Source organism: Eleginops maclovinus, chromosome 16, assembly GCF_036324505.1.
Source record: "Eleginops maclovinus isolate JMC-PN-2008 ecotype Puerto Natales chromosome 16, JC_Emac_rtc_rv5, whole genome shotgun sequence".
Taxonomy (NCBI): Eukaryota; Metazoa; Chordata; class Actinopteri; order Perciformes; family Eleginopidae; genus Eleginops; species Eleginops maclovinus.
The window spans coordinates 19275771-19336718 of record NC_086364.1 but is presented as its reverse complement, the minus strand read 5'-3'; the positions used below and the strand labels follow the sequence as shown (position 1 = coordinate 19336718).

The window sequence follows — 60948 nt, the reverse complement described above, 5'->3', positions numbered from 1 at the left end:
ATAGACACTGTACGTTTATATTCTCATATAGATATATATATATAGATATATATATTATATAGTTTCAACAGTCTCCCAAAGCAATGTGCATAATAGGTTTTACAGGTGATCCAACTACACACTGTGGATTGATAGAATCTCTATAAAAAACATTGTAGTTGTGTAAAATTTGCAGTTTTTCCACCGGCCTCCGTCCCCTCGGCTTATCGAGGAGACAAGCTGTGAAAATAAAGAAATGGACTTTTGCAAATCTTAAACCTGTCCTCCTCTCCTGCTACAACTGGCCCGACGGTTTGCTAGGTAATAAAGGTTTTTCAGTTTTATTATTATTATTAGTAGTAGTACGATTCAACAATGGCACGACATGTTTGAGGAGTATTATTGGGAATCCCTTCTGAACTGTGTTTTTAAAAAAGTTTTGGGATGTTTTTTTTTGTACGTTTTATTTTATTTTTAAAGAAAGCAAAAAACCCAAGGTGGACATGGAAGCCTGGGTTCAACACTCCACTGCATAGTCTCTCTGAGCCCCCCCCCCACCCACCCCTGTATGGTAACCCTCCCCCCCGCGATAAGTCCCCAACCCGACCCTCCCGCCCCACATCTTTGTGCTGGTTAGACTAAAGCTTTTCAGGGTTTTTGTTTGTGTCTAAATGTAAAATGACAAACAGCAGATTCTCACAGTTTGTGTTTTTTTTTTTCGTTTTTTTTTGTTGTTTTCAGTTTTTTTTTTTGCGTCAACAAAAATAGCCTTTTGATCGACAGTAGGAGCCGTTGGGTGTTATGATATATAATATAGCATTTGCTCACAGGATAGTTAAGTCAAGAGAAAAACAGTCACATTATTTTTTCTTAAACATTAAAAAGTAGTAGAGTATCACCAGCCAGCTTCCCTCCTTTCCTACACCCTCCCTCCCTCTTCCTTTCCTTCTTCCCTCCCCTCGTCTGGCCCTGTCGGGAAGCTGCTTGGCAGCCCTGGGGATTGTACATTGCTCGTGGTGGTTTTCCTCACATCATCCTTTTGCAAATGATTTCTTCAAGCATTTTACATTGTCCAGCTTTTTCTTTTTTTTAAATACACAAACACACACTTATACAACACGCAAAAAAAAAAGAGAGAAAAGAAATCAAATCAATCCCTTTCCTTCCCTCTTAACCTCTCTCCTCGATTTGGCATGATAATGTGTTCGAACATACACACAGTTTCTGTACTTGACTGGGTTTTTGCATCTCCCCACACACACACACACACACACACTAACAGTAGATTCGACGAGACAGAAACACAGCGAGATTAAGCCGGAGAACAAAACAGTAACATGAACATGAGGCGTTTACAGACGTTGCTTGTCCCTTCACTAACAGCAGAGCGACGCGGCCTCCTGCCCCTGATCCGAGTCCCGTTATTGGTTAAGGTAAGGATACTGACGAGGGACAGAACTACTCCCGGGATCGGCGCTAGGAGAAGCATTGCCAAAAATCAGAATGAACGAAGTGTATAATAATTGCAATAAGGAAATAAATAGACTGCTTGAGGGTCACTTGCCCCCGGACTTCCTGTCAGTTTCTGTTTTGCATTCCCTCTCCTTAGTTAAGCTTAGGGGTCGGAGAGGAAGAGCTGATCCTGGGTCAGCCAGCGGATAGGCAAGTGTAGCCCCGTGTCCCTGATACCAACAAAAAGCCAGGAGGAACCAGCCAATCAGAAGTCTCAGTCCTGTTCCCTAGTTGCTACGGGCCAATAAGAACCCTTGATTCAGTCAAGCTGAGACAGGAGCGTCTCCGCGGCAACGGTTGCCGTAACAACATGGGCCGTGGACAGTTGCCAAATACTGATTGAGATACAAAGAAAAAGCGGAAGTTAATTTACTTGATATTTTTCCATGTTTGAGGCTGATCACGTACCGGAGAAGGCAGATCGAGTCTCGGCAAAGTAAAATGTTATTCTTTCAAAAACATTTTCAGCTACATTCAGGCTCGGTTCAGGCGGCGTGGCGAGATTGCCGCTGTGGCGAGCCAGCCCGGTGAACAGTGAGAGGTAAACCTGGAGAGGACGACCCTCTCTTTGCTCCCTCACTGGGGGCCAACAAAGCACCATCTTCTCTAGTCACACAGTCACACAGTCACACACACACACACTACCCTGTCACAATGCTCTCAGACGCATCTTCGCCCTCAGACAGACCTGATAATCCAAAACGACACGTTCCATCTCGGCTTTGCTCTCCGCTCACTCGGCCTTTTCCTCTAATCCACCCAAGTGCAAAATCCAAGGCTCCTCAGTTCAATTTGTCAAATTAAGTTAACTCAAAAAACAAATATGGTTCAGATGTTCCACTTGACAGACAAAAACAAATAAGATATATATGTATAGTTTAAGCAAAGAGATTCTGGAATAAGTAAACTAATCTTTTGTATGATTGAATTATTTGGTAGAGAGCAGTTCAATACTGGCACGCACCACGGTCACATCTGGCTAATACTCGAGGTTCTGTCTCACTACGCAAGCTTTGAAGTTGGTAAATATTCACGACTTAACTTCAAAAAACACAAATTAAGCCAACGTCTTCTAGTACTTCTGAAATAAAAACCTATAGGGGGGGGACACGCGCACACAGGCTTCAACAGAGCAATTACACGATGAAGAAAAAGAAATTAAGGTCCATGGCTTCGCTAATGCTGACTTCTTTCACGCACCCTCTGAAGCTTTTTGATTTCCCCCGGTAATTGTGCATCAGTTACTAAACAATCACTGGTAGATAGGTCAATCTGTTATTCACACGTGTATTTAGTCGACAAACACCACTGGTGGATTTACATTCACGCCGCTCTTGCAACAGGAGCCTCCGACCAGACTTACACCTGCCGGTTCAGAGCCACCCACACACACACACACACACACACAATTCAGGAACTTCAGATGAGCATCCCCCCTCCCTCCCCAACCCCAAGGAAAGAAAAAAAACAGTACAACAATACAATCATATTCTATTTGTAAACAGGTAGAAGCCACTTGACTTGTTGTTGCATCTTCGGACACAATTAGGATCAAGGCAATGAAATGTGGACGACTTTTGCACTGTTAAAATATTATCTTCAACCAAAAAAAACAAATGATTATTTAAGCTTTTTCTTTCCTTTTTTCAAAAACACCATTTGTGGCAATGAGAGCGATTAAAATAACAAAAACGCAAGTTATAGTTCGCATTTTTGTTGTACTTAATGAAACAATTAAAACATTTTGTGAGAAGAAAAACAAAAAACGCCTCTCAGTAGGCCGTGTGAGAGGCTACAGTATGCATAGATACAGAGTCGCCTTTCTCTTGGTTTATAAGTCTGACAAGACCGAGCATTTCCACTGACAGTCACACACACACAATAAACACTCCCCACTTTTGATTCTTAACATCAGTGGAGGTGGAGGAGTGGAGGAGAGAGGGAGCGTTGGGATTTCTATTGCCCGTCCTCCACACCCCCCCACCACATCAGGACCCCCCCGTCCCTCAAAAGACAGCATATTGAAAGCAGTGTGTTGAGCTTCTCCAGCTTAAAGCAGTTATTTGGCAGAGAAAATAAAACTTACAGACCTATACATAGTTTTCAGTGCTAGAAGTTGGATTTTCCTTTCCTACAAGGAGTAGTAGTTTCTTTTTTAATTCACCTACAAGGGGGGGAAAACTGGCTTGATTTCCTGAGAACCATTGCTGGTTATTTAGCAGACAAAGAGGAATAGTTCAAATAACCAACGCCATGGCCAAAAACACTGATCCGAATTCCCAGAGTTACAAAGCATCGTCTTCATCCTCAATAAGAGTTTGGATTTTTTTTGTACGTTTTTTTTATTTTGTACTTTTTTTTTTTTTACTGTTTTTATTTTTATTTATTTTTTTAAAGATTTTCTGTATTTTTTTCCATCTTCTCTTTAAAATGAAGAATGAACACACGTTCCGCCTCCTAAGTCTTGTAAACAAGAGGTTGCAGTGTGGCACCTCCAAAACATCGAAAGCCTATTCTGAAAGTGCTGTTTCCCCCCTGCCCACTAGGGGGCTAGTGGGAGGGCTTGCTAGATAGACCCCGCCCCCCTTACACTGGGTGGGCGGGGCTTGCTAGTCCCAGCTGCGGCTACAGTCCTTTGCACTGCAGAGCTCAACGTTCTTTAGTTTTAAAACAAAATTGGTGCAATACTTTAATGTCACTTTCTATCACCAGATAATCCTCCTAATTCAGCTTTTATTCTTCTTTAACTATCTGTTGATCTTGAACTCCACGACAACGCAGTAAGGTAGGCGTGCCAAGGCAGAGAGGAGCGCACACATACTCAGTCGCACTCACACACACAAAGTACATCCGCGCACATATGTGCACGTGCACACGCATACACACATACGGTAAGGACCTCAATGAGTAAACAGCTACACTGGAAAAACGGGCTGCTCCCTCTATATTGCAGATTATATATACTGAGAAAAAACCACATTCAGTGCAAAGTTAAAAAAGCTCATACTCCAACATTGTCAGCAAACAAATGCAAAAAAAAAACAAAAAGAAAACGTTAAAATGAAAATAATTGGAATTCAAATAAACATGACGAATGAAACAAAAAATATATATATATAATAATGAGCTCGATTGAAGCTTTTTTCGGTCTGAAAGAGCACTACCTGGAAGCAAATATCCATCCGTTCACATTATAGAATTGGCCTGCATGATTCAAGTATTCCGACTGATATGTTTTTGGGCTAAAACAAAGTGGACATATGTGCAGAAAGAGAAACGTAACTTGTTTTCCACAGGGGAGACCCCGCTTTGTTGGATTTCTTGTAAGTGAGAAAGAGTCAGACTAGTGCCATTGCTTTTTTTTTTTACTACTTTTTTTTCATTTTCTTCTGCTGATTATTGATTTTTCTCTACTGACCCTTCCCACAGCCTGTTTTGATTGGCAGGCGGTTCACATGGAGTCCCCTCCACCTGACAGGTGATCCACCGGGAGGAAGGCGCTGATTGGAGAAGGGCTGCTGATCCTTCCCCCCTCGGTGCCGCTTGGACTCCCCCACAGGCTACTGGAATAGTTGGGCCCGCCCCAGAGGGAGGAGCTGTGGAGATCGCTGCTGTTCCACTGGGTGGGTTCAGGAGCGCGGCTGGGAAACGGGTGAGACTGATCCATTCTGCTCTGAGAGGAGCCGATGGCCTGCCAGCCGGAGGAGGGAGTGGCCAGTGACTGCCCTTGTGCAAAGAAACGGTTGATTTCCTCCTCGCTGGCAAACTCGGCCAGAATGGTAGTGTTCCCCAAAACACACCTGCCGAGGGAAAGAGAGAGAGTCAGGGAGGGTGATCCAAAACATCCTGTACAATGGACACTCAGAGAAATATAGGGTTGTATTATCTCCTGAACTGGTTAAGTTGAATTAGTTCGTTCTGGCTTGTAGAACTACCTGTTAATACGCAGCTGTCGAACGAGTCTAAAGCAAGAAGTCTACTTAAGCAGAGAAAGGGATAAGTAGAGTGTGAGTGTGTGTGTGTGTTTCCTTACATGTGCAGGCTCTTCTGGGCCTTAGCGGCCTCATCCTTGGAGCTGTAGCAGACCACAGCGTTACCGTGTGGCAGGTTGAGGTGGAATGTGATCAGAGGGCCGTGCTGCATGCACAAAGTCCTCAGGGTAGAGCCGTCAATCTGAAGGACACACACACAAAGTTAAGAAACTGCTGACGAATGTAATGCACAAACATTTCCTCTAGAATGTAATTAGAAAGTAATACAGATGAACTGATATACATTTATGTACATGTGTGTACCTGAGGTGTGAGATTTTTCAGAACGAGCCATTGGGATCTCCCTGAGCTGCTGCTGCTGCTGCTGTCGCCCCAACTGGAACCTGCAAGGGAAAGGGACGGGTTAGAGGTTTAGACTTAAAACATGGAGGAGAGGACCATGTGGCATACTTAAAGAGGAGTACACCCTGCAGGAGCTACCAGATGGAAAGTGTTCTTGGTTAGAGAGGTACTGAACCGTTTAGCTTATCCACAAAAGTTGATTCTAATTATTCGCAATGTAAGGATGTTGAAGCCACTGATGGTTTCTACACGGGTAAACGTGCTCTTACCAGGTGTGTATCTGGACTCGGTGGAGCCCCACCCCCCCAGTCTCAGGGAAGAGCTGTCCCAGCCGGAGGAGGCGGAGCTGGGCTTCTGGCTGGTGAGGCCGGGTGGAGGTCTGGAAGGAGCCGCCACAGACAGCGCCTTGGGAGGCAGGGGGACCTTCCACAGCTCGTGGGCCAGGGAGGAGTTGGACACAGAACCGCCGCCGGGAGACCACTTCGACTCACTGGGTCTGGCTGCAAGGGGAGGGGGGGGGATGCACAAGGTCAGCGAAACACGCTTATAAAAAATGAAATACAGTGGAAAACATCTCCAATATTCAAAATGACCCCGCATGAACGGGGGGGGCGGGCGGGGATAAAGAGGACCCAATGGAAAATGCTGTATTACAAGACGAGGAACCTGAAGTACCTGAAGTGCTTTGTGCTGTACTGGTGAGGGAACCGCTGTGGCTGGAGGCACGAATGGATGACCAGGCACTGTTAGAAGGCATCGTGGTGTTCAGTGATGAGGATGGCCCTGCGAGACAGAGAGAGATAAGTTAGGTAAATTGGTGTTCTCTTTCGAAATTCAACCCTACTTTGTGTTCGTGTCCTTCTTTGTGCTGTGTGTGAGACCTACCGTTGTTCCTGTCCCTGAGGTGGTCTGTGTCGCGGACGGTGTTGATGGAGAGGTTGTTGATGACACTGCCGGGGGTCACATAGGGGTCAGTCTCAGGGTCAATGTTGGGGTAACCTTTCCAGGGCTCCCCGGGTCGGAACTCTGCAGAAAGAACGGACGGGGATTAGAACTTTTCAACGGGGACATTTTGTTTTACTCGCTTGGCCCTAGAAAGGAGTGCGTGTTGTACCTGGGGGCCAGGTGACAGTGTTTCCAGGGGGCAGGGGGGAGTTGGCACGGGGTGGCCAGCCATCGCCCACCGAGCCCATTGATTGGCCGGGAGGACTCAGGGGAGACGGGCCAGGAGACAGGAAGTTGTAGAAGGGAGAGTCCTCCAAACGCAGCCCAGACGACATAGCACCTGAGGGAGGAAACAAACACACACACACATCAGGATACACACACTAAAACTCATTGGCTTGGTTATTCATGTCAGAATTCTCTATTTAATATGTTTTCTCTGTACCAGGTTTGCCGTCCTGCTCCATTGGGTCAGTAGCCCAAAGTTTCTTCATTCTGGACTGGGGCGGCTCTTTGTAGCTCACAGCTCCGCCGCCACTACCACCACCAACACTCATGTCCAGGGGTACATTCAGGTTAGAGTTCAAGCCTGAAACCAGAGAGGAGACAAGACATTCAGTCAGTCCATATTTAAAAACAGAAAGATATTCAAATCTGCCCTCCTCAATCAGGGGATTTACAATCTAGAAAAACGATGCTCATCATCAGCTAACGTACTTAAAGGGAAGTTGCTGAAGGATCCAAGAGAAGCAGCATCCTTCTGCATGTCAGGGGCATTGTGGGACATGTAGTTATCCATGTAGGGTTTGTGTGGTGGTGGCTGTTTCATCAGGGAGGGGTCCAGGTGGCGAGGCGGCTGCATCATTGATGGAGACGAACCAATAGGACGAGTCTAAGGACAGTAAGAAGGGAAGTCAGACAAAACCGATATAAAAGAAAAACATCGAGACACTTTTGTTTCATGAAAATAAAACCATTCAGTGTTGGTTTTAATGAAGCAGCATTTTTAAACACACACACACCTGTTCACTGGGTCGTCCCACAGGCATGGGTCTATGGCTCTGAGCTTTCTGCTGCTGCTGCTGCTGCTGCTGCTGCTGCTGCTGCTGCTGGAGGAGAAGACGCTGCAGAAAACAGAGGAACGTGTTAATAAAGCAGTTTGTTGATGTGTTTGTGTCTCTGGTTGTGTAAGTGTGTTTTCTTCAGCAAGATAACCTCCACATATTAACACCCATTTTAAGGGTTGAAGTTTAAATCATTTCTGTGCTTTTTGACACTCTGTACGGCAACATTCCACAAGGCTCTCTGCTGTGTGTGTGTGTGTGTGTGTGTGTGTGTGTGTGTGTGTGTGTGTGTGTGTGTGTGTGTGTGTGTGTGTGTGTGTGTAGTCATGTTCGTGCCGCTCTACCTGTAACTGGTTGATCTGGCTGAGCTGTGACAGCTGGTTGAGCTGGGAGAGTTGGTTGAGCACAGCCACCTGCTGAGGGCCGAACAGAGGGTTCAGACCTCCGTTACCTCCCGGGTACTTCAACAGGGATGGAGGCACCTGAGCACAAACAACATCATTAGTTTATAATGCACTCACATTTTATGGTAAACGCAAATCAAACCATGGACAACATTATCACTAATGTGCAGGAGATGCAGCTTCCTGAGATAAAACAAACAGGGAATGTTTGTGGTTTCTACCTGAGAGGGCAGGATGGGTGGAGGCACTTGATTGCGGAGGTTGGGTTGGGGGGGGATCTGCGACTGGGGGCCGCCTCGGCCCTGTGCTACGCTGCTGCCACCCATCATAGGGTTTACATTCTGAGAAGGGAGAGAAACACACACAAAAGCAGAAGGTCAAACAACTTGCAAAAACTGAAAACTATCAGAATGTTTTTGAACAAAGGTTTCCAAGAAATATAATATGTCATATTATCGGTGGACATATTGGTGCCGACCCGCTACAAAACCACTGTGGAGTCTGAGGCTCAACACCTTGAAAATAACTTGCTGTTCCTCCTGCCAAACTCACCTGCCGAGCGCCCCCAGGACTCAAGTGGGCGGGAGATTGCCCAGAGTCGTGGCAGCTGATAGGCTGAGCAGAATTGGAAGAGGAAAAGCTCATGCTTTGATTGGAGGAGAGCTCGCCAGGAGCCGCGTTATTGTAAGCAGAGGGGGAAACGGACAGCTGCAGAAGCAAGGCCAGGCGCACAGCAGACGGACGGCAAGCACAGAGGGACAGGAAGCAGGTCAGCAGCCAGAGAAGCGCAGAGAGGGAAGGAGAAAAGGAGGAAGAGAGTTAATTTTGCAGAAGAAGAGGGAGAAGGAAGGAGAAAGGGATGACAGTGGGAAAGTAGAGAGTGGGAAAGAAGTATGAGAAGGTAGCTCCAGAAAGACAGATAAGAGACAAGCCGCTTTAAGAGGGGGAAGAGAAGCAAGCCAAACAGACCTGGGGCAGCTATTTAAGGGGGGGATTCACTGTTGTATAATTACACATCACATCGCTTCCAGCACACAAGTGTGCAGATTTCATTTGCTTTTGTGTTTCAGGATGGATACATTTTTAATAAGAATTCATAATGACGACATGCAAACATCCCTTCCTGCAATGTGTGCCAACAGCCACTGAGGGGCACCACAGGGCTGAGAGACGGCCGCACACTTGAGCCGGAAGATACACTCAGCTACCTTAAAATCACCACAGCGGCAGAGAGCCTTATTTAGCCTTAAACTGGTGATGTTTTTTTAAGTAGTAGAGTCAAAAATGGCTTCAATTTTTTCCAAACTGCAGTTAAAAGAAGAAAAAGAAATGAGGGTCCATGTCTGTTTTTTTATATTCAAAACTAGGGTTTGTGTCCTTGTTTACATTCTTAAATAAACACAAATGAGTTGGTATCTTCATGGTTGAATGCTCTTCTCGTACGTTGCTTTGAATAAAATTGTAAGCTCATTGGAGAGCGTGTTTACAAATCAGTGTCGCTACAGAAACCTTTTGTATTTGAGATCTTTACCTCCACCCCCAACAGCTACCACGGTAACGTCGATGTTTCTGCATACCTTGTCATAGTAGGAGCTGCGATCCATGGGAGAGTCCTTGTGGAGCTGGTGCCGAGACCCGGGGTTCTTCCCCATCACTCCGTTGTAGTCTCCCATGCCGCCCATGTCCATGCGCTTGTCCTGCACCATCCCTGCTCCCGTCTTCATGGAGTCGTCAGGAGAGTCTCTCTGCAAGGGGAAAGACGGGAACATGGATTAGACAGAGCAAAGATGGTGGAAAGGTGGTTGCAGCTGCTGCTTTATAAGGATTTCATTGCTGCCAAAGAGCCATTTTAATAATATATGGTGAATTTAAAAGAGGCAACAGAAGAGTTATTAGGAACCGGACTTACAGAGAAGTTCATGCTGTTGAACTGGTTGACGAACGGTCTCATCCAGGGCTCATCCTGTTTGTTGACTGGTTTGTTCATCTGAAGAATGACAAGAAAAAAGGCAAACGGTCAAACAGGCAACCCTGCTAACGCTTCCAGTGTTTCAGAAGGGAAAGGAATCAAATAAGACAGCTACAATTACTTTCCAAATGATGTGTTGTGCTTGAATATCAGGTGTTTTGTGAAAATTTAGGTTTGCATGCTATGTGCAGATTCGCTGTGAACACACCTTGCTGGAGACTTTAGACTTGTAGTTCCAGGTGTTTTGGTCGTGGGATCTGTTGTCCTGTTGGCTGTTGCTCCACATGCCGATCTCCACCTCCTCTTCCTGGTCCCAGCTGTTGCCCTCCTCCCCTCCCCATGTCTCCATGGGCTTGGGACCTGAAGCTACAATGAAGGAAAGGACAGGAAGAAGAACGTGAACACCAACGAGTGATTGTAAACATGGCTGTTACATATTTAAAGGAGCACTAATATGCACATTTTCTGTGCTTCCACTGTGACAAAAACTAAATACTTATTTCAGACAGCCTTCCTTTGTTTGAATGAGCTTTTGTGTTCACTGCTTTCTTTCCCCAAAAACTGAAAACACACCCTGTTCCTTGTTTAGTTTTTTGTTTCTGCTGTTTGTACTGGAAAAATCTCAAAGGTGGATCACTGGCGACTGTAATACGACTCCAAATAAATGATGAAAAGACAGAAACTGAATGTTCTTGTGTGCTCGTACCAGGCTTGTGCTGTCCGCCCCATCCAGGCGCAGCGGAGTCTCTCTTATCCCGGCCGGGCTCCTCCCAGGTGGAGTTGGTGTCCATGGGTTTCCCCCAGGCAGACGTCCCGTCGTCCACTTTCACAGGTGGACGAGCGGGAGGCTCCCACGTTGAGGACTCCTTCTTCTTGGCGTACGGCTCACCCCAACCTGGAGGAGAAGAGGGGAGTATCCGTTAGAATGACGATACACTCTGTGGTTTTCACTTCATTCGTAATCATTTTTTAAGGCTTAAGCCAAAAGGGCAGCAAAGCTAAAAATGGACACCAAAATAAAAAGCAACATTTTTTTTAATAATGGTATTATTTCATAAAAAATGTTCATTATTGAAAACAATAGATATAAATATTAACGATTATGGTGCTATTTCTTTAGAATATCTGTGAAACATTTGTTTAGTTCAACCTAAAGGCTGGGATACCTTTGCAGCTCCACAACACTTTATTCAAAATTGTGTTTTTAATCATGTTTGGCCAAATATTATTTAAAGATTGCATCAGTCCATATTGCGATTTAGATAACATTTAGATTTATCTTGCAGTCCTACTCCCCAAATTTCATATTTACAATGCTGCTGCAGATAGCATTGTTGTTCTCTCTGCTGGAATCAGAGAGCCCGGCTCCTGTTTCTGGGGAACACGGCGTTCACTTGTTTATAGAAGTGTTGTTTACCAACTGTTGAGACGTGTGCAGGGGCCCCTCTGCACCTGAAAAATGTGCGCGTTAGGAAAGTCTCCAGTTTCAGCTGAGCACTCAGACGTGCTACAGGAGGCATAGGGGGAGATGCCAGGGATACCTCCCCGTAAAAATAGGACATATCACGGGGCGGCCTCAGGCTTCAGTGTCCCTCATGTGACCGGGCATGCTCGAACACAAGTACTAACAACACAAGGAAACTTGCTCACTGAGCTAAAGACATGTGCAGGAGCATATTTGCTAGATAAATTAAACAGGAGTGTGTGTGTGTGTGTGTGTTTGTACAGACACAAACACACATCAATAGATAAACAGTAACCTTAATCTGAAAGAAACACAACGTGTGATCATGGTTTTAAATTATTCGTTTGGATTGTTTTAAGTTCTTTATTCTTTACTGTAATATATATACAATTGTATTACCTCCTTTCACCTTCATATTTTTCTATTCAAAGCTTTGCGTTTTCATTATCAATTCTACATTTCAGTGCTAAAAAAGTAACGAAAAAAATCTACAACCTGATTATTTGCCTCGTTACAGTCGCTGGCTGGTCTGCCCCACCCTTCACAGTTAGCTGCTCCAGTTGGCGTACTACACAGAAACCCCAAATAACCCCAAATAACCCCCACCCTCCTCCTTTCCCACTCTTCTCAGCCCATTTCTACAGAATCACTGTCTTACTCATTTTACTTTGCCCCGTCTTACACTGGATCTACTCCCATTACCAGGCCGGTAGACCTCCTCCTCTGCCGCTCACTGCTCCCTTTCTCTCACACCGAACAAAAGCCTGTGTTTCTACAGCGAGAGAGAATCGGCGGGCGAGAGAGAAAAGGAGGTGGGGAAAAAAAAGGCAGAATGAGAGAGGGGAAAATCGATGCTCTTAGCATTCCAAAGGGATGACTCAACGGGCTTTACAAAGAGCCTTCAACATAGACAACACCGTAGGGAGACGGGGGAGTGTGTCTGTACGCGATTGTTTTCTCCCCATGTACCGTGCAGATTGAATATGCTGTTGAATACACATCTGTCTGCATCAACACTTTTGATTGTGCGTCCTGTCCAAATCCAAGCTGTCTGTAAAAGAGAGCGGGTGGAAATTGTGCCTTTGTATTCTATTCACGGCTGCACCGTTTACAGGCTCTTATCATTTCAGCTACTGGCTAACGTCCTAGCATCTTTATATGAAGCTCAATCCCGCTAATCTACCCGCAGTCAGTGCACGTTATCTGCAGTGTGGGTTTGAGAGTGAGCAAAACTAAGGAAGCAATTCAAACGCTGTGCTTCAAGTGTGCAGCGAGGAAAGCATCCCTGCAGGCTAACTGGAACATGTAAAGACAAAACACCTGGTTACCTGGCTGCAACATCTACTCGGGGAAAACATGTGTTCGTCTGGGGCTCAGCCATTTTAGAACACTGCAGTGTTTGAGGAGAGTTAAAAATGTACCACCGCACCATAGAGATTTCCTAGTTGTGTTAACGATTGCTTAACTATTGAAGCAAGTGAGTTTTAGTTATTCATTACTTATTTATTCTACGTAACGCATGGATTAATAATGCTTTAGGATACAAATGAATTCAATTGTCTTCATTTGGCATACATATTACAACTTACTGTTACAGCTTTTGTCCTGGGCCATCTGCTGCACGGGCGGAGGAGGGTGCATGGAGCTGCGAGGCAGATGGGACTGGTGCTGAGGGTGCTGAGGATGCTGAGGGTGCTGAGGGGGCTGACTCGAAGCCTCCTGCTCTGATTGGCTGGTCTTGTTCCACATGTTATGGGGTCCACCGCCACCGCTGTGTTTAGCTGGAATGAGAGTTATATTATGTGTTGAGTCCTCAGCTCAATAAGACGTTTGAATTTGAAAGGACTTGAAAGCAGATTTTGAAGGGATTCCTGGTGGGTGGAGTGTTTACCTGGTTCTCCCCAAGCTGCTGTCCCATCATCGATCTCCATCCTTCTGCGAACAGACTCGGGAGACGGCTCCTCCCACCCAGTTGAAGATTCCTCCTTCTGAACTGCTGTGGGTATGGGGCCTCCCAGCCAGCCTGATAGGAAAAAAAGTGAGCCATCAATTGCACGTCCTCCCACTGCATTTCTCAAATGTATATTTGAGTCTTCTTTAAATGTTGTTGTCCATTTAGTCTTACATTATAAAACTTATCTTTAAGACCAAGTTGAAAGGTCCGTTAACCACACAAACTAAACACAGAATTGCTAATAAACAAAAAGAAAGGATTCCTGGTTTAAATAGAGATTCTGATTGGACTTCAGATAGGTACCTGTGGGCTTGGTGGGGGGTGGATTGCCTCGGGACATGTTGGCTTCAGGAGCTTTCCCCCACTCGTTGGAGGGCTTTGGACTGGGCTCACCCCAGTTCTGGTTGTTCTTCCCCTGCTCGCCCCAGCCCTGGCTGTTACCCTGTGGGTTGGGTTTGTGGAGCGAGTCGCCCCAGTTGGAGCTGGGGTTGGGGGTGCTCTGTTCCGGAGTATTTGATCCTCCGCTGCCCGCCCAGGTGTTGCCGCTGCTGGTGTTGGTTCGGCTCTGCTCGCTCCAACATCCGGAGCCAGAGCGGTCGCTGTCACTGTCCCTGTCCCAGCCCGCGGAGCTGCCACCTTTTTGGTGCTCCCCCCAGTGGTTGTTGCCCCCTCCTCTGGGTCCATCTCCACCGTGACCCCAGTTCTCCCTTCCATTCCCACTGTGGGAACCCCAGCCTTGCTGTGGTTTGGGCGCATTAGTCCAGGTATTGGATCTAAACAAAAACAAAATCGGATCAGTTCTGCGTCACACTAAACTTTATTATTCACATATTAAAACTATATTTCTGTGTTGGGGGAATCAGTATCTCTGAAACGTCCTGTCATCAGTTACCTGTCGTCTTTGTTGGTGTTATTGCTCCAGGTGTTACTGTTGTTGTTGCCTCCCTTGTAGCTGGATCCATCGTTCCATCGTTCCTGCCCACCACCTCCGTTGGATGGGGCTTTGTTGTCCCACCCAGAGTGTGGCCGCTCACCCCAGCCAGAGCCTCCTGGACCTGGACCTGAGCTGCTCGGCCCGCCACCCCAACCTGCAAGGCAACCAAAGGGAAATCAATCTTATGCCAACATTCATATCTATAAAATACATCCACAAAGGAGTTTAATCCTCAGGGTTTCCTACCTCCAGAGGTCTGGGAGGGGGCTGCCGGTGTTGCTGTGCCCCATCCGGAGCCCCCGCTGCTTGGCTTTCTTTCGTCGCCCCTGGGAACTTGTCTATTCACGGGAGAGTTGACATCCCAGGAGGTGTTCTGCCGTACGGGGGTCTGTCCCCATCCAGTGTTGGAAAGGACCCTCGGGTCCACGTCGACCGGGGGCACAGCCGGTACTACTGACCCAGGATGGATAACCTTCCTGCGATTGCCCCCTTTGGACTGGTCTCGGTCGGAGCTGGATCGGCCTCCGGAGCTCTCTCCGCTTCCCTCACTTCCTCCAGAGCGGCCCCAGCCTCCAGTGACGCTCCCTAAGGCATGACTTCCTCCCCCTACACCTCCCCCCCCTACTCCTCCCCCTCCACCTCCTCCCATACCCATGGCGTCATCCTCCAGGCTCTTCCAGCCATTGTTGGCAGAGCTTCCTTTATGACTTCCAGCATCTGATTGGTTGATACCAGGAGCTGGCGTTCCCCATTCTCCATTCGGCATCTTGTTGTTGGATGTGGTGGAGGACGAAGAGGAAGAGGAAGAAGACGACGCGCTGCTCCCCCAGGGCCGGGGTATCCCTGCTGGAGGGCCCATTGTAGTTTGGTTCCCATTCCCTGGCGTTTGGCCAGCAGAGCCTTGGATTTGATTACCCCAGGACGAGTTGCTCTGAGGCTGGTTTGGGTTATTGGCAGGCCCCTGGTCCCAGTGCGGGGCCCCAGTGTTATTGTGGTTATTATTACTCTTGTAAGCAGCAGTAGAGGATATTTGGGGGTTCCCGGCCTGCATTAAGGCAGGGTTTTGTGGGTTCACAGTGTCTGCATTTAGGGGGCCCTTTTCACCAGGGTAGGTAGTTGCGCCCCAAGGCGTACCAAAGTTCCCAGGACCCCCCAGCTCTCCTTGGGGGTGCTGGGGGGCTGATAAGGGGTTTCCATTCGCCAGCGGACCCACGTTCCCTCCTCCAATAGAGCCCCAGGAACAATCCCCGCTGAGCTGGGCTGAGGCTGTAGAGTTTGGTGGACTAGAGGTCAGTGTGGCGTTAGTAGTAGTAGTCGTAGTATTCATCATCATAGTGTTATTTGGTCCGTTGGATTCAGTGTTAAGGTTGGTCGGCTGTAGGCCTCCATTTCCACTGCTGCTGCTGCTGCTGCTTCCTAACACCTTGCTACCTGCTGTACCATTATTCACCACGGCATCTTCCATCATACTGCTGTTGGTGGGAGCTGCCATGCCGCCCCAGCCCAGCATGGAGCCCTGCTGGGGAGCTAGACCCAGTTTCATCCCCTGAGCCTGAGGAGGCCTTTGGCCCTGGGACAATGGGCTTGGATTCTGTGGCCAGGCACCGTGGTTGGCATTTGGGTTTAAAGTGTTTGGGTTCAACCCTCCATTGATGCAGGGGGTGCTCCCTCCAGAGATTATGCTGCTGCCCCAGACACCACTGTTATTGACGGGCTTGTTGTGGTTGCCCATGTTATTGCTGCCAATACTGCTGGACCCAGCCGTGGAGTAGTGGGAGGACCCGGTGAGGTTATTATTTCCGTTATTTGCACCGCCGTTGACTCCCATACCGCCGCCGATAATCTGACGACTGTTGCCGTTGCTGTCTCCGTTCACCGAAACGCCAACCATCATGTCGGAAGTCACCATAGAGGAGGGGGAGGAAGCCGTAGAAGACACAGAGGAAGGAGCATTCGCTGACATCATCATCACTGTCGTCACAGCGGCGAGGTTTTTCTCCGAGCCGATCGAGGAGCTAGAATCTGCGTCCATGCATTCTGACGCCAACTCTGGGTCTGATCCTGACCCGCAGCCAGAAGAGGAAGAAGACGAGGAGCAAGAGAACGAGGAAGAAGACGGAGGCCAGACGGAAGAGTTGGTTGAAGAAGGGTTGTTGGGTTTGTCCGTGCTTCCCTCCACTAGGACTTTGCCCCAGTTGGAGTTGCCGTCACTGCTGCAGGGAGAGCCAGAGGACCAGGGGGAAGGCTCATACTGCGAGTCCAAGCCCGGGTGATCCAGACCTGAAGACAGGAGGCGTGGACATGGCAGGGGACAGGGTTAGAAAACATTAAATCCAAACTCAAGCAACTACCAAAGGTTTCACCACGGTCAACATGATGAAGGGTCAGTAAAATGTACTTTCTTAAATGAAACAGATGTGGTTCTAAATTCGCCTCGTTCTCAGTGGCTTTGTGATTTTTTATATTTCCTCCAACCTTCAGCTACCCAACTGTTCTGGATTTGATCGGTGCCAGGGCTGAGCCTGGACACAGCTGCCACCATTTTGTCACCACAGCGGGACCCAGAAGCATGCCAAAGCTATAAACTAGGACTCAGGGAGGGCAGCCGACGACCATCAGCGGGAGGGGAGAGATGGGGGGGGCGGAGGGGGGATGGCAATTGTGAGTGAAATAGCGGGGAGGGAGGGGAGAGTGACAGCAGCTGAAAAAATTCAGACTCGGTGTAAATCTTGATATTTTTCCTGATACAAACACCACCGTCTGAGAGCATCTGCATTCAGACTTGGCACGTCTCTAAAATTAGCCTCCAGAGAACACTTCATCTGCCACTTGTGATTCTGCTTTCAGGGCCGTTATGAACACACTCCGTTCTGACTCAAGTGCCTGCATTTTCAGTGCTTCAGCGGTGCCTTAATTATTTGCTGCATACTTGTCACTCAAACAGCCTTTTTGCAGTGGTTATTAATGAATGCACATTTTAAACTTTCCCACAAGGATACTGTTTTATTGTGGAGGAATTAGATGTACATGTGCAGGGTTAGCTCATGTTAAACAAAAGCGGAATTTTAAAAAACGGACAATTTTCTCTTCGACAGTTTGCCTTGAAAGTTGTTATTCGACAAAAAGGCGTAAAACAAATAACACGAGCTTTGCAATCAGCTTCGTTTGTGTGCCAGCCTTATCATACTTTTCCTATGGAGATTAAAAACAGGAAAGCAGGGCCAGAGTCTTGGCTCTGACGAGGCTCAAAGCAGCTCAGCTCCATTTTATTCGAATACAAACTTCACACATAATCACGATATTCTTTTCATCACAAAATCTTCTGCTCTTGCCATCTGAGTTCTTCTCTCCCTTCCAAAGTCTTTCTGTTATATAAAATGTTATGTTTCTGTCCAGATCTGTGTGGCGCTTATCTTGTTTGCCTGCCAAGTCTTTCCACACCCACTTTCTCTCATCTCTCTATCAGTTTCTCTGATAGGCCGTGAATAAAAATGCACCTGGGTTTACCAAGGCTGCCGATCACAGAGCACATAGAGCCAGAGTAAGACATTGGGAGGAAGAAGAATAAAGAAGCGCAAAAAAGAACGGGGAAGGAAGAGGGCTATGTGTAGTCACCTGTTTGATTAGGGGAGTGGCTGACGGAATCCCGAATGGGAGCCATGCCTGGAAACAGAGAGAGGAAAGACTGTCAAACAGACTTGGAGCGAGTTATAGAGAGAAAGCCATAAGAAAACACAGGGGAGACGTTAGAGAGTTAGTACAGAGCAGAACATTCAATGGAAATCAAGCGAACAGTAAGGAAAACAAGTTTAAAGTCAGAGGGGTTTCAAATTAGAAAGGCTTGCCGAGTAGAGGAACATTAGTAAACGGAGCCAGCTGAAGCTAGGTTAGTATTTACAATTTGTTATCTGCATTACAATATAAACAAATATTACAATTTAAGCAACTTAGCAAGTTAGTCATTTGTTGTTGTGTGTGTACTTCTGATATTTCTTTGGTATGGGTAAAGCCAAACCAAACCTCAGGAAACGAATAGCTGCCTTACCTTTAAGTAAATAATGCTAATCTAAAGTATGTTTTGATGTAAAGATGTTATGTTGTAGTCCAACACAAATAGAAATCTGTTACTTTTTCTGAATAGATCGTTCTGTTTAACAACTATTTGGATTGTAAGTAAGTAGAGACCCATCAGAAGCCATGAGCCCAAACACACCCACCTTAATTTCCATGTAATTGAACAACAGTTTTCCTGTTTATCCAAGAATGTGCTATTGGCAGACAGATTGTTTTTGTACTCTCTGTTTATGTTTGAGAATGACGTCAGATCTAATGAGTGTGAAAGAAGCTTGTGCTTGTGTTTCTTTCCGAGTAGTTTACCTGTGAGTGCGGCTCGTGGCCCCGAGTCGAGTGGTGAACGAGTGACCTCCGGTTCCAAGGTCGACAAATGGGAGGTCAAAAGGTGAACGCTCACGGGGCTCAGCCCTCAAGGGCCCGAGGTGAAGAGGCAGGGCTTGTCAGAGCGGGCAGCAGGCTGATCAGGCCCCCTTGGCATTGCTGAGGACTGTATGTGTGTGATTGTGTGTGTTTATGTGTATTTGTGGGGAGGGGGAAGGGGGGAAGTTTTTAGGATTTAGGACTCTGTCTTGACTTGGTATGCTCTGGCACTGCGGAGACAGGAAGATAAAAGAGGAGAGGGAGGGTTAGGTTAACATTTTGAACTTATGCATTATTAATAACATCAACCGTTTTAAAAATCAGGACATTCATCACCAGCAGCGAGTGTTTCCACAGAGTTTCAGACACCGGGATGACTCATGGCTCATACTTTTATTCTAATTCACAGCATGAATGGCCCTTGTGCATAATCAAACCATCATGCAGTCACTCAATGGGAAAGGTTCACTTGTCTAGCTACAGAGAATAAGCCTTCAGTGGACAGAGTGAGGATGGCAGTTGGCTTGCTTGATGTTGTCCTAACTTTTCCGTTTGGGAAATTTAACTGGTATCAATGTTCATGCTTTAGTTTATTGTTATCAAACTTTTTGTGACTTGTTTTTTTCTTATTTTACTATCGTTATATTGTTCTGCTTGTTGTGTTAAGGCTGCATCCTTGCATGAAAGGTGATATACAAACACCTCTGACAGCCCCCCCCTCACACAAACGCACAAAGCTGATCACTTTATTTTAGTTCCCACGTGACATCCGCTCAGCCTTGATGCACAGCTTCATTAAGACAGAGATGCAGGCTCCACTGTGACGGCATTGTGTGGCTGTAATGATGTTTTGGGGATACATTAGGAAATAAATTTGACCCAGGGAGCACAGCTTTATCATTTCATTAGGTTTTTTTTGTTCATTGAGAGTCATTAAATTCATCTCTCTGGTGCCATGAGGTTAAGAACAGTACTCGGCAAAGCAGCATGAAGAAAGAGGTGACGCCCTGCACACCTTCTCCTCTTAAAGAAGATGAAAGTGTATTGTTTAAACTAGATTAGAGTTATACAACGGGCTTAAAACCGGCAAGCAAACCTCTTATCCCAATGCAGAGAAAGAAAAGTAGTAAAGAGGCAAGTAGAGAGGTTAAAACAATAAAAGGAGGAAGAGGAAAAAGACACACCTCAACATCCTTCACGAAAAGTGGACCAGTGTGTTTGACAGCAAGAAGTGTGTGTGTACGTGTCTCCTGACCATTTCCTAGAGCAGGTTATCAAGTGTGTTGGCTCTCTGCCTGCTGCAGCAGTACACAGGTCTATTTATAAACCTCCGGTTCAAATAGCAACCACTCGGGTCACTAGCCAATGTGATAAGAGAACAAACAAACCCATGTGTGGCCAGTAGGCGAGTTTGCAGTGGCAATGAAGCGTGCATCTGTTACAGGTTTGAGCGCGTGTGTCACTGTTGATTCTAACACTCTGCGTGGTTTGTTTATTGTAGTAACCGTATCGCCTCAACGCAAAATCAGCAAAATATTGCAATTCATGCAAGGGGGGAAAGGTTACTTTGAGACACCTACCAGCAGCTACAGCTATAAAAGCCTACAGAGGCACTAAAATGAGGCCAAACTCCACCTTTGTTAACTCTCAGCTCCCGAGCTAAACCCGGGCATAGTGCCAGCATCTCAACAAGAGGCCTGCCAGAAGCTGCCGAGCTACCCTCTGGACCCAATCAAGAAACAGACGGGACAATGATATCAACATCATTGAAAAACTCACTTTCCAGAGAAACCGTTTCGAAAGTACTTCACAGAACAAGCGGCATCCAAAACACAAACAAAAACCAGCCTCAGGAAGGAGATCTGACCTGTTCCCTCTGGCAGAGCTGGAAAGGGCAGGCCCATTCCAGTCGGGCTGTTTACATACACAGATCTTGACTCAACCTTCTACATGGAAAGACTTCTGTCAACTCCAAAGCATTAAATTCAAAGAGGCTACATGGGGAAGTACGGCCTGTCCTTATAAGGCAGTGCAAAGCAAAATAAAGTAGACACTTCACTAGAGCATTACTCATCATGCACTTAATGTCGGTAAAAATAGTGACTTTTCAGACAGCAATCTGAAGTGTCCATGAATTAAACTGCAGCTTGTATTGGTTGGTATTGTTTATAAGAGCTAGCGTGCATTTACAGTGTTTCTGTGGTGCATAATGACCAACGAACCTCGATTACAACACCGTTATAAACGTATGCAAATGCAGCTTAACCCGACTGAGTATAGGCATGTTCTCTGCTCGGCACACAGAGTACAGCTTGTTCCTCTTTCCCCGTGTTCCCATCTGAGAACAGCTTTCGTGAGGGCCCCTGGAGTTGGCAGTGGCCCGACTGCTGCTATCATCTTACAGACAGAGCGGGGTGGTGAGAGAGGAGAGGAGGGAGGGGGGAGAGAGGGAATACGGGGACATGACACAAACACAGAGAGTGGGTCCAAAGGGGGGAGAGAGAACGAGAAAATATGAATAAGCGAAGAGCAAAAACATCAAATGTGAGGACAGAAGAGAGGAATGTGAGAGAGGGAAGACGAGGACAGAGAGCCTGTCACTGAGGGAGATGTGAGGAATGCAGCTGCAGCTTCTAACATGTATAAAAAGGAAAGAGGTCGACCTCCTGCAGTCAGCGGCAGCACATGAACCCAGCAGAATGCGTGCTCTGATTAACAGGCAGAAACTGAAGCTGCAAAGTGGCCGATGGGCTGGAAAGTGGAGAGGATCAACAGAATGAACCGATATAAAAAATAAAATGTGGCCTCGTTTTCCCCCCTCACCTGTCACACAAACTAACCTGGAGAGAAGGAGGAGGGTCTAAACAATCTGAATTTACATGTAAGGCTCATGAAAACCAAATCAGGAATGTATGTTTGCTTTTAGAGGAATTTGAGAGACTAGGGGAACTTTCTATACCTCTGAAAAGCAGGTTTACTAAAACAATTCAAAATATACAAACTGTTTTGTTTAGGATTCAAATGGGTCAGGGGTAGCTTGTTTTAACAGATCTGTTTAGAAAGTGACGCCAAACACTCACCTACATACACACGACAGAGGGTGAGCAAATGGACAAACAATGCACGCCAAAAAAAGCTGTTTGACCTGACATCCCAAAGAACCCTCCCGTCTGCTGAACATCGCTTTTAGCTGACGGCATTTTCCACGTGTCCTGCTGTTGCCATGCAACTGCAAAGTCTATTTGAAGCATGGTGCTTTGTTGCCAAAAGATGACAGATTTTTTAACACCATTTGCATGCCAGTAAAAACATCAGGCCCTCACCAACAAAACGATGAGGGGGCCGTATACGAGTATTTAAAGCTCACAGGGTCAGGATATAGATTGGCTACAGCCAGGGTCGGCATGAAAGGGATTTTCTTCATCACGTCAGGTACAGCACAACATGTTGCTGCACCCGCTGAACTTCAATTTTATGTTAAATCTCAAGCTAACCAATCAGAGCAGACTGGGCTCTGGTTTCAGACAGAGGGTGAAAGGAGGTGCTGCAGCACAGGCAGTATGAGAAAAATAAAGAGCTTTTTGAACATTAGAGTATGGAAACATGACACAGTAGAGACACTCAATACAAATATGAACCTGCAAATGAGCAGAATATGTCCCCTTTAAGCAAATGCACACAGATTAATCATTTCTCATGCATGGACATGGTTTCCTCCTCCTCCACATTAGTGTTTAAATATCTGCTCTTGCTCAGCTATAGGCACATGTCAAACATCCCTCCTACATGTTTAAGTTTGATGGTTAGCATTGCAGCCTTTGTCCTGGAAACACTGAATAATGTAAATAAACAGTGCATTATTAAAGATAAACGGCCTGTTGGGGAAACCCATCCCGAATATATAGTGTGGGCCCGCACAGAACCAGTCAAAGAGCTTTCTTTAGGGATACCCTGTTGTTATGACAACATTCCTAAACACTCCCAATTCCTCTGGGCCTGTCCGAGCAGGATGACATCAGCCACAGAAGCACATGCCAAGTGTCTCTCTGAAATATGCAAAAGCCTTTTTTGAATCAATAGCTAACCGTGAAGGTAAGGATTGAAACATGAGGACGTTTTGAGAAAATGGTTGTTTACTGTAGTGCAGCTGTTGAACATGACTGCATCTCTTCCAACGTTCAGTCAATAAGATTACATGTACAGCGTGTGAGAAATGTTTATCAAATTCAAATGTGTGTGCGGCTGCAGATAAGCGCACTTGTCACGCAGTCCACCGTCACCCCGGCTTCTTTGGAGGGGTTCTTTAGAGGGGCACCCACTCACACACACACACAAACCAAAAGCCATGTACGCAAAAGGAACAAGCTTTGGGTGTTCCGTGTGACTCATTCCCTGGTTTGTCTATTATTCAGTCATCCATTTCACTTTGCAGTCACATGTCCACCCACACCCAGGCCACCACCAGGCAGGCATGGTCTAAAATAAATCATCAATAGGAGTGTATGTTGGTGCCTTGCTAGTTGTTGGCGCAGCAACGACAGGAAGTTTTCTAGGAGTGGAGCATGCTTTGTTTAATAATAGTGCTGCACAATTGTTTTTTGAAGATTGATTGTGCATTGTCTCCAACATCACAACTCATCACAGTCTCAAATTCTTTTTTTTTTAAAGTGTGAAAACCTCACGTTTTAAAAAGCCACAGCCAAAAGACTTCAAACGTATGCATGCTAAAGAGCTGCTGACAACATAGCGTATAGACTGCAGCTATAGTAAGACACTGTTGAGGACAGACACTGAGTCTTTCAGAGGTACAATGATAACAATCTTGTTGTTGTGTAACCAACATATGAGAAGGGCGGGGGGGGGGGGGGAGCTTTAAGGACGATAAATGTCCGTGCCAGTTCACAGTTTGGTACTACTGCGACTTAAACTCTGAACAACTTCTCTGTTTGTAATCCATCAGTACAGGAAGAGGGGGAGACAACAGTCACAGCAGGGCGGAGGAGTGAAACAAAAACAAAAGCCAGACACAAGAGAGCAACATCAAGATACTCAAGGTCAGAGATAGACGCTATCAGACTTCCCAGCTACACTCGCCTCGTACTTGCAGCTGTAACAGTAGTACAAACCGAACTCAGTGGAAACTACAAATGGGATGGAAAACACTGCTACGTCACATGGCAAAGAACACCAGCGGCGGCGTAAGAGAGAAGCACACTGCACTTCAGGGAGAAACAAACAGAGACAGGACCATGCAAGGAAGAAAAAGTATTGGAAAAATAAACACTTAAATATTTTGAAACATGTCAAGGTCTCTTGGCTGAACTGAATAAGCAGTCAAAAGAAATAAAATATGAGTTTAAATCTCGAGCCAAGCACTTTTTGGAACTCTTTTGGGAGTTGAAATATGTTCTACTGAGCCAATTTTCATCCTGTGTTGCCAGATCTTTGTCTGTACGGGAAACTGAAGCACGGACGGTTGTGAAAATATATCTTTACCGAGAGAAAGACGGGCAATATTAATACCAGCGTTGCTTAGTGGGAAGAATCGCATGGGGAGTTCAGAGAAATGGGCCGAATGAGTACTAGACTTTTGAGTTAGAAGCACATTGCTCAGTTTAGATACATAGCTCTGTGAAAGTAGAAAAGGAAGTTGCTATCCTGAAAAGAGCGGATTATAAGGATAAATCCAAAGGCTACAAATCCTCACAGACAATAACTACGTGATGTACTTCCACGCATTAAAAGCGTCCCACTGCGCCTGAGAAGCCCTGACTTCTTGTCTCACCTTTTGACCAGTCCTTGATCTTCTTATCCTCCGTCCTCGTCACAATCTCCGTCTCTCTCTCTCTTCCATCCACTGTTCTTCCCTCTATGGGTATGTTCCCTGCGAACAAATGGAAGAAGCACCATGACTGACCGATGTATTCATTTATTTATTTATAAAACCAGAAGCTTTTTCCTGTTTACGTGGCACAAAAACAATGATCACTTTAATCACTTGAAGATGTCAGCTTGGAATTTCCTGGATTACTGCAGATTTTTGAATCAAACCATAATATATTAAAAACTAATCTAATAAAAGCAAACCATGGCTGAATCCCTTAAATCATCTATTTATATTTTCAGCCTCTGGTGTTTTAATCACGCTAAAGCTGCGTTTCGACTGCATGCTTCCAGAAGCTCTACCACACTCCCTAGTTTTTGGGATTTCCATAACGTTAATATTACCAGGTACTTTTTTTAATAACATTTGGACTGAGGTTCAACGGGAGCTGACGCAACACTAAAAGCAAGCGTTAAAACACTGCTGACCACTGATGAGTCAGTGAGCATGGTAACTCACACATATTTCTCGCACACTAGAAAACCCCCTCGAAAGCATTGCATTATACTAAAACCTTCACCATAAACTTCCTGTTTGGTTGCTAATGTCACACATTTTCAGGCATCCTCACTACATCAAACAGAACAGGGTGGAAAACCCAATAGAGTACCAAAAGTGAGGCGAGCTGCGTCATGCAGTGAAAAGACTGGATGTTTGTTGTAACAGTTTCTGCTAAAACTGAGAGCAGTACTGGTAGAATCCCCCCAGGGTGAAACGCCTGGTGACAAAACGATCTAGCCTCAAACACATAATCTATCGTAGTTTACTTTTGACTCAAAATATCACTCTTTTGGCTCCCATAAAAAATGACCTCCTTTCAGCATGGCATTAGTTGGTAATCAGACGGTGGCTTCTCCCTCTGCGGGGGTAAAGTGTATCTGCACTGGTCGCAGCGGGTGTGCCATTTAGCCTGCAGGAGAAAGCTGCAGGCTGCAGTCTAATCCGATAATGGGATTACAGCACCACACTTACCTAAGCTATAAACAGAGGGATGTACGGAGATGCTGAAACAACTCGCAGACACCACGGCTGCACCATTAAATATGTAGTCATTCTGTTCAGCTAGGTAATTGTACAGTGGCTCATATTCAATATTGAAACAGTGTTGCTATAGCTGCCAACAACAAGATAATGATATGAGATTCTGCAGCGTTTAAATGTTCCAAGTATTATCTTCATTAGCCAAGAAGATTTCACCAAATATATTTTCCTATCCTTTCAAAAAGGATATGTGAAAATGCTAAATGATTGCTGGACAGGCATCCCTGCAGAATGCATCACCTCAGTACCATCAGTTAAATCTAAATGGCAAATGTATCATCAAGCCAGGGGGAAAGTATTGAAAATCACTTAACAGGACACTTATGTGGATCTAAATGCATCATCCCAGGAAAAATCCATACATCTTACAAACAGCACAGTGCTGCTGAGCGCAGCAGTGATCAGAGCTGAGGCTAACCCCATGTGCAACCATAGGACCGCAAACATACTTACCACACGATGGAGATTTGCGCAATGTTTGGGAAACCAGTTAGGGACACTGATAAGCTGAGGACTGAGCTGTCCGACAGGTATGCAGTTGCTGTCAAAGGCCAGATGTACATTTTTTTTAGACAAAAACTACACATAGGGGCTTAAAATTCCCTAAGCTAATAAGTGGTGCAAGAATGAGTCCTAAAACCAGGTAATTAGCAGTTCCATTTCCATTGACTCATGTTATGGTTTGCATTCCTGAAATGAGCTGTAATATAAAAATGGCGGTTGTGACTAATTGAGACTGCTAAATATCATCACGTGAAACATTAGCCGCCTTTAGCTTAGCGGTGGAGACTGGGATGGAGTCATTTGACTGTGAGGTAGTTTGATTATAGCCTAGCATTAGCTTTTAACTCCTGGCGATTGCACTTACACTTCAAAAATCATATTAATTGTGATAATATGTGGAGATTATCCTGCTGAGCAAAACCTGATCAAAGATCTTATATGTCGCTATATTCCAAAATCCAGCGGAAAAATCCCATTGGGAGTCTTTGCGATGCCAAGTTCAGAGTCCGTCTACAAATACACATCCTCTCTGCATCGCTCTATTCTGGTCAATTTAAATGACATCAGATTGCCTCATCTGTTACGATCCAACTATAGACACAATCCAGTTGCCTCCTTATTTTTCCAGCCACCTTCAGCCACCACCCTCCCCCATTCTGTTCCCACACTCCCCCCTCTCTCTTCTTCCTCCGACCATCAAGTGCTCTGGCAGATGGTTCTGGGTTCAACAACAACAGCAGAGCATGGTGGGGGCCCTCCTGGAGTGCACACATACACACTCTACGGACAGCATCTGTTTATGAATGGGCCGACAATTGCCCTTCCCCCGACAGCTACAGCTGACCGAGGCAGGGGGGGGGGCACAAGTGAGTCACCGAAAAGCATAAGACGTGATAAAGAAGAACAAGGCAGTGAGAACAGGGGGAGGGAAAGAGAGAGAGAGAAGAGGTAATTGCATGTTTGATGGTTGTTTTTTTTCTAGGGACAGGTGGTACGAGAAATAAAGGAGAAAAACTAATTCTGTCCAAAAGCTTAAACAGCAATGCATGTTATCCAGTAAAAGCAGAGTTATATATCCAAACACTTTTTATACTAAATGTCTAATAAGAATTGGAATAGAAAACTCTCACTTGTTTAATCTGACCTCGTCACCTGAGATATGATAAAGGAGCTAACCATGTGTTTCCTGTTCAACTTTTCTATTTGCTCATGATAAACGACGGTAAATCTCGCCAGTAATGGAACTGCTTTCCTTTCTGACTGAATGGCAAGGTCCTTCCTTCCTGCAGCAGTCAGGCTGTATATAAAATATAATCGGCACTGTACTTTTGTAATGCCGTTAATGTTCTGGTTTCTGGACAAATAAAGGATTCCTGATTCTGAATAGTAGACAAACGTTATTAGTCAGTGAAGCAGGTAATGTGGTAAAATAAGGGTAGCTGCCTTGAATTGCATCGACTGTTGGACAACAGCCAAAATAAACTTAGTGTTGCCTTTATAAAACATTTAATATGAGAAATGGCAGCCATTCTTTAACATTACGCACAAAATCTGCAGACTGATGAAAAGCTGGCTTTCCAAAAATATCCCATCTCTAAATATGGTCTTTGTTGTGTTTAAAGTGTGTGTTTAAAATAATGTGAACAGCTGATTCCACTAGTATGCAGTAAGCACATACTTGTGGTTTCTCCGTTATTAGACAGAGGGAGTGCAGAGAGGGATAAACAGCAGCAGACAGATAACAAATCGTTTCAAAAGAGCCTTTCCCTAAACGTCTCTCTGTATATTAACTTCGGTGTCTGCTACATTCAGTAAAAGCTTCTTCTTTATAAAGTCTTGTGAGATTCACAGTGGCGCAGATTTCGCTGCCACCCACTTGCCTCTCCTGTGAACCTTTTTTCGGAGGGCTGTCAGGTAAAGCTGAAAGTCTTTAAAAATAATCAAACTATATTTGGGTTTCTGAGAAGGTAGAGATCAAAAATCTGAGGCTTTAGACTCCTGCATGCTGAGACCCGGTGGGAGTGTTTTTAACTCCCTGAAGTGAGTCACGCAGTGAAGCCAGCAAAAGACGGAGTATTGATTGCATTCATAGCCTTTTGGAAGCAGCCGTTTTCAGACACCCTTGACATAAACACACACCGATTCACATGTGCATCCACAAAAACACTCACAGGAGTTAGTCTGTTCCCGAAAACAAAAGCCAGAGGGTAGTCGCGTGGCTAATTTACATGTATATCACCACATCATTAGCATCTATTTGAATAAGCATGTTCTCAAGGAGGCTGAACTGCAGAGGCTCGGTTCAGGAAAGCCATCAGTCAATTAGTGAATGACAATAAGTGTCTCACGTCTGAAACAGCCCAACAGCGAGGCTCACAGCGCAGCATGTGACACTCCCAGCCTGGCTGCATTCGTACTTACAAATCATGGTAACTTAAGGAAGGCAAGATGGTATTTCTGGCTTTTAAAAAATGCTTTTCAATTTGACTGCTAGCAACCAAACGTAAGGCAAGTTATGAAAAGAATTGACAGAGTTTCTGAAAAATAGAAAATTAGGAAATCAAGAACAGATTTTTTTTTATGGCAGGTGAAGGTTACTTTGTTGAAAATTGTATAAATGTGATAAAAAATATACAATTATAAACAGTTTATAAAAGGAGGAAAATAGGGTTAGAGTTAGCTGTTAACTGCAAAAATATATGTGTTTTTAAAGTATCTGTGACAATATGCATCATGTATAAAGAGCATAAAGTTTAGGATTAAAAAGCAAACTATAATAACAAACAGATCAGAATATTTTAAAGCTTACTATTTAGACATTTTCTTTTAGAGGCTTAAAATATATTTTGTATTCTATTTTGTTATATTTGATTAGAGTCTTAAATGGAGCAACTGTCATGAACCCAATTGCACCTGGAATAAATAAAGTTGCCCATTTCTGATTCTAAATTCCTATAGCCAAAAACACAATCGATCAGTAAAAAGGGTTAAACTAAATTCCGTGAGGATTGTATCTTGTCTGAGCCTGAAAAAGGCCAACGGCTCCAAACGGTCCTTGCCTGTTGCTGCCTCATGACCCTCTGCAGGTGTGGCTTTACTGCTCCGAGGGGCAATGGTCAACTACCTGCAACCAAAGTAGCAATGTTGCAACGCCTCAGGAATGTATAGCACTGCAGTATTAAACTCCAAACACGACCATCTCAAGTCTGCTATTTCAGCAAGGAGTCATTTTATACATTGCTTTAGCTTTCAGCGTGTCATAAACCAGTTTTCATGGCGAGCAGAGGGTAATTTGGAGAGCGGAGCCAGGAGACCAAAAGCGAAAGTGAAGCTTTCCAGCACGCTGCTCTCAAACTAAAAAGGAAATAACACTAGACTCAGTTTACAAATTACACATGACTTATTCATTGTGTTATGAGGAAGAATGGACCACAAGCAATACACTGGATCTGCGAGTATCTGGGAGCGAGCTCGGTGGTGAGTCTGTCAAGAAACTGACTCACAGTCGAGCTTTGCTTATGCATACCTTAAGGGCTTCTGAATAGTAGCGTCAAACAGATATTCAGTTCTTGCCATGAGGTATGTAATCCGCACTGGTGCAACAAATGCTACTTTAAGATACTGTGGTTTGCCTTTTATAAAGCATCCAGTAAATTCTATTTGTAAACTTTAGAACAGGAAGACTTTCTAACATGAAAGCGAAACCACTTTCCAAAGGTCAAATATTCAAACAGCAGAACTGTAGTGATGGCAGCTGGTTATTTATGGAACAAAACTGAGAGTTTCCATCGAAATTTAGGCCGTATAATAAGCTGCTTTTTGAAAAAAATGTTTCACTGGTCGAAACTTAGAAATGTAGGCTCATATAAAAGGCTTAGGTTAGAGTTGAAAGTGCTTCTGTTACCAAGTCAAAACATAGTAAACGTTTAGTCCAAAAACACAATAAAAAACAGCATATTATATTTTCTATATCTAAAAATGTTAATTTATATCACTACATTAATTCACCCAGATACAGACTAAAAATCTGTCCCAATGCTGTGAAAATGTGACATTTTCAACTGGCTTCATCCAAACCGAAGTACCATACTAAAAAACCGTACAGAGCAATTCCTTCACCATGAACCACAACAAATACATTGCAGATTACATACCCGGAACTGGACTAAACCAACATTAACAACAAAACCGTTGACATTTTAACCTCACTTGTTTGAACTAGAGCCTATTTGCCGACAACAACAGACACTTTTAGACAGGGAAAAGTTGGGTTGCTGCCCTTGCTATAAGGTAAACAAATTAAAGAACTGTTTTTAAATTAAACAGGTTCAGGATTCAAAAACAGACTGGACGCAGACCCTGAAGCGGGTTGCTGGACTAGTTGTGGTCCACGGCTCTATTGTGTGCCTGCAACTGTATGGACACAATGAGCTGCACAAACACCTCTCCGCACACAAAACATCAGGACTCCGGCTTCTCATTTAGCAATTTTAAAACAGCAAAGCTTACTCAGCACAATGCGGCCTAGACCAACCCAGACCCTCCAATTCAATTCAAACGGAACTGCATGTGCTTGCATAAGCAGCAGCTGCCCATCCCCTGTCCCCCTCACACACATACACGCACGCAAAACACACACACCTTTAGTAGCCCAACACAGAGAGCATGCTGTTATATAAACCAAAGCTGCCCAAAAGGTGATATGAATAAATAAGAACACCAATGTGAAGCTAACACTCACCTGTAACGATGCTTTAGCTTCTTTGGTGGCAACAGCTTTCAATTCCGAATCTCTGAAAGATAAAGATTTGAAGTTTAATCGTTCAGCTATAAAACAAGATTTACATGAACACACATACATTAACAAATAAAATATATTTTGCATGTTCGTACTTTTATTGTTGTACTGTGATTAAAAAACAACACCGTGTAGAAAATAACTACTACTCTACTCCGTCAGATGCTAAACCTGGCATAGTAAACTGGACTCTATTAAAATTTCACAGATTAATTATTGATGGCTACCGGTCAAAAGGCATGCACCTCACCCACAAAGTATATGCAAGGACAAATATACACAAACAGAGACTCGTCAGTACTGTATTCAGAGAATTTCAACTTGTTGATGTGGAAATGCAGGTTGAACTGCATAACAGAAATGCACAACTACAAGTACATTTTGAATGTGTATGAAATGCAGTGGTTTAATGTAGGCTAACACTTCTACTAAATTACTGTACTTAAGTAAAAAAAATGTCAAACTTATACTTTACTAAGTGCAAAATCGAAATAATTCAATAAATAAAATAATTGAAATCTGGTTTTTGCGTAACGCATACTTCTACTGTCAAGTATTTGTATGCATGTACTTTTTTACTTTTACTTAAGTACCAATTGGAATGCAGGACTTTTACCTGTAATTGAGTATTTTTACACTGCGGCATTGCTATGTTAACTTACGTAAATCATCTGATTCCTTCTTCCACCTTTGATTAAATTGACGGATAAAGTAAGAGTGCTTGCGGGTCAGAGTTACAGCTCGGGTGCTGATCGGCCATTATCTCAGCTGTTGCCTGACTTACAGCTTAACCAACATGGCTTCTCTCGAGCTGGTGATTTTCCAGCTCAGGCAAAGCCAACAATGCAATAACATGGCATCCAATTACAGTCGATGCAATTAAATTATTAAGTGCTTTAGTTGTTTTTGCAGCGTCGTCAAGCTAGTGTAAAAAGTTAAGTGACTGCAAAACCAGCAGAGCGGAGGTCTGGTGTTAAGCTAACCAGCTGCTCTGTGTTTCTGCCGATAGAGGGTGTTAAAGAAACACAAGTCTGCAGCTTTACAATTGTATCACAAAATGTATTTAATGTTGTGATTTACCGCCAACTGTTTAATGTGTTGTGATATTTGAGCAACGACGCATCGTCTGCAAGTCACCAAACAGCGTTTAAATCCGTCACTTTCACCAACGGGTAACCTGCGTCGTCAAATTAGCATGGCTGCTAATGCTAGCGACAAGCGCTAACGTTACGAAGAGGCTAGTTAACGTACCCTTTTTTTCTCCAAATGTAGCGCAATTATGATATTTCAATTAACCCAATGATACATTGAATCCATAAACAATATTAGGTTACTTAAAACCCCATTCGCAGACACATTACACATCGTAGAAATACATATTTTCTCTCTTTTGACAGATATGTGCGCACAACCGGCAAGCTAAGGTTAACCAACGCTCGTACTAGTTAGCATTAGCATGACGCTAACCTGCCCACAAATACAATCTGTCTGTCCCGCACGACAGGCAAACACACATTAATCCTGGTGTATCAGCGGATATGTTTACCATGTACGCTTCCAAACTGCAATGCAACCCGACTAATTATATCGGAACAGGAGGCCAGCTATGCTACCCGCACAGGGGGCTACCTATGTAGCTTAGCCCAGTCATGGCTAACCAAACAACAGTGGTAGATCAACCACCAGTCCCCGGTCTCCCTGCTCAGGGCACTCTGCGTACATTTGCTCACCACAAAGAAATATGAGGTCGTTTGATCAAGGGAACACCGTCAAAAGAACCTTACCTCATTGAAGTATAAAGTGCAACCGAGTGGAAAGGAAAGCCGGCTGTAAGGCTAAAAGAATTTCAACGCTTTTTGCAGCATCTACGAGGGGAGGCATTCGTCCTGCATGATCGCCATTTTCTTAACTCGCTGCTGGCTAACCTTCTTTCGCTTGAGCTCTGCTTTCCCCTCCTCTCTCTCTCTCTCTCTCTCTGCGTTCAGCTCTGACTGATTCTGCAGGGGGGGAGCAGGAAACACACTCACCACTTCCTCTTACTGAGAAAACCAAACACAGCAGAAGGTAGGTAAATGTTATCGACGGAACAGTAAAAGTGTGTAAAGCCAAGCATGTCAGCAATATTTAATGTGAGCAGTTAAGTCCATTCGAATTAATTAACCAATTAGACATTTTACCATATGTACCACACCTAAAATCTTTAACAGTAAGAATTATTTAGTTCTTGCTTTTATTTAATTTAACATTCAAGTATTCCATCAGATTTTTGAGAAACTAAGGATCAGCTATGTTAAGAAAATATGATAACCAGAAACCGTCTTCCATTAAATAGGATATTTAACTGACTGGCACATTTTATACTATTCCAACGTCATAGTCAGATTTACTTTTAATAATGAGGTTCCCAACATACCTTACAACTCTTATCATTACCAAAAACCTGAACAAAAAGTCCTACGTTTATTTATTTCATTATTTCGGTCATTTTATATTTTTCCTTGGCATTACATTTTAATTCGTAACCTGATGATTTATTATAGTATTAGTGTAAAAGTAGTTAAATGTAAATGCATTGAGTCGGAAATACTGGATTACCCACTGTTAATTGTTTAATTATGAAGATGCAACTGTCTTCTTGGGATGTCTACGTTGTTGAGTGACTCAATTTTATTTATACTATCTTCTCATTTGGCCTCTATTAGTTGTACAGTAAAAAGTCCCAGTGAGTCATTTCAGAAACATTTAGCTGATGTCATAGCCAATGACCTCAATTACATACTAAAGTATGATGATGATGTGGTCATATTGGACTTATTTTCAATCATGTTTCTAAATGTACAGTGTATTGATATCATTTATTATCCTATTATGTAAATATTCACCAGAAAAAATCCATGAATATTAAGTTGTGCACCTCTTAACACACATCAATAACTAGTAACCAAACATTTTAGCATTCCCAAGAATGTAAAAAAAGTCAGATATTCAACAAATATAAACTATATGAAGAAAGATTATCATTGGTAAATCCAGAGCATAGCGTTCATTATTTTCCCCCTGGTAAATAAGCTTTCTGTCAGAGTGTTCAGAGTCCAACCCCCACTTCAACATACATTACCTGCTGAAGTGTCCTTGGGCAAAACAATGGATAACTAGTCTGTGATGTTTCTGACCTTCACCTTTCACCTTGGCCGTTTCACCAAAAAAAGTTGTACTTCTAAAAGATTCAGGTCAATTGAGACTAATTTACACTGGTGTGGCTTACTTGAAGCAAATGTACTTGCATGTTCCTCTGAATTTGTATCTTCATGGTTAATTGCACTTATTGTAAGTGGATAAAATGGTCTACTACAGAAATGTCATGTTATATAAAAACTCACATATGACTTAATTATATACTATCACATAAACATGTTATTAAAACTTTAAATGGGTCACTCAACTTTTAAAAGTTAGGATGTTTTTAAAAAAACAAAATCACAATAAGTTTGATGGTTTTTGATATGAAAAGGTAATTTTTGGTATATAACAGCTACTGCTACAATACATGTACTGAAGAGATTAGCACTTATATCACTGCCTGAAGTAGAAGGGGGACTATTACTGCCACAAGTACTTTCACCCATAACGCTTCAGGTAAAAAAACTTTCAAATGAGTTTTTATGAAAGGGACAGACAGAGGAAAGAGAGGAGAGATTCCCAAACAGCAGAGAAACAAATACAGAGTGGAATCTGCCAACTGCAACGTTTCACCGACGAGACAAAGGCTGTTGCTGCTTATTGAAGAGACCGGCAATACGTGCGTTCAAAGCAGTGACCATTGACCCATCAATGGCAAAAACAACCCCCTTCCTTGTGCAGAAATAACCTCTCTTATCTGTGTGTATTTGACTGTGACGGAAAGAGAGGTAGAGATCATCTACTGCCAAGTAATGATTTTATGTGAGCAGGTATCAAGGACATTAGATTTTAAAGCATGAAAACATGTGTGTTACCTCTCATTACTAAGGGAGTGTAGCCAAATGCCACTCAAATGTAGTTTTTCCAATATAATCCTTCAACATTTTAAAATATTTGGCATTAAAATGGATGAATATTTAATTAGTCGTCCCTTCGATTTGTACGTCTATAATTTAAGATGTTATCCAATTTCCTTTTGAATTGCAGCATCTAACCTCACTCACGTATTTTGATTTCATTCAGTGTTTACAATGAATGGTTAGGCTGGCCAGGAGAAAGCTAAGTTCAAACACGTTACATTATTCAACAGACCTAACATCTAGCTAGCAAACACCCACCAACGTTTAGCATTAAGTTTATCATGTTCACTTAAATCAATATAGAATATGATGTATCTCTCACTGCAGATCCCATAATTCAACGACAAAGGTAGATTGCAAGGAAAGCATGCGACACTACAGGACACGCTGACATGAAAGCAGATAGTTTGGGGCACTCTGACATATACAAACAAACTTGAGGGTTCACTTTTTCCAACAGGGACACGACATCTGTTGTATTGAGACACATCTATTAAAGTCCAGGATTGTCTTACTGCAGCATGCACCTTGTCAGATTGTCAAGTTGTGCTAGAGTTTCAACTCAAAGTTCGCTGAGGTTAAGAGGTAGGTCAACTACAGTGGGACCCGGGAGTTTGCCAGGCTCGCTCAGTGAGTGTCCACTCATGCATCACAATATACGGAGGCAAACTAGCGTTAGATTAGACTGGTCGAGCGTAACAAAACAGAAAAGTCCAGAGACAGCCAGCGTAAAAACCTGAACAAAGCAAGACAGAGAAGAATAGAACAGCACAGCATAGAGCAAAACAGCTCTGCCACAGAGTGAGGTCACCAGCACGAGTAAAACAATGTGAATTTGTACATGTTAAGGAACATAAAGAGTACAAAAAGTACATTTTAAGCTTCTGCTCCTTCTTAAATGGGCCATACCCGATAGTAAGCAGGATGTTTGTGTATTCAAAAGGGCAGATAAGGGATTGGCTGCTTGTCAAAATGAATGATCAATCAACAATTATGAAACCAAGCTAAGTGTAAACATGATTTACTGGGAGAAGGGCAAGTCAAAACCATATAGTCAGTCACCTTGATAGTGACAGCAGTGTCAACACAAACAGGCCAAGGTAAGACCATTCAAACACAGAAGTTCAAATGAAACAAATGGACGCTGGTTATTTGGGAAAACAAATGCATACAGGTACACATTTGTCCCTATTTAATGACTCGGCATTGGCTGTGCTAAAGTTAGTTAGTTGTTAGTTGTTTGTGTAAACAATTTCCTCAACCACCTCAGCAGCTGACTAGCATATTCAAAATGGCACACACAACTTTTGTGCGGTTGTTATGTTTTAATGTCCCTCTTTTGCTTGTTTTGTGGGTTCGGCTCAACCACAGTTACACACTCAAACGTGCAAAACACACACACACACACACACATACGACACAGTTGCAGCTGCAGGAGCTAGGAAGCGTGTAAAAATGGGTAGACCATTGTACTGGAGAGAGAGAAAGGAGCATAGAAAATCAGAATGAAATGTGAATGTACTAGAGGAAAAGGGAAAGTGAGCAGGCAGGAGAAGGGAACAGTTAGTTAGTGAGGAGAGAGGCAGAGAGATTATTTGGAGGGGTTGCGAGAGCGAGACAAGGACAGACAGACTGACAGACAGGAGGTCAGAAAAGAGATTTGCATGTCAAGTAGTAATAGGCTTGTCCTGAGTACTGCACACGCACACTAGTAAGCTGCAGTGTTCATGGTGCTGCAGTGTGTCTGTGTGTGTGTGTGTGTGTGTGTGTGTGTGTGTGTGTGTGTGTGTGTACCCATCACAAGGGCATTTTTTAGTGTGAGTACTGTGTAACACGGCTGGGACCCCCACTGACACAGGCTCTTCAACAACCCCAATAGACACTACACACCAGGCGTTTCGTTAACACACATCATGTGAGAAATTCCTCACACTCCGTTCTGTAAACGAGGCACATTCCTCTGTATATTTTGCACACTTCTGTTTTATGCTACGTATTATAAAACTGCACTACTTCAGAGGGGCTCCCCTGTTTGAAACGACTCCTTTGTTATTTCAGTACCATAGTGACATCACTAACCCTTGCACACATTGTACGTGATAGGCTAAGGGGCGGGACATCTCAAGTCATTAATTGGTTGAGCAATCACAAGAGAGCAGGCCATCTAACCAATCAGAGCAGACTGGGCTCAGGTTTTACCAAGAGGGTGAAAAGACAAAACAGGCAGTCTGAGAAAAATAAAGAGTTTTTTTAACCTTAAAACATGTAAACATATCACAGGAGATGCACACAATCAAATTATGAAACCTCATAATCACATCATAAGGCCCCTTTAAATTCCAATATAGTGCACATTTTAATTTAGTAATTAGAAAGATTCCTATTGTACTTACTTGTTTGTATATTTATATTAATGTCAACAGTTTGCTTGTTCCTCTTCCTTTGTTCACTGTTCCTTTGAGTCTGATCCAAATCATTAATCAAACTCTTTCAAACTGCCTCCCCCATCCAGTCCACACTTATCAACCCAGTCCCCTTCATTTCTCATGTTCTCCCTCTCCAACCTCATTATCTTCTCCGTGGCTCCCTCCTCCTCCCTCACAATCACATAATAGCAGCCAGTGGGCACACAAACACATCAACTCATGAGCTGTCCGTCTCTTGTTCTTCTTCTCTATTTATTTCTCCTTCTTCATCGGTGTTTCCTTTGAGCTTGTCAAATGAAATTCATCCATCTTTAATTTGCATTTGCTCAGAGTAATACATTGTCACCATAATATGAAACAGCTCATCCACCAGTATAGAACCCACAGTTTCAAGTTTGGATGGGTCAGTGATTGCTTGTTGCCTCGTTCTCTGATACAGTACCAGCAACTGTTTTCCTTGTGATTTCGTACACATAGATGACTTTCATTTACCCTTGCAGACTTTGTTTAGCACACACCACATACATGTTTTTCTGCAACACCAATGAGAACTATAATGTCATTTCCCTGCCATCTTTCCATTTCTGTCCCTGTGATCCATCACCAGGCCTTAAATATGCAGATAGTCCTGATAAGTGTGCTGGGTGACCGTATAACATATTCAAATGTATCCCCTTTATTTAAATTCGGCTTCATTTATATTCATATCACCGATCCAATGCTGGCCTTGCTCTTCTATTACCACAGGAGCTCATGCGGATCGGTCGGTCAAGGGACGCAGTGATTGGCCGGTCATATCGTCATTCATCTATGGGGGACGTATTTTACATGTGCAAATGACTTTATTCAACTCCCTATTGGTATAAAGGGACTTTTTCTTATTTTGTGTAGTCATTTGGAAATTTAACGAGTGACATATGCCATGGGATTTGGTGTGCATTGCAAATCATTGCTGCCTGTATTCATCTCAAAATCCTCCCTATATAGCACAGGTGTCTTGCTTAACTTGCATGAGCAGATCCACCTGACCCGGAATATTATCAAGCAAAAGGGGACGAATGAACAGGTGTTGATGAAACTGCAGAAGCAGATGGGGTTCTTATCACAAGCACTCATTCTCAGCATTTCTGGCTCTACAGTTGTATCATTGAAATCAGAGAAACACACAACACCTCATTGAGTTTGTTGTTACTTTGGAAAGAAATGAACAGGGGGAAACTGAAAAACGCTGTCATTCTCTTTGAATTCACTGATAATCTGGCTTCTTTCGAGATATGATGGATCTTGGCAGCTCTATAACTCATAGCTGGCTGTAAAAAGTGACTCAATTATTCACACTCCATGCAATCACTCTTTTCTCTGAAAACAAAAAGGTGTGCATAGAAACTGCCAAGTTTATCTTAGAATAGATGAAGCATTTTGCACATAGTTAGCATAATCACTTGGAGAGCTGGAGACCAAACTCCTGCCTTGCAGAGTAAGTATGTACAAAGGAAGTTCAGAGGAAACGAGTTCAGATTAAACCTGAATTGAAGTCACACCACAGCTGAGCTATATCAGAAGAGGTTGCTATATCATCGGATTTATAATGAGCAAAGAAGCTCCATGGTAAAAAGTATGATGAATGCCATCTATATTAGTCAGCATTAGCTACTTAAAATTGTAACGTTTCATGCGAGACACTAAAATGTTAAAAGGTCAACATTTGGGTGAATGATCAAATAACATTAGAGCTAATGACCATCAGTCCCATCAGTGATAGATGAGATGTTTAATGATGGTTAGTAAATATAATGTATGTACACACACTGACTAACCTAATATGAAACACATTATTGAAGCTTGACATCAGGATGTTTGCAAATTGCATTGTGAGCATGATAGCATGGTGTATTAGCATTGTAACTGTAAGCGTGTTAGCATGGTGTATTAGCATTGTAGCTGTAAGCGTGTTAGCATGGTGTATTAGCATTGTAACTGTAAGCGTGTTAGCATGGTGTATTAGCATTGTAACTACAGCGTGTTAGCATGGTGTATTAGCATTGTAACTGTAAGCGTGTTAGCATGGTGTATTAGCATTGTAACTGTAAGCGTGTTAGCATGGTGTATTAGCATTGTAGCTGTAAGCGTGTTAGCATGGTGTATTAGCATTGTAACTGTAAGCGTGTTAGCATGGTGTATTAGCATTGTAACTGTAAGCGTGTTAGCATGGTGTATTAGCATTGTAACTGTAAGCGTGTTAGCATGGCGATATTTGCAGTGTCATTGCAAGTTGTTGTTGTTAGCATTTAACTGAACGCACCACTGAGCTGATAACATAGCTTAATTTTGAGTCTTGTTTGAATAAAATACAAAAATGTATAAAAAGTAATAATTTCATGATTGATTATAAAAACCTACAGAACAGCTACTGTGAATAAGGCTTTCATTTCTACTTTTTCTGAGTTTACTTTTCATATAAACTAATAATTTGAGCTGCTAAACTCAAAACTAAATGGTGTTTGTAGCTTTCAAATACTGAAATACACAGCTTGGGTTTTTTCTTGCAATGTGAAATGCTTATTTATTTAATTTCTAAGTTTATCATTCAAAGACAAGGAACGGTCAAATTTAGCATATTGAAAAGTAGGGAAAAAAACCTTTCTGAGATGCAAATAATTTCCTTCATCGAGGCTAGAGATTTTAAAAGTGAGCAGTATAGCCGGTGTGCCAAACTCTGTAACCCAAAGCACAGCATGGTGTCCCTGCAGGACCATGATACAATGTGTGGCACGCTGGCTGACCTGAGAGCCATTGTCATGGACAGAGCCGCTGCTGGCCTTTTGTGAATGCCGGACAGTCCAGCAGACCTCTTGTGGAGAGAGAGTGTGTGTGTCTCTGAAGCGCAGTGTGTGAATGACAAAGAGGAGAATGATGTGATGGGAGGGGATACAGTGGTAGACGCAGGAGGAGAGGAGAGGGGGAAAACAGAGATGGAGAGAAGCTGACGGAAATGACTGAGAGCTCAGCCTGACACTAAAGGATTTCCTCACATTAAACGCTCCACACACTCACTTAAAACTGTAGCCATTATAAGACTAATCAACCTCTGACTCTCCTTTATTCTTACTCCACTGTACTGCTGTCTATTTCTGATGCTAAGAGGTCAACTACGAGTAATGACACTGACATTAACCCTCAATCTTAACAGGCTGATAAAGAGGTGATGGAATTGTGGTTTTCTTTTTGACATCACATTTTTACATTCAATGTAACTTATTTGCTCTTGTCACTTCCTCTGTCTTTCTGCAACAAACACGCACACACACACACACACACACACACACTCTGACACAACCCCCCTGCCAGATCAAGCAGGCCCAAAACGTGCGTATGTGAATGTGCGTGTAGTGAGAGTGTGTGTGTTCAGAATGTTCTAGTGCATGGGGGAAGGGGTGTGTGTGTAGATTGTCCTGGCATGCAGCCAGTCTCTCCGTCTCTCATTACCACTGTGTGTGCGAATAGGTGTGTATCCGGTGTGTTTGTGTGTGTGTGTGTGTGTGTGTGTGTGTTTGCGTGTGCGTGTGCGTTAAAGTGAACAACAGGGCCTGCCAGCATGACGGGCGTCACCATGGCAACACCAGAGCAGGTTCCAGATGCAATGCATCATATTTCTAGAGGAAGGTGCATACACAGACATGCACACACACACACACAGACACACACACACACAGACACACACACACACACACACACACACACACACACACACACACACACACACACACACACACACACACACACACACACACACACACACACACACACACACACACACACACACACACACACACACACACACACACAATGGGCAGTAGGCCTTTGGGTAGCCATGCAGATTAGTTTTATCAGATGGACCAACTCTCATTTAAATATTCATCCTTCATTTCATTCTTTTTCGTTCTGAGACGGATGATTGGATCGAGCAAACACTCTGAACACACAAAAAGGTACACACACACACACAGCCTTACACATACAGTTAAACACTTTTCAAAACTATTTATGCTTTCTTCACTCACTATACCATTTTAGCCAGGTGAGATTATTTCTTAACAGTTTTGGATTTTGTATACACATTTGGAGTGTTTTGCCTCAATGAAAACTTGAAACCAGGATAGGCAATGTTTCTTTAAATTATTTTGTAATTCCTTACCTACGTTGGTATAAAATCCTGAAATGTTCCACCTCGTCTCCATCTCTAATCCATGGCAGCGCTAATAAAACTGTGGTACTCAAACTGTTAAGCCCCGACAGTGAAGACAAGCCTGTGTGTGTGTGTGTGTGTGTGTGTGTGTGTGTGTGTGTGTGTGTGTGTGTGTGTGTGTGTGTGTGTGTGTGTGTGTGTGTGTGTGTGTGTGTGTGTGTGTGTGTGTGAGACAAAGTGAAGTGTATAAAGACAGGGAGGATATGAGTGTATCCATAGGAATTCTGAAGTGGTTGTGCAAGCATGTGTGTGTAGAGTTTCTGTCTGCATGACTTATTCATAACATTACAGAGTTACAGTTCACCCAAAGACAAACACTTCCACAGCAGGTTCCCTCAGACCAACCAAGGAACACATTTTTCTAAAACACACACCAAGATATTCCCAGAGGAAAAAGATTATGCTATTTTATGAAGACTGATGATCCCATAAATACATTTACAAACTAATGTGTTTGAAAGATAAATATGAAGGTTGGGAAAATGCTTGCAGCCCATTTGGAGTAAATCTGCTATAACTATTCTGATTTAAAATGGAGTAAAACCTACAAGAAATCTTAATGTTTTCCTATTAAAAATTAGACAATATTAATATTCTTAGTTTTATTGTTTGGTATCTACAACTGGGGAGAAAAATACCTTTGATTATTTAAATGTATACTGTAATCTGACATAATACAATTAAAGGGAATGAGCATTTTAAATCATAATTCACATCATCATTGAAAATATATTCAATATATAATAATATTGGTTATTATTAAGTCTGTTAAACACAGGACTTATTTGCAGCACCACAATCCTTAATTCAGAATAAAATTTGCAGATATTATGCATTTAACTAATAACTGCAATTTCTGAAACTAGTCCACATTGACATTTTGAAAACATTTCAATCAGTTGTGCAGCCTTAGAGGTATCATGTTTTATTCTGTGTGTAAAACATTTTCTCAGTAGTTGCTTAGAAACAGTAGACTGTGGATATCAGCTTCAGTGGGTAGGCTCTTATGTGTGTTAAACAATAAAAAGGGTCTTGCGGCTTTATGGGCTTTTAATGTGTAATGTATGGTTTTTACAGAGCAACCGAAGAAGCCACAGCCATATACTGTGCAAATAACGGTGATACTGATAAAACACAGATACCACAGAAAGGAGACATGCGTCTACTTTGTTTATTCAATTCCAATCAGTTAATGCACACATACAACTGTTCAAAATATTGTCACAGAGAGAACAGCCTCATAAAGCTCTAGGAGGTCATTTACATATCAGTTTTAACCTCTGTTACCCTGGATTCCTTTTAACGTTTTACTCTCATGACTCCCTGGAATATATACAAATACGGAGAACTACGGTGGCCTACAACGTGCTTCAACACCCCAAAACATTTCCACAAGGGGAAACACGCTACAGCTTCAAAAATGATGCAAATATAAAAATACAAATGTGCCAAAACACATGCATTTGAAGGAACATCTTCACCAAATTGACAACACATGCAGCATTTCCTAAAAGCGCTGCAAGATCTAAACGCTGAGAATACAAAATGCTTCAGGAAGGTCAAAACACAATGGAAACGGAGACACTAAAAAGTGATGCACCCAGCTGGGACCGGATTGTTTGTTGACAATCGGGGATTATAAAGTCCTTCCGATTTTACTCGGCCAACTTTATAATCGCCAAAATGTCGAAAAGCACTTTGAATTGCTGCAGCTTGTGTCTCCTAATGGAAATGTTTTGGGCCTTTGTAGAACTTTTGCTTTGTAGAAGTAAATAGAGGCTGAATTTAACAACAAACATCAGTTTACTATCTTACCAAACTTGTGCGATATATAATCCAAGTGTAATTTCTCTTGTAGTCTTGCTGTTTGAACAGGGCATCCATTTATCGTCAATAATTTCCCAGTTTTTTTACTTCCTCTTTCAGGGTGAACAAATGCAATTGGTATTTTTGGGGGATGAAGTAGCCCTTTAATAACATGGTATTTGGAAGTATCTAGAGTAATAATATTTACATAGAATGATCCATGCTTGTTTCTCCTCACATAATATGCATTTCTATATAGAATATATACACAGACAGATCAAAGCGCTACTCATTATTTGAATTTCCTGGAATGTTAATGAGTGTCTTAGAAAATTAATGAGAATCCATCTTACTTTGTGTATACATGTAAGTGTGTCTGTGTGTGTGTGTGTGTGTGTGTGTGTGTGTGTGTGTGTGTGTGTGTGATGTCCTCCCCGTCTCTTTGGATTCTGGCCCGCTGCCAAGTGGCAATTGGTTCTCATTCTGCAGAAACAAAAGACCAGCAATGACATTTAGAGCGAGAGAGAAAAAGAGAGACAGGGAGAGTGAGGTATAAAAAGAGAAAGAGGGAAAGGTCTGTGGAGATTTCACATCTCAGTGAGCACGGAGGACAGTGTGAGAAATGACGGGAGATTAGATTAGAAATGGACAGTGTAAAGGAGAGAAATAAAGACAAGGGGGGAGGGAGGGTGAGATGAAGGGGAGTTTGTTAAGTTCCTAATTAAGCTGCCGTATGAAAGAGGGGTGAGTCCTTCATTGACATTCAGAAATACTGGGGAATGCACGCTGTAACGCCAAAAGAGCAAATAACCTCAAAAGTAAAAAGAATTATTCTGCTGTGACATAACATTTTCCCAGATTGGAATCAATCGATTATATTTAAATTAAAACAATTATAATTCAAAACAATTTTGATGCCTTACTGACGTGTAGTGGGTAGAATGGTCCTCCTCTGTCCCTCCTGTATGCGACTTACCTGAGTGGATCCTACAGCCTTTTGTTGATGGCACTAAGTTGATTTTGGTAATGGATCATATTTGGATTATATTTTATGGAGTATTGCTTTTGGTGTTTCCTCTGCTGCTCTGCCCCGACTCTCATTGATTGATGGAGTTTCATGATAGACAGAAAGCCAAACAATGCTAACTGCTGCTAACAAGAGCTGCTACAAGCTAGTTAAGCTAATTAGATACTTATTTACAGTGCCAAATGGTGGACCGTATGGCTCTTTGGGTAAAATAAGAGTCATTAGAGAGACATGAGATGAAATGCTGATACCAGGACTGCATTTTATTCAGGAAACCCTTTTATGGTTTTGTTTATTGCATGTGAAATGTGTTGTTGGTGTGATCATTTTTAACAACACCCTAAATCTTTATGATTCCCTTCTACTATAGACACACACACACACACACACACACACACACACACACACACACACACACACACACACACACACACACACACACACACACACACACACACACACACACACACACACACACACACACACACACACACACACACACACACACACACACACACACACACACACACACACAGAGTTCCTTTCTCCCCTCTCCATCTCCATATCAATGGCAGCAGGACAATCAAATGGCTGGTTCACACCAGCAGTCTGGCAGGCAGGCAGACACACTCAGCCTTCTTCCCTTTTATTTCTCGTTCACTTCCTCAGGCTTGATTTTTACTCACACAGGACATAAAAAAAACCCCCTCATCAGAAACCTACTTATATTTTACACATTATCACACACACTCATAATCGATAAAAGGAAATATCAATATAATCAGGAGGATAAACATTCACAAAATAACAGCGGGATAATCGACTATAATAATAAAAGACAATTAAAACAATGTAAATAATGAAATGAAAGTGTGTGTGTGTGTGTGTGTGTGTGTGTGTGTGTGTGTGTGTGTGTGTGTGTGTCAGAATGCAGATCCTGCTTTTTGATGACAGGACAGCACACCAATTTGCATAATTCCCATAACCCTCCCCTTTGCATGTTAATGAGCCATCGCCATGGACACGCTAATTAAACAGGATGCTGCACACTCAGCCAATCAGGAGTACACAGGAATGTAGATATTACTGTGGACACACACACACACACACACACACACACACACACACACACACACACACACACACACACACACACACACACACACACACACAGAATATTCAGCTATGTCTTTGAGCACATTTTTGGGATGTTTTATATTTATTATTTTATTGTATATGTGTTTAATTATTAACATTTTTCCATTTTTTGTTTTAAATTATTTTGTTTCTCTATGCCATTATTTTGAGTTAATTAATTAATAATTGAATATTAATAATTAATATTTGAATATTTTGAAATACAAACAATCCTGGATACTGGAAATGGCTCAAACATGTTTAAGGAGGATACGCTGCAGGTAGATACTGTTGGTGTGTGTGTGTAAGGCCACAAGTGCCCTAAGAGAAGCCTCTTCACACACACACACACACACACACACACACACACACACACACACACACACACACACACACACACACACACACACACACACACACACACACACACACACACACACACACACACACACACACACACACACACACACACACACACACACACAACCCTAAATAAGATGTCTAGACAGCACAGCTGTGAGTCTGCCCTCTGGTGTGTGTTCAACATACAAATCAACAGAGGGAAAAAGACAGGGAGGGGGGGGTAGTAGTAAACACCGTCACACACACAAACACACACATTCACAAACATCACAGGCATGTTTTTACCTACGAACAACAGGAACCCTAAAATCCACCTTCATCGCTCATTTGATCTCATGATGACGTTCTCCGTCTCGTTCTGTTCACAAAATGTCACAATTTGTATTTGTATTCCTCTGCATCTATCTATCTTCTCCTCTATTCAAACACTGTATCTGTTAAATGTGAGCAAATTCCAGAACCATAACTCTGTTCCATATCTGTACGGTCTAACGCTCAAATTAAGAGGTCTACTTTTAAGCTAACATTCAAAATGAGTGGTCAGAAACAGTGGAAATTGCATTCAAATTGAAATGTTTCAGTGATATACAAGACATGCACTTCTATTGTTTCCTGTTGCAGATGCATTTGCAGAAACACTGACATCTAACTTTTCGTAACAGCTGCCTTTCCAGTCCCAGAGGCACGTATGTCTAACAAACATCCAAAAGGTTTCCTGCTTGCAAATGTATCGCCGTTAAAAATATGCATATAATGAATTTGTCTGAGCAAGTTTCTGTACGTTTCTACAAGTTTCACAACTTTTCAGTTTGAGGAGCGATGGGTTAAAAAAAAGTCATCTGCTTGACAACAAGAGGAGAGGAGATTAGAGCAGATAGAAAGGAGGAGAGGAGATTAGGAGAGAGAGGAGAGGAGAGGAGAGAAAATCTGTTCCTAAACTCAATAGGGTAACACTAGCCCTTGGCAAAGACACACACACACACACACACACACACACACACACACACACACACACACACACACACACACACACACACACACACACACACACACACACACACACACACACACACACACACACACACACACACACACACACACACACACACACACACACACACACACACACACACACACAGTCTGGGTAGCCTGAGATGCTCATTGTTATTCTGCACACAGTTATGGTCACAGACAGGGCCAGGCAGGAGTGCAGAAACACACACACACACACACACACACACACACACACACACACACACACACACACACACACACACACACACACACACACACACACACACACACACACACACACACACACACACACACACACACACACACACACACATTCCATCACTGCCAGAGTAACATCTGCCACTAATAGAGCAGGTTCTCCTTCTGGCACTTCATGAAACAGAGTGATAGGGAAGAGATGGCAAAGGGCACAAATACAAAGACAACAGAGACTGCATGTACCTCTGCACTTAAATGATCTTTTGATTTATTGACATGTTTCTAAATGAGTATGTTAGTCTCCTCACTTTAAATGCCTTTTATCTTCTCTATACCGTAACTATGTTAGTTTCCCCATTGTGGGACCAATAAAGGATTTCTGATAGACATTTTATCCTTGCAAACCACTCTTTGAGGTGTCACAACACAAGTACATATGTCACTGTGTATGTTTAATTTTGTTTCAACTGTAAGCATTATAGATTGAAGAGATTTGCCCTTATGGGTTTAAATTCAGATTTGAATGTCAGTGTTGAAGCGTCTGCAGCCTGTGTCCCCACAACTCTCCACTAGAGGTCGTTACACCAGAGCGTGCTGTTGGCTGAAGGACATGCAGCATTTTGCTCACTGGTTCTGACCAGAAAGTCATGTAGAGCTAAATAAAGCCAACCTGTGGCTGTGTCCTCAATGCATCACAAACACAGTACAGTGCTGGAGTCCTCGAGCAAGGCACATACTCCCTTTCCTTCCCAAATTCTGCTCATTTCTTTCTCTCTAACATACATAGCTGGATGTTAACTGTATTTCAGAAGTGTAAAAATGTCACCTTAAATCACTCTTGTTCCCCTGTTCACAATATCCCTTACGAAAATACATTAATTTAAGTTCGATACACCTACTGGACATAAACTGTACTTATGTCATAAACACATGTGTCATTTGGCAGGAGTTTGAACCCCAAGCACATCATACAATTTCATGGGTAGATAGAAATACATTTTGAGCCAAAAGCATCCCTCTACAGCCTCACAGCCATGCTCCTGTCTGTCATTAGAGAAACAAATATCACTATATTTTCTTGATATCATAATCGAAATGCTTTTATGTTTAGCAATGTAATGCAAATCATTAGGGTGTCTTTAACACGGTGTCAAGTGTGGATGCAACGTTGTAAATCAATTAGGTTAGGTGTGATTAATGTACACACTTGAGTCACAACTTTACAGATTAACTTTTATAGTAAGTATAGAATATGATGTCCATTTATGGGTTAAACTACCAAACACTAGCTTTATAAAATACTTGAAGTTAGCTCCAGCTTGACTTACTATAACAATAAAAATGGTGCTTACACTTTAATGCTAATCCAACAATATAGTGTAATAGAAATGGTATAACACTTTTCCTGATGTAGGACTTCTTTCGATATTTTAAGTACACTTTGCTGATTATACCGATGTGCTTTTACTCAACGGACATTTTTATTTTATTGAATCAAATCAATCAAATTATGTGTGAAAATCACAGTTGGAGTGACCTTGTAATACCATGAGTGACCATGCAATAAGACAGATAGTGAAAGTAAATAGTTTTCTCTGATGATTTACATTTTGGATAAATTATTCATTACCTCTATGCTTTCGCTGTTTGCTACATTTAATGTTTTCTTTTTTAATTTCTTAACAAAAATATAACGTAAGACATAGTAATGTCTTAGTGCAGACAGGCAGGGAGTCCTTCTTAATCCCCACGTGGACAAACAAGTGTTTGCAGCTGCCCCCGGGCCCCAAAACAAGCCAATCTGCATACACCAACACACACAAACACACAAACAAGGGGCACACACAGCCTGGTCTTCATCAGGCAGCGTTGGCACAGCGCCCTGAAACGTCGGCAAGCATCATGGGCACAAAGGAGCGAAGGGAACCCAGACACAAAAACAAAGAAAATCAAAGAAAGACAAAACAAAATGAAAGAGGCTACAATAAACACACGGGAAGACACAAAGCGCAGACGACGACAGCGAAATATAAAAGGATGAAGGAAAGCGTACCTCGTTTCTGATCCTTACCACACAGGGAGAGCAGGAGGGATGTTTCCCCTGATTGCTACAGGGTCTGTCTGTCTGTCTGTCTGTCTGTCTGTCTGTCTGTCTGTCTGTCTGTCTGTGCATTTGTATGGGACTCTGTCTGTGCTGTAAATCTGTTTTTTGTCTTTCTTTTTCCTTATCTGATGTCACCCATCGGCCATATAGTCTCTTTATCCATCTGTCTGTCTGCAGTGTTTCCCCTCTACAAACACACACAGAAGCACAGATGGACAGACAACCACGTTAGGGCTCAATGGCACAAAAGCAGCCAGACGCCGTGGAGCAAAAAAGGGACACAGATGCCGCAGGAAGTAGGGGCGACACGTTTTAAGAAGTTTAGCGGCCATCTTGGACGACATGCAGTAGTGCACAACAAGTCATAAGAGTATAAGAGATGATACAAGCTTAAAAGATGCCCGAGCACCCCTCCATCTAAGGGTTTGGACACAAGCCAAGTCGGGCATCCCACACAACCAGATTTCCCTTGTTCAATCACAGCATGTGTTGGCACGACATTGAGTGACTGAAGTCGCAACAGCAAAACAGAGAAGAGGAGAGGAGAGGAGCTGGATCTCTGCCATGTCTTGCTTGTAGTGATTTAATGAAGCAAGAAAAGCTTGGACACACTTCAACCATCAACTTTCAAACACACACAGTTGGGACAATAGGCCGAGCCAGCACAGACTGCAGGCATATTGAACACGTCGTTCATATTTATGTCAACATGTTCCCACGTACATCACAAAAAAAAGCCCAGCAAGGCAAACAGCTGGAAAACTAGGCGTCTTTGTTACGGTTAAATTGTGTTTTTGTGATGTCTTCATTAATGTTTTAGTGCTTTTCTAGGGACAGAGGATCGAGCTGCAAAGAAGAAAATCGAGAAGTATTATTGTTGCACTCAGCGTGGGCGTCCTTACCTGGCATGTAAGTGATGAGTGGAGGAGGGGTGTTGTAGCCTTCAGTTTCTGGCGACTGTTGAGGATTTAGGGATGTCTTTAGGGTGGATTAGAAGCTAGCATGGTGTCTGAAATAAAGGGTTAACAAAGAGGAGGATGAGGAACTGGCGATTGGATTGAAAGGATGAAAATAAGAGGAACAAATACAAAAAAGACTGCAAAGATAAAGAAAATGTTATTTTAGGGATCACTTGTCTGTAAAAACAAGTTAATAATCAGGACTTTCTCTCAAAATGATATTTTTTTTTACCGGAAAAGAAGAAGAAATGCTAAAATTTGGATCACTGCTTATGGGATAAAAATAAACTCTTACATCCACCAAGAAGAAGATACTGGCTCTATTACTTTTAGATAAAACTTGGTCCAAGCTAGTACATGCCAAGGAAGAACCTATTTGGACAACTCGAAATGAGAGGCCTAGTATGACTTATATTTGCTGGATTAGCATTAGCAGTTTAGCATGCTAGCTTTTGAAGTCTGTTATAAATCATTAAATGTCGTAAGTGTATTCAAATCTCCCCGTGGTTTTGTGTTGACAAAGATATGAGTTCATGAAAATGTCATAACCTTTTATTAAAATCAACCTGAAACTCTTACCTCAACTTCCTGTTCAGTGCTAACCACACTCACGTCATCGGAATTTTTTCAACGTGACTTGAAAAAAAAAGTGGTTTACTTTATAACAAAGAGGTATGCTACCAACAATTGCCATAGAAAACAACAATATAAACTTTGTACACACAAGAAAGAAATTTAAGAAATAAAATAAAATGTCTTTCTTTTAAAATGTTGAAGATTTGGCAGCTTTCTTTTTTTCTTTCTCCATGTTGTACAGTAAGGTGCTGTACAGCTTAAGCTCTATAGCAAACAATAAAAGCAAGGTTTTGGATCCAACCTTCTGGATTTGTAAATGACATGTCATATTTGCCAACAATTAAAATAGGAATACAACCAAATACAACATCACATCAAATAAATGTTAATGTAGATTAATACCAATGTGCTTCCACTGCTATTCCCCAATTGCTTTGACAGTAAAGAAGTAAAAGAAAACGATAGCTTGTATTTGAGCCTTCCCTCAGCGTGTTTAGGGCCATCTTACCAGCTATGAATACTACGTATGCCCTCTCGATTTTCGCTTACGGCCATACCACTCTGAACGCGCCCGATCTTAGCCGGGGCTGTAAGCTTTTCCATCAGCAGAGGGCAATGCAACTTCTTCTACCAACCAAAGTCAGACGAGCACTGAATACACATACAATTCAGTTTTCTTTTGCTGTACCTTAATCCACTCTAATCAACTAAATAGAGAAAACCCATGTGATAGCTAAAGGCCCCTTCCCCTGCTAGCATGCTAAGATGTTAGCATCTTCTACATTTGTTGTGTTTACGCTTTTTCTGTTTAGTTTGTCTTCATGTAAAGCTTGATGGTTTTTTTTATGTTTGTTATTGTGTCTCATACATTTATTATAAATCTACCCTAAATAAAAGTGACAAAACCAGGCGTTAGTCTTTGAATAGAGCTGCCATCCTTCTGGCCCCGGCCCTCACCAGCATGCTAACATATTAGCATCTTCTACATGTTCACATTTGTGTACACTTTAAAAAGAAAGAAATGTTGTTCGTTTTTTCTTCCAATACAACTTGTTTGTTTTGCAATATTTTTTATTGAGTCATATCAGTTTGGTTGCAGAATAAACATGCTAACACTTGCTAACTTGAAACATACCACTAGCATCAATAACAATACTATTGGTTGCCTAATTAATTGTAAGTCTCTAAAAATAAATGGTTTATTTTGTTTTAGCAAATCGGATAGTATTAGTTTTACTTACCAATGTGTGCAGTGGCAGAAAAAACACAACGTTTTATGGATGTTACTTTTTTTATTTCCTTCAAAACAGGAAAAACTCCTCTGGTTTAATTATTCATCCATCCAGCAGTTGGTTTTAAATTAAACATTTACAAAATAAGATACATCACAGAGGTTCAAATCATAAATATTCACAGTACGTTCCCATTACAGTTTTTATAAATATCCTCTACAGGCACTCATGTGCTTGGCAAATCATATTACTGACTGACCTTTATTCCACACGTAAGATTTCCTCCAATAAAGCTGTAACATTGCAGGTTCAGTTTAAAAACCATAGTTGGTGAGAAAGTTGAGATCGTGTGCAAATTCCTTTAAATAAATGAAAAGTTAAACATTTGATTTCATTCACATTCATTATTCTCATATAAAGTGCTTCTCCTTCACAATTTGTTAAATTTAATTTTGGATGATGCACATTTGATTTTATATTAAGGTTTACAAAAAGTATCCTGGGAAAATAAATTTGAGAAAATAAAACCAGGCACTTTTTGCACAGAGAAAGGAAAAACATTATTCAAGTAGGTTAAATTATTCCTCTATGACAGTAAAGACAACATAAGCATAGTTTTGTCAAAATCTCCACTACTCTCCTCTTCCTCTCCATCTCTGCTTTGCTTTGACGTCTTCCCTATCTGTGTCTTCAGCTCCTCTTCTTCACCAGGCTCTGGGCTGGCTTGTCTTTTCTCCTTTTCGGGCTTCTTTTGTTTCCTTTTCTCTTTCCTCGCGTCGTCCTGGCCATTCTCCTGGCTTGCTGACAAGCTGGTGCTGTTGCTGCTGGGCCTCTCCCTTTCCTCCATCTCTCTCTCTCCCTTCTCTTGGTGATTGTTGTAGAAGTGAGGTGGGTCTTTAAATGTTGAGTCCAGTGATGTGTCTCTATACCTCTTGTGGACATTTTGATCGGGCAGTTCAGGAACTTTCTTGCTGAATTTGTCTTTCCTCTCCGTGTCATGTGACGTGGAATAAGAGTAGGAGTGAGAGGAGGAAGGGGGGTTCCTCTTATGACTCCTCTCTCTCTCCCTCTCTCTTTCTTTCTCCCCCTCCCTTCTTCTCTCTTTCGATCTTTTCCTGTCTTTCTGCCTATCCCTCGATTTATCGCTCTCCCTCCCTCTCTCTCTGTCCCTCTGTCTCTCCATCTCCCTCTCAATCCTTTTCTCCTCCTCTCTGTCAGTTCTGTCTTTGCCACTAGAGGGAACCACACTCAAATTGGGAGTTTTCTCTTTCTCGTTTCTTCTATCAATTTCCACGGGTGTCTCGGTTGTGACAGACACTGAGGGTGAAGGCCGATACACTGCAGGAGGATCAGTTTGAACCTTGATCGCTCCTTCTCCTTGCTGATTTTCCTCAGACTCTTTCTTATCCCATTTGGATTGAGGGACCTGGGACAGAGAGTAGAGGCAGGACGTAGATATCATGCAATATGTGCATAAATGTTTTTTACAATACACAAATGTTTATATTCAATTCCATTAAGTCATGACGTGTTTCCCTTCACACATTTTAAACAATCTACAAACAAACCTGTTTGAGTACAAGCTCGTCCTCTAGGTCTGCAGCAGTGTCCTGGGATAATTCCTCCAGAGTTTTCAACACTGTCTTCATCTCTTGATGATCCTCGTAGCTGCTGTATTCAACATTACATCAGAAATTTAAATCAGAAGTTATTTCACAGTTAATTAACATGACTAAGAATCCTTTTAATGATATCCAACTTCATTTTTACACAATTAGTAGTCTGTATTTTGTCACAAGTATAAAGTCAATGCATATATAATTTGTATTTACCTCTGTATAAACATTATATTAGTTTTAATTGTCAAAGAGTTGGCGGAATCGACCATTTTGTACTTTTTGTCAGAGGGCATTAACTGAGAATGTCCTATTACTACTGGTTAAAATCAGCAGTCAACAAAAAAAAAAACAGAGTATCTTTTACTGTGAAGCAATAACAGGAAATGCAACATATTTAGCGCCGAGATTAGTGCTGACACATAATCTCTTGACAACTAATCAGTTCTGAATGGTGCATGATGGTAGGATTAGGAATAAATCAGAAACATTCTCACCTGTCATCGTCCACCACGGTGTTTGGTCTGTCATGGTGGCTCTCTTCTTGTTCTCCCATCATCCTCCACTTCAGCAGCTCCATCAGCTCATCCTTTGACTTTGACTCCCCCGGCAGGTTTCCTATGTTTTTCTTGAATGTGCTTTCCTCCTCAAGCATCTCCTCACTTGTATTTGCGTCTAACTCCCTCTCCTCATTTGTCACCCCTTCTCCCTTGCTGGCCTCCATCATGTCTCCTTCATCTGGCTTTTTTTCACTCTCCTTCTCCTCCTCCATTTCTCTGCAGAAACTATGCCACACGTCAAAGTCCTCCTTTTCTGTCTCCACTTTCTTCTCAAACGCTCCATCATCTCTGAAGGTAGCTTTCTCCCATTTCTGTTTTGTCTCTTCATCTGGTTTTATTTTCTCTTCAGACACCTCTTCCATGTCTTCGCTGGTTTCCTTCTTTGCTTCGATGTCTGTCTCTCCTCTGTTTAACCTCTCCTCTCCATTACCAGCCTGAATATTTGTCTTGGTTTTTCCTGCTATGCTCTCAAAAAATTCCAGATTTTCAGATTTCTCTTCGTTCTTCTTTCCTTCCAGGTTTATGTTGATGCTTATCTTCTTCTGTGGTTTCATCTGTATTCCTCCCTCCCAAATGACTCCCTCTGCCAGAGGCCAGGTTTTCCTCTCCCATTTTTTCTCAGTCTTTGGCTTATTTCTCTCAAATGGAATTGGGGATTCACTCTTGCGAGTTTGAGGGTCTTTCAGGCATTTGGTGCTTTGAGTTTTTACAGAATCTCTCTCCGTGTTTCCTCGTTTTCTTTTTATATTGTCCAATTCTGAAGCTCTTTTACCTTCAGGGTGTCTGTATCTGTCTTTTTCCACCCTACCTGACTGGTGACTGGGCTTTCCTCTGTGACGTCTCCCCACATCTTTCCTGGAGTCTGAATGTTCGCCTCTTCTCCTTTCTTTCCCTTTTTCCAAACTCCTTTGTTCCCTGCTTTTTCTTTCATAGTCTTTATCCGAACGTTTTTCTGGTTTCACGAGCTGTTTGACTGATTTGAAGGCATTGTTTGCTGTTCCTTTCTTTGGTGCAGGGCTGCCATCTTTAAAATTGTTTGGTCCAGTTTTGTGGTCCCTTTTTCCCTTTCTGCAGTCATCTTTTGAGTCAGGGGAGGATGACTCTTCCACTTCCTCATGTTTTTTCCCCCGCTTTAGCTTGTGCTTTTCCAAATTCTTATTAAGTAGCTGCTTTTTGTCTTTGCTCTTTTCCTGCGGTTCCTCGCTGCCCTTTAGAGGTGTGGTTGGCAGACGGCTGTTCTTCTCAGTTCGCCTCCGTTCATATGTCTTCAACTGAGCTCTGTCTTCGGATGGTGTGGAGCGCCCGCTGCTGGACGACTGAGAGGGTGGGGAGCCACTGTCGTTGGACGAATGAAACGGAGAAGAGCGGCTGTCGCTGGATGTCTGGGATGGCGTTGAGCGGCTGTCACGTGAAGACCGAGACGGAGGGGAGCGGCTGTCACTGGATGACGGAGGGGAGCGTTTCTCCATCCGGGTGCTGCGTCTGCCTTGGACTCGGATGCGAGAATCCGAGTTAGCGTGCGAGTAATTTTTGCTTCCTTCTCTGTCCCCCCACTGAGGAGGAGGAGGAGGATGGGGGAGACTGAGGAGGGGGATAGGCATCTGCTGGAAGTGTCCGACATAACTGCTGAAATATTTATCACACCACTCTTTGTACTCCCTTTTCAACTGCAGGTAGCGCTCCTGGTCCATGCCGCCACTTTGATTAGCGTGCGGATCGTACGTGTAGCCTCCCGCTTCCCTTGGGGGACGCTCTCCTCGCCTCCTGGAGTCGTAGTTTCCAGAGGACGATTTCCTACTTTGGTGGCGACTCTGGTGACTGTTCCTGCGATGATCTGGCGGCGACCTTGACCTGGAACGGTAACCCACTTTAGGTGAAGAGGACGAGGACGGAGTTGGGGAACGTTTGTAACCATAGCTATAGGAGCGGGAGGAAGTAGAGCGGGGGTGGGGATCTCTGTGGTGGGAGTAGGATGAGTGGGGCCTAGAATAAAAAGAAAGAAGAGACACGTTGGTTGTCGTACAGATCTTTCTCATTTTACAGTTACTTTGTGTTATGTGTTATTCCCCCCATTATAACAACATTTATTTATTGTTGTCAGATTTTACGTACCATCATATCAGTTAGAGCCTGAGAAATCTAGTTTTTGTCATGCCATAACATTTTCATCGTAGGTGAGTAACAGAATCCCTTTCAAGATAAATGTAAGACATTTACTACCTTTTATAGTAAAAAAAAAAAAGACTAAGTTTAACTTGAAAAAAGGCTCAAATACCTTGATCTTCCCTGGGATCTGGACCGGGATCTGGACCTGCTTGAAGAGCGCGAGTAGGAGCGAGAAGCCTTGGACTTAGAAGACTTTGAATGAGAACCAGAAGAGGAGCGCCTGTGGGAAGATCCTCTGTGAGGTGACCTGAGGGGCAAAGGGCAGCTGTTACTAAACAGATCGGAAAATTCCATTACACAAAGTATTCCATGTTTCAAAAACGCCACTTATACTACAACGTTTATTTTTTTCTTCCCTGATATTGTAGTAAAGACATATTCAAAAGAATAAAACCAGCAAATTTCTTCTCCTTACACTTAGTCAGTTGATCTAATACCCTGTGATGTGTAAGGACGTACCTCTCCTTCTTTCTCTGCATGTACCACTCCTTTGGGACGAGTGCAGGGATGGAGGAGGAGGGGCACAGGGGAGCGATGGGGGCACCTGGTAGGTTTGGGATCGTCCAGACGGCAGGTGGGTATCCAGGGGGATAAGGGGTGAGAGGAGGCGGAGCGGTGAGGAAAGTGTGGAAATGGGGGGGAGGAAAGAGAGGAGGAGGAGTCGCTGGATATGGAGAGGAACAGGGAGGACGCTGCTGGGCGTTAGGCTCAGTCCAGCCTCCCGGGGGACAACCTGAGGAAGAAGAGGAGCTGTGGGAAGAGGAAATGATGTCAACATTGACTCAGTGGGTAAAATACAGAGTCGTTATTAAACACACACGTCACTGACCTTTCCCAGCACTTTGATGGCCCAGAGGGTCTTGGTGGTGGATCTGTAGGAAAATATGGTATTGTTACTATAGTTCTCACCATGATGATGAATAAATACATAAACACTCTCTTATGGACAGTTTAATGGATTTAGTGCCACAAAAAGGTTTTTTCCATAAATTGGGCTGAGGAAGGGAGCTCTGTTGGACACGCTACAGAGCCCGTGGTTGCGTTCTTTCCATTTGTTGGAAAAAAAGTTAAAATAATATCCGTATATGATGCTCTTGCAGTAGAAAACTAAAAAAATGTATTAAAAAATACCTAAAAACATTTCAAATTGAGTTGCAAAATTCAGATTTGGGACACTGTTGGCCGCAGTCGGAATGTAGTCACTGACCTGGGGAGGGCTGCTGTTGATTCACACAGTCTGTCTGCGGCTGCTCTACCTCTGGTTCAAGGTTAACCTGAGCAGACATAAACATTACAAAGGATGTACAGAGGAACTTTTGTTAGTGGGTTTGTGTGGTTGTGTGCGTATGTGTCCTCACCAGTGGTATCAGCTGTGATGGAGCATCAGTGTGTTCTTCTGATGAAACCGGTGCTGACGTGGCAACAACAGCAGCTGAGTCATCGTCTGTCTTTTCTTCAGCCTCCCTGAACAAACAGCAGAAATATTACAGCGCCGCATGAACGCAAATCAGGCTGACTGTTTATCCGTTATTCAATCTCAAATCCTGCGCCACATTTTGATTCCTCAAATTCCGACTATAATGTGGATACAAAGCTCTGTTCCAAATGCTTTACACTTTTACACTGAAGCTACCAAATGTTATTTTATTACATAAACATTGAGTTTGATTATTAAGAGGCTAGTTGTGTGTGAATATAGACCTCAGTCCACATTTATAACACATTAACAACATCAAATAGCCTAAATCTCCTTCCAAATACCAGCCAACATCTGCATATTCACAAATCAAACTGAAGAGGATCGCAACTTAAAGTCACACTTAAGATTGCGAGCAGGGGAGACAGCAGAGCACCATAGAGTTATGATACTGCCGTGTGAGTGTGTTTAAGTGTGTAATTACTTGTCAGTTGTCTCCAGGTGGCTTTGCACAGGCTGGCAGGAAGAGCTTGGCGTGTTGGGGGCAGAGGCGGGGCTTGTTGGCACCTGAGAGGATGGCGGTGTGTCTGCAGTCTTTGCCTGTTGGCGGAGAGGGTCCTAAAGGTATGATTTTTTTATTAATACAAAATAATAATAATTATATTCTCTTTGCTCCCGAGTCATACATTATTTTTTGACCCCCTGTTGAAACGCATCATTATGAGGTTCACCTGCTGTCTGTGGTTTAACAGGAAAGGCTTCTGAGGCTGGATCTGCACGGTGAGAGGGGGCGGCGAGCTTGGCATGTTGGGGCCAGAGGCGGGGCTTGTTGGCACCTGAGAGGACGGCGGTGTGTCTGCAGCCTGTGAGTGTTGCCGAAGAGGGTCCTAAACAAAAGGAGAGAACCAGGGTTGATATATTACCATATGCATCTTTATAAGCATGACACAAAATCTTTTCTAATCTCCCATCATCCTCTGTATTGCTTAAGGACCTTGAATTTTATAAGTAAATGTACTCTCTTAAAATCACTTCTATAAAAAGTGGCAGTGTTTGATAGATAATTTGAATAACATTCAAACACATTATTTATTTATATAATATCTGTATTTACTATAACGCATGGAAGTTAATTGTATTCATTTTCAGTTCCTTCATTTATTATTATTATTATTATTATTATTATTATTATTATTATTATTATTATTATTAATTCCTTTATTTTTTTAAATCATTTTAGTATTTTTAGCTTTTCCTTTTTCAAGTAGTTTTGGGTTTTACTTCTAGCTATATGATTGTATGTGTCACTAAATAAAAAACATATAAAGGAGAGAACAAGAATCAGGGATTAGATATAATAGAAGGAGCAAAATAAATATGTTTTGTTTTTGCGCAAACCTTCAGCAAAGACATAATTATGAGCTTTTACAAGTAATATCCAGACATGACAACATATATGCACATTTGTGGGAGAAAACTGGTTAAAACTTGCAGTATAATGTTCTTTCTAACATGTTTCAATGTTTTTCAGAAGGGAACCAACCCTTGACAAACATCTGATTGTGAAAAAATAAAACAGTAATTATTCTCTTTGCTCCCGAGTCATGCAAATATGTTTTGCCTCCCTGTTGAAACGCATCATTATGAGGTTCACCTGCTGTCTGTGGTTTAACAGGAGAGGCTTCTGAGGCTGGATCTGCACGCTGAGAGGGGGCGGGGTGAGGGCAGGACTCAGGTTTGGGGTTGGATTTTGGGATTGGGAAGCACTGCACCCTTTCTTCAGATTTTTAGTGAAGCCTCGCTCTTTCTTAAAATTGTCCACAGCCTGGGTTGGGAGAAACAGAAAACTGAATCAGACACTGAAAATACCTTTATTTGTCCCACTATGGGGAAGAGTGGAAAAGCATATTTATAAAGGATTTTTAAAAAATCGAATTCTTAACCTAATTCTCTCCATTCCCCCAAAACTTGAACTTTAATACATTTTTGGTCAATTCACCTGTCGGAGAAATTTATTGGCTATCAGGTTATCAGGTGAGACATCGGATTGGCTACAAGTGGGGCAGACATGATCGTCTGAATCCAGTAAGGCGCTGCGAATACCTGAGCAAGAAATGACAGGTAAAACGTTTTGCTGGAGACGGTACGTAATATTGACTTATTCTTTGTGTGTGTAGTGAACACTCACAGTCGTCGCAGTAGCTGTTTCCGCAGCAGGGAATGACCACAGCGTCACTCATCAGGTCCAGACAGATGAGACAGAGGAGTTCCTCAGGGACAGGATCCTCCTCGTCCACGGACTCAGGCCGATCCCGGGGAACGAACGGAGGCCTCTCCTTCTTCCCGATGGCGTACGCCTGACTGCAGAGAGACAACACATTTAGTGTTTATGTGTGGACGTTGCCTCAAACCAGAGGGCCTCAGATATGAGCTATATAAGGATTTTATGGAGTTATTTTGTCCATTAAAACACTTTTGTATTTGAATATATTTAACTTGGTGTATTCTTGTTATTATTGTGTAACTATACACCAATGACTATCACTGTCTTTTAAAAAACAGTTTTTACACACAAATGGAAACGGACACTTGCAACTGCTGTGTAAAGCATCATTCATTCTTCAGTTGAACAGACCTTAAAAATGATATAAAGAGTTGTTAATAAACAAATACCATCAATTAAGTTTGGGATAGAGCCTACCATTAGTGCAATAACATCTTTACAAATGACCAAAATAGTTAAAAGGAAGGAAGGGGAATCCATAAATGAGCTAGCAGTTTCCCCCCATTTCCATTCTTGATGCTAAGCTAAGCTAGCA

At 42.7% G+C, this 60948-nt stretch overlaps 2 protein-coding genes and 1 long non-coding RNA gene across 10 annotated transcripts in view; 1 reads left to right on the top strand and 2 right to left on the bottom strand.

Moving 5' to 3' along the window:
- Positions 1 to 681: 681 nt before the first annotated feature.
- LOC134878005 (trinucleotide repeat-containing gene 6A protein-like) lies at positions 682 to 33194 on the bottom strand. Of its 3 annotated transcripts, XM_063903746.1 has the most exons (26): positions 33006 to 33194; positions 31165 to 31216; positions 24780 to 24878; positions 18938 to 19224; positions 18176 to 18223; positions 14807 to 16840; positions 14519 to 14714; positions 13930 to 14399; positions 13564 to 13695; positions 13262 to 13453; positions 10914 to 11102; positions 10416 to 10573; positions 10148 to 10225; positions 9816 to 9983; positions 8460 to 8579; positions 8179 to 8316; positions 7793 to 7894; positions 7488 to 7662; positions 7216 to 7359; positions 6940 to 7110; positions 6711 to 6851; positions 6501 to 6608; positions 6095 to 6325; positions 5787 to 5866; positions 5525 to 5664; positions 682 to 5291 (listed from the first exon to the last, which is right to left on the bottom strand). In XM_063903746.1, the coding sequence occupies exons 5-26, from the start codon at positions 18219 to 18221 to the stop codon at positions 4943 to 4945; spliced, it is 5562 nt and encodes a 1853-aa protein (XP_063759816.1). In that variant the 5' UTR covers positions 18222 to 18223; positions 18938 to 19224; positions 24780 to 24878; positions 31165 to 31216; positions 33006 to 33194; the 3' UTR covers positions 682 to 4942. The 3 variants fall into 3 exon arrangements, with proteins under 3 accessions (XP_063759816.1, XP_063759818.1, XP_063759817.1); XM_063903748.1 differs by lacking the exon at positions 18176 to 18223; XM_063903747.1 differs by lacking the exon at positions 24780 to 24878.
- Positions 18076 to 25068, top strand: LOC134878006 (uncharacterized). Of its 2 annotated transcripts, none has more exons than XR_010167641.1 (4): positions 18076 to 18446; positions 18702 to 18729; positions 18933 to 19019; positions 23955 to 25068. It is a non-coding gene; the product is annotated as an uncharacterized LOC134878006 (long non-coding RNA). The 2 variants fall into 2 exon arrangements; XR_010167640.1 differs by having other exon boundaries at positions 18702 to 18733.
- A 19216-nt stretch (positions 33195 to 52410) lies between the features above and the next one.
- LOC134878144 (E3 ubiquitin-protein ligase RBBP6-like) overlaps positions 52411 to 60948 on the bottom strand; it is a 16317-nt gene continuing 7779 nt past the window's right edge. For 2 of the 5 annotated variants that reach the window (XM_063903993.1, XM_063903994.1), the window contains exons 8-20: positions 60318 to 60490; positions 60129 to 60232; positions 59784 to 59954; positions 58861 to 59016; positions 58614 to 58747; positions 58071 to 58176; positions 57920 to 57986; positions 57542 to 57584; positions 57172 to 57462; positions 56822 to 56959; positions 54484 to 56529; positions 53939 to 54041; positions 52411 to 53796 (exon numbers count right to left, since the gene is read on the bottom strand). In XM_063903993.1, coding sequence (XP_063760063.1) covers positions 52957 to 53796; positions 53939 to 54041; positions 54484 to 56529; positions 56822 to 56959; positions 57172 to 57462; positions 57542 to 57584; positions 57920 to 57986; positions 58071 to 58176; positions 58614 to 58747; positions 58861 to 59016; positions 59784 to 59954; positions 60129 to 60232; positions 60318 to 60490 — 4372 coding nt within the window. In that variant the 3' untranslated portion in view covers positions 52411 to 52956. Of the gene's footprint in view, positions 53797 to 53938; positions 54042 to 54483; positions 56530 to 56821; positions 56960 to 57171; positions 57463 to 57541; positions 57585 to 57919; positions 57987 to 58070; positions 58177 to 58613; positions 58748 to 58860; positions 59017 to 59783; positions 59955 to 60128; positions 60233 to 60317 lie in introns of all 5 variants that reach the window. The other 3 variants (XM_063903995.1, XM_063903996.1, XM_063903997.1) reach the window with 3 other exon arrangements.

Excerpts from the sequence above, each read along its gene's own strand:
- LOC134878005 (XM_063903746.1), bottom strand. The coding sequence starts at position 18,221 with ATGGCTCCCATTCGGGATTCCGTCAGCCACTCCCCTAATCAAACAG. Across the intron at positions 10,574-10,913 it reads GGGCGGACAGCACAAGCCTG|CTTCAGGTCCCAAGCCCATG; the intron begins GTACGAGCACAC and ends CCTTCATTGTAG. Across the intron at positions 7,663-7,792 it reads TGGGACGACCCAGTGAACAG|ACTCGTCCTATTGGTTCGTC; the intron begins GTGTGTGTGTGT and ends TACTGTCCTTAG.